The sequence below is a fragment of the Ammodytes marinus genome (genome assembly GCF_949987685.1).
Source record: "Ammodytes marinus genome assembly, chromosome: 10".
NCBI classification, from domain to species: Eukaryota; Metazoa; Chordata; class Actinopteri; order Uranoscopiformes; family Ammodytidae; genus Ammodytes; species Ammodytes marinus.
The window spans coordinates 26,013,869-26,085,957 of record NC_137214.1 but is presented as its reverse complement, the minus strand read 5'-3'; the positions used below and the strand labels follow the sequence as shown (position 1 = coordinate 26,085,957).

The following is a 72,089-nucleotide window of genomic DNA, read 5'->3' as shown; positions in this document are numbered from 1 at the left end:
GTCCTTTTACAGAGCCTAGGCTGTGTATTAGCAATGGATATTTTTCTAGCGCACACAAAGTACTTACAGGTATTCACAAATTATTAACAAAAAGTGATTTTGAGAACAGATATTCTCCAGAATCGCTGACGTAGCATGTCTTCATTGTTGGAGTTCTGCACAGTGAAAGAAGAGCACAGAAAGCTTGCAATCTGCAATACTGTGTAAATGGAGAGGGAGAAAGGAGTGGCCTTGCTAGCTGACAGTAAACAGAAGGGCAGACAGTACAAGTATGTAGCAATAAACGCACTTAACTGATGAACAGCAACCACATTAAAAACATCAATGTCTCCAAATCCATACAAGAAATACTTAAGATCAACAGAGAGTTGGTTATGCCTGTGTGTATTAGGCAGTAGGCTATTCAATAATACATGAACCCAAAAACTATTTCTGACACAAATGATCCTGACTTTTCTGCATTAAACACACGCGTGATGGAAATGGGCTGAATTATTTACAAACATACAGTACATGTATGTTTGTTTTATTCATGTTCTGTGCGGCATAGGAAAATTAAGTGTAAGGGTTTGTGAACTCTTAAGGATTTCTGGACTTGACATCTCGTTACCGATCACTGCACAGTGCTGCTTTATTATTCCTCGCCACAGGGCAAAATGTTCATTACGCCACAACTAATGACTGCTTTACTGCTCTAATCCTTTACAGCCAAAAGGACAGAGCCGTGTGTGTGTGTGTGTGTGTGTGTGTGTGTGTGTGTGTGTGTGTGTGTGTGTGTGTGTGTGTGTGTGTGTTTGTGTGCATAGGCTGGAAATGTTCTTAATTTACATGGTGAAAAAAATGTGAATTTGGATCAGGTGGAGATAATGCTTAATTGGCTCCATTTTGTCTTTAAGTCTGTTTATAATGCTGGGATTAGAATATCCTCACTGTCCACTGTACTACTACAACAGTTTGTTAAAGAATAAAATAAAGCACCTAATAAACTAGCAACCATACAAACTTATATACACATTCACTTTATGTTTACTGCTTGATTTACTGCCTCCAGGTGGCCAAACAAAACTTTTTGAAGCGGCTTTAAAATCGAACCCTTAAAAAACATCATAAAACCTAAAGGTCTGAAAACAATTTCACTATTTTAGTTTCATAGTTAGGGAGATGACTGCACCGATCCAAGCCTAAAGTGTATCTCCTGCTACAGAAACCATTAAACATTTTATCAAATGTTAGCTGACTTCTTGGCATACAAGCAGTGTGAATCCGCGTAGAAATTGTATTTACTGACAACTTCAGAGTTACACATTTTATCTTGTGTAGAAATGTACGGCTGAGACATGGTGGCTTATTAGCAGTTAGGGTTGGAGTTGTTCGTCGACCAACATGTGAAAACTGTAGAACAGTATTTCTCACACCAACAAAGTATTACTTAACACATTTTGTTCCGTCAGATTTTTCTTTTTAAAACTTCTTGTGGAAAGAGCAAGAGAGGAAGGTGTAGCAGAGCCTCAGCGTCTGTCATTAGACATAAAAGTGAGTTGAGGAAAATAGCAGAGCTTTTGTCTGTAAATGGCTTAACCTTTTCTCATTACTGCAGGATTTCTGTGCCGACGACAGACAGTTTGGTCGCCTTGTCCATTCAGGTAATTACTCATTCTTCACCTCTCATCTCGGCGGAGAGCAGTGAAAGGAGAGCTGAAGGAGAGATGAGATTGAAACACTAACACAAAGAGTTAATAATGATCCCTGTTCTTCCTTTGTGAAGAGGTTGGGAATGAGGACAGTGTTTGACTGAACACGGCGCCCACAAAATTCAGTTGCACGCACAGAAAATAGCTTCAGCTCACAATAAAAACGATTAATTGCAAAAGGTAGAAACTCTAGAGATATAATGTGTTTGATGAGGCCCCGGGTGAGGCCCCATTTCCACATGGATTTTACCAAAAACATTTCTATAGTCACCCATGCTGAGCTGTGATCTAAATGATAATGACAGCATGCCAAGAGCCAGCTTTCCAAATTGACACGCAAAAAAGCAAATACATGTCTGCTTCCTTCCGCTACTATTGTGCGATTGTAAGACGTTGAGCACTTCCATGTATCTTTCCTTTAGCACCAGTGTGTTAAATAGGGAAGGGGTCTTAGTCACATTCATACAATTTGTTTTTTCAAATAATGGAATGGCAGAGCAGAACTTGGAATGTTATATTTCGCAACCATGAACTGTATAGTTATAAATTCATAACGGGCACAGGTATCCATCGGCCACTGTGAGATTTGTTTTCTGTTTCTTTGCTACTCACCTTTCAATGCTTAAAAATTAAATATTAATAGAGTGCTCAGGACATGTGTTTGCCTCTGGAATTAGAAAATGGATTTCATGTTAGTCAAATTAATTTGATGCAGATCCATTTAAATAAATGTATTCGAAAAATGGAAGAAACTACCGTAAGCACGTATACAAACTATTTTCATTTGTGCAAATAAATTCCTTCCAGCATGACTTAACAATTATATATTGTTACGTCGTAAAGTAATTGAAATGCATGAGAAACACAACCCTGTGGGGATGAATAGGTGTTGAAAAAGCAGTGGAAAATAAAATGGTTGATTAATTAATTTTGTATTATTGGCCATTATTAAACCTTATTTTAGGGGGAGTAGCATTAATTAATGAGATACCAAATTCATTTGAAAGGTTACATTATAGGGTAGGTGGTGAGCAGGTTAAAATCAATGGACACCTGTAATGTGTTGGGTCTAATATCAAACACATGTTTAAAAAATAAATGTGATATTGAACATAACAATTTTATAAAACATGGTCTTTCCATAGCTTGATGTTCAAGTGGCCTTCACCATCCATGTGACACTATTCATAGTTATTCTTTGTTTCTCCCATAATGCACTTTGCTGAATTCAGCCACAATCACTGTGTTCAGACCACCATGGGCAAGAGACTCAATAAATAAATCTGTGCCTCAACATGTTTACATGCTTTAATGTAATATCACTGCTGGTCTGTCTCTTTATCTGCAAAATGCCCACTTGGCATTTCTCTTTGTGTTCATGTGCTGTTTCCAAAGGTTGTCTTCTTCTAACACAAGGAACATGATTAGGAGGTATTGATGTGCTGATTTATTGATTCACTACTGCAGACGGACTAGATCTAGAGTGAGAGAAAAAGAGGGGTAATACGTTTAGATTGCACTATGCCACCATTACATGTTTATGCTTCAACAGCAGTACATGAACACATTTTTACCTGTTGACTGTATGACACAGTTACTGTACATGTAGTGGCTGCAGAAGTAATTTGGTTTTGTCATGTGATCCAAAGCAGGAGAGTTGGCACTATATGTTTGAGGCGTTCAATGGCATTGAAGGTGGTGTCAGCGATTCTGGAGAACACTTGTCAAAATGTCAAAATCAGTGAATATCTCCTCACGATCCATTACCTGTCCATACAGTGTGCGCTGAAAACAACATATGGTGTTAATACACAGCCTAAGCCGTAAACTTTAAATCTGTAATATAAATAATTAGCTGCAACCATGACAAACAGTATGGTCCTATTCTGTAAGCTGGAATATTACAATTGATTTTCTCATCAGGAGTTGTGACCATACAATAACTGAACTAGGCAGAGAGAGAGAGAGAGTGAGTGGTAGAACGAGCATTGGCCTGCATAGCCCCGGGGCCTCTTGGCTTTGCCGGCCCACCATACAGCATCAGCTCCTCTTCCTCCCCTCCGGCTGATATGTCAGAGTGGCTTTATAGCATCTAGCTCGAAGGCCTCTGAGGTTTACCCACAATCCTCTGGGCCCACTAGCATCCCTTCAGTCCAGAGTGTGAGGTCAGCAGCCCCCTGGCCATGGCCATCCACACATTTTAAAAGGGTCCACAGATTTAACACAAACACGTCCAAGCTATTCTCAGTGGAGAGCTTGAATAATATATCTGAATCTGAAGCTTGTGGAGGGAAACAAAAGGTAGAAGTTTAATTCACTCCCCAACAACATCAAATGTTCAGAGTAGTGCTTAGTTTCCTACAATTAATGATCAGGAGCTGTTTTCACAAAAGACAGATATGACAAGAGTTTCCATTTATATCAACATATCTCAGTCTAAATAATAATAATAATGTTTTTGATTTTTGAATCTTCATTTTTTTATGAAAGAAATAAAACATAAAAATACTTAATACAGAGTTAAGAATTTTGCTATTAGATTGTCACACCTACATTTAATAACTAACACCCAATACTTGGCTGTAGTGAGTGTAAGGACAGTTAACAAAGCTAAATAACAGTCAATTGTTTGCTTATTTTTAGAATGCTAGTGCTAGCCCGCTAATCATGCTAGCTTATGTAATTCAGTTCACCTTATTGTGCACCACCGGCTTTTAACGCAACAAATGAGACAATTTCGTCTGGCTGCTGCTAAATTGACCTTTGAGAGAACGGAGCACAGAACAGGGGAATCTGTTTTATTGAATCCTGCTCTCATTGGTTTATGTTATGGCCATGAGTTTTAATATGTCAACTTTGATTAAAATAAATTATGTTTTGTCCTTAGTTTAAAGCCCAGTGATTAGATGTTTATTGCAAAAGTGCACCATGGTTTACGTTTACGTCCAACCTCTTGACTCTTTATCACAAGAACCAATATTTGCTTTTAGTTTTCCATGACACTGTATTACATTTCTAAACATTTATAAAGTAAAAATAGAAATAAAAAACGCAATGAATGTCTCAAATGAATCCAATATATCAGGATAATAACTCTGTGAAAAAGAGTCAAAGTCAAATTTGAAACAAATAAACCATTGGCTGTCAATAAAATGTTTAATGACATTCAGGTAGAATGTAAAAGAACGGTGGGCAGAAAGGAATGCAGGATTTAAACCATATCATTAGTTTAAATGTAAAATAAAATAATCCAGAGCCTGTTGTCATCATTGATCCGTGATGCTGTCACGTTGATAATGAGTCAGCTGTCACACCTGTGTTTTAATTAGCTCTTCATCTATCAATAGGAACAACAGCTCGCTAACCACAGACAGTGAGAAGAACGCCGCATGATCTGAAAGTTTTAATGGCAGAAACACACGGTAAAGAAATACTGACACGATTTAGCAGTCTAATGAAACTTCATGAGAGGAAAACTTTCAGTTGTATTACTCAAGGCAAGTTTGAGTTAATACTAATAGCGTGCACTTTTAATACGTATTATGTCAACATATTTGAAATAACCGGTGGATTTTATTAGAAGGGAAAATCACAATTCACTTTGTTGATTTGAATCATAATCTTTGTTGAATTGATACTCTACGATCATGGTGTGTCTGCTGCTGTAGAGTGTATACCACTGCCCCAGGCTCCTGAATATGTTGTGGTTGCCTGAAAAAAGCCAGTCCATCCCATTAGAATGGAGAAGATCAGTTCCCGTACCAAAATGACTAAGAGCTATTTATTAAAATTATTCAATTGAATCAAAATAATATTACACAGGGCGCTCCGTTGGTGTAGTGGATAGAGCGCGTACCATATCGGCACCGGCCTTCGTTGCAGTGTTTGCGTGTTCAAATCCGACCCGTGTACCTTTACTGCATGTCATCCCTGGCATGTCATCCCCCCTGGCTCTCTGTCTCCCCATTTCAACTCTGTACTATCCAATAAAGCTTGAAAATGCCAAAAAAATTATCTTAAAAAAAAAAGATATTACACAATTGTGTGTCCAAGATAATGATTATTTATTCTTTTCCCACATGCATGCTTTTCTTCATACATCTTGTCGGGGAGAGCCTGAGAAGTAAAATACTCATTGGCAACGACTGCTTCAGTATTTGCAACTGATCAGATAGTAACACGTTAACAGCACTCGTAACACACTTCTGAACGCAACACAGTGGAAATGTTTGGATGAACATGGTTGTATCTTCTCTTCTCTCTCTCACTGCATGACTTGTTTCCATCAAATGTAAAAAGTGAAGATGGAATTTGCTGCACTCGCTCTGGATGAGAGTGTCCGCTAATGGAAATGAAAATGTGAAGTATAAATGTGTTTCTTTGTGTAGTTCAGCAGGCACAGCACATTTAGCCTCGAGCACATTGTTAGTATCTACCTATCCAGCTTATGGAATTGTATCATGCAATGATAATACATTTACAATCAATGAACTCTCAAGTATAAATAAAGGTTACATTAAAAAAAATAAAGAAATTGTTATCCAAATTGCTTTTCTACATTATATTTAGTGCACACATGATTTTGTGTGTAGCACTGTAGATAACAATCAATAAATGTAATAAATCTATAATTATTTACTGTGTAAATATGTTACTTTAACGCCAATTAGCAGTAAAAGCATAATGGTAATCCTCTTAACAGTATAATGTCTTCCAGAGATGCAGTTAACAATACATACAGTATACATTAATTGGTAATATTTCATAACAAGGGTACAAAACACATGTTTGAGTAATATAATGTAACTAATACAATAGCCTTGATTTGTGAATTTATGCTGGATGTATCATGGAATTTCTAATGCTCAACATTAAAAAATTAAAATGTTGCTAATAAACGTTTAAAGAGGACCTATGATGCTTTTTGACTTTTATGACCTATAAACGTTGTTATGATGATTCATAGTCATGCTTAACCATACTAAATTATCAAATAATGACTTACATGCATTTCGACGTATTCCCTGCTGACCGTCTGGGGTGTCTGTGCCGAGCACTAAACACTATTCTAGCCAGTCGAGAAGTCACGTGTTCAAAGCGGTCTACCCTTTGTAACTTTGTGACGTCGCATGTAACTTTGTGAAGTCACCACGCGGATGTTTCCATGTATGGTAATGCTGTCACTTCCCTGTTCGCGTCTGCCTCGCGCCCTTATAGGTCCATGCTCGCGCTTCCCGCCACTGAAAGTGTTCCGGAAGGAAGGTAACCAATCACAACGGAGTGGGGTTTGCAGGATGGCCGATGCACAGGCGGAGGGAGCGGAGATTGCCGAAGCACACACACTCAAGTGTTGACAGGACGTGTTGGATCGCCAAAATAAGAGAAAGAGCTTCCCGAAAATCTACATAGTTTTTTGTGATGTGATTCGTGTCAGGTTGCTCTATAGCAGTGTAAAACAAGAAATTAAGACCAGAAAAGTAGTATATTAGGTCCTCTTTAAGGAATGTGCTTCAATTAATTAGAATTTGAGTAAAACATGGTGGTTTGTTGATGGGTTTTTTAAGGTTGTATATCCGGCTTTGCATTCACATAGAGCACTTGTGTATAGGATCACGTCATTTCATTTCATTGACATACTGTTTATTGACAGGAAAAAAGGTGGAATTTAAACCAGAATTATGCTTTAAACCAATGGATCTATCAGAGGAGGCTTGCACTATAAGAACTCCCTCCACTCTACTTTTGTGAAATGTTTTTGGATGTTGGACGACCCCTTTGACTCCCAACTAAATTGTTAATCTTCTCACACTTAGCGAAACCGAACCTATACGTCCTTGAACAACCCTACTGAGGTGTTTATGATGGAGGTCACGTTCCCCGGTTCAGGTCCACTTCCTCCAGGCAGACTATATAACGTTCCTACTCAGGGACGACCACACGCTCTGCCTTTTCCCCCGGAAACAATCCACCAGCCATCGATTTATTTATTGTCTCTGACCTAATCAACGTTGGTTGGAAATGAGCAGGGCAAATGAGAGGTAACCAGGCAACAAACTCTGGCAATATAAATCCAATCTGCAGAAGGGGAAATGAGATATTTCCATTTATTTTTAATTGAAGTCACAGTTTGTTTGTTTGTTCCATCCATCATTTGTCCCTCCCACTCCTGGGTAAAGTTGAATTCCTCTCCTTTTTTTCTCAATCTATCTACCGTCTCGGTAAATGTTACCTTGAGATGAATAACTTCACCTGATGTTCTCTGGCCCTGAGCGTTTTTTTCTTTTTTTTTTTTGCATTAATGAAAGTGTGTCTGATTCACAGGAACTGTCCATTTGCAGGGTTGATAAAAGAGAGAGGCGCTTGGGTCCCTGCTCTATAATTTCATTCACTCTCCCACAAAGAAATCATTTACACTGATCCTCAAATGGCTTCAAATGTGCCGCACACTTTTCTTTTCGTATGGGCGCTGGGGTCCGCGATAATGTAGCTCTTAACTAGAATCCCTTTTCATCGTTGTCCCTTAATCTTTTCGCTTCTGAATGAGCGACTCCAAAAGGATTTTAAAGCCCTAATTTAATCCGCTGCCTAATTTCAAAGTGCCTGTCACATTAACGGTCGATTGAGAGCAGCAGAGGAGGCCAACTGGGAGAAGGACCGGTTGCCAGTTTTCGGTCCGAGGTTCATCGGATTTAAGGATTTACCTGTTCGACAGCATCTTATGGAGGAGAGCAGCTTTTAATTTGAGGTTAGACCACAGTTAAATGTATCTGTGTGATGAGTCTGGTGATCTTCAAGGTCACATTATTATACTCATTTACAGGTTCAAAATTATAATTTGGGTTCTATTGGAACATGTTTTCATGGTGTAGTGTCCAAAAAAAACGTTATATTTTATTACAAAGTAATGCTTGTCTCTTCAGCCTCTGTCTGAAACGTTCCATTTTACCAAAGTCCCACCTTCCAATAAACCCAGTCTGCTATGATTGGCCCTAGTCTACTAACCCTAACCCTTATCACAGATGGAGGTGTGGCTAAATTAGCTGAGGAGGTGTGCCTTTTCGCGTTATGATGTCATAAAACCAGAAAATCTAACTGAGGTTTTTGAACAGGTGTTTAGAAAGGACGAGGGAGAGAAAGAGAGATACATATGTGTACAGATGCATTTTGCACATTAGTTGACTTTTAAAAGTGCATGTTATTCACCCCAATGAAATCACACAGGTACTCTAACAATCTGTACACTTTTAAAATATTTTGAAGCAGTACCCAAATCATTTAAAATACCCCATTACCAGTCATTTATCAAACATTGCTGCTTGTATCTATTTACTCACCCCAGCTGGATGGCAAGGGAAAGGTACCAGTAAACACATGATATGATAAAGGCCGAAGGGGGCAGTACAACCGTCAGATATATTTGTCAATTATCTTACTATTAATCTAAACATTTTAATTTAATTCCTCTTGGGATATATACTTTTATTGTTTAAAGTAATACATAATAATAATCTATATCAAGGCTAACAGTGAAGCAAACTTGTTGGGTTGCCCGTTTTTTAAGGCACCAGAGACATAATGTCCTGGTTGAATAAAGTTAAAATAAATGAAACACTTCTGCAAAGAAAAACAGAAAACAATATTTAAATGTGAACCTTTCTGGACTTAATGAGAACAATAAATAAACGTGTGTGTGGACTGCTGCGCTGTGTACTGGGAGTGACTGCAGTTTACAGCAGTAAATGAAGGATTAACACAGGCAGGTTTATCAGGGATTAAAGTGACATGACGGCTGCTATCTGTCTTTACACTAATATTGACAGAATTGGTTGTAGTTTTAATTGTGTGAGCCGTATTGTTGTGGCGGGATTACACCTTGTACCTTAGCCCCCCCCCCCCTCACCCCACCCGTACCTCATCTCTCCTGCTGTAAACATTGTGTGGTTCTGTTGTGTCAATTTATTAAATCTAAATGTTTGTTTTTCTTGCCGAGGTCTTAAATCAGCGCTGTTCACGCTGACGGCCTTCTTACAGCGAGAAGTGGTTTACGGCTCTCGCTTAATCCCGTGATGGCCATTACTGCAGAATGGCCACGTTGCAGCCCAAAAAAACAAGTGTGCTGGTATCTAATGTGGTGGATTAGAGCGGATTAATGCCTCATCTGCCTGCCGAAGGGCTTGATTAATGTAGTTGCTTGTTTAGTTTGGGGTCAGGGGTCGTTGAGGGGGGGGGCGCCAAGAATAATAAACTTGTCGGACAAATATTGTTAGGGAATTGGTTAGGGTGAGTTCTATCTTCAGTTTATACACAATAAACATAAGGGAGTTAAGGAAATATTACTGTAGAATATAAATCAGCTATTAGATTTAAATGACTATATTTGTATTTTACAATGCAGTATTTTCGTATACATCTAAATGGTATTTCAATTCATTCAGTATCTGCCGTGTTAAATTTGATATACATTTGAGTAAGGCAATTGTGATAAAGGTTTTGGTGGCAGATAAATGACTTGATGTACAATCCATCCTGCTTTTAGTTCAGTTTAGAAACAGCTCTTGTCAAGTCCATGTTATGTATGGCCTACAGCTAATTCACAGATGTGCCTCCAACAGCTGTTGGATGTTGTTTTCAGTACAAAAATCAGCCACTACAGCAAAAATGTAAAAATACTTGGTGAAAGTGAGATATTCCTTGCAAGTGGTGTATTGAGTGTGAGTCTGGAACAAGCACATGTTGGCATTGCAGGTTTACTAACAAGCTAACTAAGCACATTTTTTTTCTCACTGTAGTGTCTGGTGTTGATGAGAAATACAAATGATCACGATTAACACAAGTGTCGGAATATGGATTTATTTTGGGCAACTCAGCATGGGAGTTAGATTTGTGTTAAGACATGTTTTCTGAAGTTTTTCTCTGGTACTTGAGCTACCAGTCTCAAATGTATCTATCAAATTGTTTACATGGGTAAATAGTTTACCATTTGAGACACAAGCACATTTGTTTTACTTATAATTGGCTGATATCAAAATGTCTTACTTGATTTATATATTTATTATGTTACTACAATAAATACAGTGAGAACTTTAGTTTTAGTGTTCGATATAATACAACTGTTTAAAAGCAAATATTTATTATAGATGAGAACAACAAAATACTCAGTGATAAAAACCAAAACAAGGGTTGAGTGGTTTTCTCCGAATGATTTACTACTTCATCCTAACAGCCACCTCACTCATTGTATCGTGCCAGCTTGCTATACTGCTGCAACATTTGAACGGCCTCCATAAGAGAATCCACTGTCAGTCAATTGAAATGAATTGATTTTGCTCTGATATAGCTGTTATACGTGCTGAGAGAACCACTTCACCTATAGAGGCAGATGAGACAACGGATATTTACTTGCAAGTTAACCTAGCTCGCTACAACCACTGGAATCAAGAGGTAACTGCAGCTTAGCTCAATACAATGAAACAAATAAAAATACACCTTGCAACAAAAGCTTGTATCTGTGTGTTTGTGTGTGCCTGATCCTATCAGCTGCCAGACTGACCCACATTACACTCACAAATCAGAGAAACACAATCTCCCTTAACCCCAGCACCAAGTACATCCTAAACACCCTTCATCCATCCCCCTACCCTCTATCCTTTCATCCATAATACCCTCCCTCCCTCCCTTCATGTATGTTCATTTGGTTTTTCTCTCATTTCCCTCAATCCATCTCACTCTCTGTCCATCATGTCATGAAAATCAGATTAATGCTGACATATGCTGCCACCACCCCACTGGGTCACACAGAAACACATACACACAGACACACACATACACACACACACGGTCCGTAGAATACAAAACAAGACAGGAAACAGCTGTTTAATAGGGCTGAAAACACAATTAATCGTGGAATTTCAATAGATAATCGCAAATAATCACTTCTTATTGCATGTTTAAAATGCATTATATTGCATTTAACATTTTTTAAGTCCATGTTAATGCTGTAAGGGTTGAGCTTGGGTTTCATGATTGGGAATCACATTAACGAAAAGGAAGTTAGTTTATAAACTTGTTTCAAATCAAAAGGAGCAAAATGAGCAATGAGTTTGATTATTATTTTATATTTCAACTTTGCCCAAAAAAGTGTGGTGTTGAAAATAATTGTGTGATTTCCCAACTCAATGATGAGCTCATCCATGGTTCACAGTGGACTCTGAAAACTTCCGACCAGTTGACTCCAGGCATGGCTCCGCACATTTTGTTTTCAGGAGGTCCATTCACTCTAACCACCTTTTTTGAAAATCGACTAGATTTTCTAGATACAAAGATATATTTGTTGGCCATTTGCCTTTAATGGAAAGTTGAAATCTGCAGAGGGGGACAGGAAATGTGGGGAGAGAAGAGGTCAGAATGACATGCAACGCAGGTCACCGGCTGAAGTCGAACCGACAATGTTGCAATCAAATGTCATGCATTGTAACCTCTCGGCTGCTGCTGCCTTTATCATAATGGCACACTGTGCTGCTCCCTCCATTTTGGCTCTACCTGTTCCCTCAGTTGTGTCCCGCTACTCACACGCTGCACTCTACTACACTTCAAGGTGTCAGCAGTCCGACTAAAGGTACAATCACGTTAGCACTCTGTTAAAAAATCAAATTGCCCTGCACTCAGCCCCAAAGCAAGATGAAACACACAGAGCAGAGCAGTCACGGTCTCATGTAGTTTGTAGTTTGGTGGTGAACGACCAATTATTTTCCATGGCTGTATTTTGTGCCACACACACATGCGTTAACCCTATCAACTTGGCATAAATAACCATAAGAGTGTCCACAATGCTGTCATGTTGTGCTAAACAGGGTGATGGCAAATTGCTTCTACATTTTCACACATCAGTGTTAGTATCAGTCAATTGTGCACCTTAGGTAAACGGTAAATAGAGGTGGATTGTTCAATCAGTCTGAAGTCAATGAGACGCAAAGCAATGCAGTTATATTCTCAGGACAAAGTGTGGAACGGCTAATGACAATTGATTTCATTTTCTTTTATATCATTCTGTTTATATCATCATTAATAACTTTCCGGAGAAAATGATTATGATGAAAAGTTCCGATCATAAGTGTTGATTGCTGAAGGTTTCTCCAAATGTCTTCTTTTGTGAGATCAAGCGATGATTTGAAACAGAAATATGCGGAAAATTATCATCTTTGAGAAGCTGGTGCCAGTAAATATAATGCATATGTTCTCGATAAAACATACTGAAATTAATAATTGATTAATTGTAATGTTGAAAGTTAACCACTACATCTTTGAATACATCTCTGCTCCTACAAAACGGTACATTTATTCAATTGTGATACAGTCCAATGCACACTGTTGGGGCTGTCAGTATGTGTATCGAGTATAGGAATTGGGATGCAGCTTTTATTATGTTCAAGCAAGAGAACAAAGGTGATGTCGTGTGGACAATGGTGGGACAATCAGAGTTATGTTTATGCTCAGGCTGTAGAAGGACTTCCCCCATAGGTTCAATCCCAACTCATCAGATACGAGGTTTAGGTTTGTGTTGTCCATTGGGGACTCCATCTGGTTCAGGACCGTCTTAGCCCAAAGCGGTTAATCTCTCACTGGATGCGACACTCCCACATTATGCTGCACATCCAGACTCCAGCCAAACATGTTTCACAATCGGGGTTTAAAGATTCAAGGCATCAGCCTGAAGTTTCCAAAGACACCGAATAAATTGGGAAAAATTCACCTGCATGTAAACATACACTTTTACATTAAAATTGTATTTGCAGCATCCATGATATGTATGTTTCAGGTAGTCTCATGTCTGGGATTTACCTTCCTTCATTATGATTTTTTTTAAATTGACTTCACCTTCGTTGACAATAATAATGACAACAATGGGTGTGTGTGTGTTTATATATTCTGTTTCATCGAAACCCAAGGCAGATGTCAAAAATGTGTTGCCTGAAATACATAGACATAGTGGAGTAAAAGGGACTATTTACTTTGGAGAAAGTCGTCATCCGTACAGCTCTGGGAATGAATAGAATGATACAATGTTACTGTGAGTGTGACTTCTGTATGTGCGTGTGTGTGTGTGTGTGTGTGTGTGTGTCATGTTCCTGTTATTGAATCAATCAATCACACGGCAACATAATAACAGCAGTTCTGTGTGTCTCCTCTCCTCTGTTCAAACCTGTTCAAGTGGTGATTGACTTTAATTACTGACAGTGATGTGAGGAGCACAATAACGACACCACAGTCCCTCTACTTGTTCTTTTCTCAGCATGTATTCATACAGAAGCACATACTCTGCCACGTGTGTGTGTGTGTGTGTGTGTGTTTGTGTGCGTGCGTGTGTAGAGAGACCAGTGACACAATACTCAAGTTAGAATATTAATAGACGTTTGTTCTTCCTTTTGTCATCTGCTCTTCTTTACAAGTTACAAGTGACAACTGCTATTAGCCCCTAACAGCAGGGAGGGAACTGAGTGGACTTCATTCTCCATCTATCGTCTATATTATTGATCGGTGGTGTGTGTGTGTGTGTGTGTGTGTGTGTGTGTGTGTGTGTGTGTGTGTGAGAGAGAGAGAGAGAGAGAGACATAATGAAGAAATAACTTTGCTTAGTGGTTTTATATAATTGTTGTTTTTGTATTGAGCTTGACTTTGGTTAATTGCTTTATTCTTTATTCTGTTTTGAATTTGTACTTTTATTTTGGAGTTGAGCTGCTTCTTTACCTGCACTCTGCTAGCTCAATGTTCACTGTATGATTCACATTCACATCTTTAGAAATCTAAGAGCATCTTGTTTTATTTTGTAAATCTTTAATCGCTCTACGGCTAGATAACCTGTTGTGGCACTTATATGTTTCTCCTACTTTGTAACTGTACAGTATGCAAGGTAAGATAAAATTTAATTGTATTCATCCAGAGGGAAACTGTTATGCCGCAGTTGCATTACTAAAATGTTAATATAAAATGGTGAAATCCAAAATGTCAGAAAATGTAAACAGGTCAATGGTTATGATCATAAAGAAATATGAGAAGTCATAAATATAGCTATCTATGTAGCCTACAAAATAACATCTGAAGTAAGTTTTTTATGGCATCGATAATGCATGTCATGCTCAGCGATAACCGATAGACACCTTACAGATACATATGCCGTTGTCTTTTAAAATAGCAGCAGTAAATGTTGTGTTAGCATTAGCATTTGATGACTGGGAGCTGGAAAGGAAACAGTAAATAGTGAATTTCATTAAAAAATCTTAAGAATTTTACCTTTTAATGAGACTGCGACTAGATCACTGAATGGTTACATCTCCCCCTTTACACACCAACTGACCTGTACATAAACATACTAGGTCCAACATGATCAAACCAGTTCTCAAATAATGTAAAAATCAGGCTCAACCATCATCACCTGATAGATAGGTTCACCACTCAGACTATTGGTAGTGACTTAGCCCCGACTTTGATTATCATGTCAGTAAACACAGCTCATGTGAGTCTTAAATTACAGTTGATATAAAATATTATCAGGCAGTCGATATAAGCTCTCGGAAAAAGCAACTGGTCCAGTGGACTGAGCATATCGGTGTGTGCTAAACCCAGCTGTTAGCTTGCGCATCGCCACATGTTGGGTGGCACAGTTATCAGTTTCTGTTAGCGACGCTGCTCATTTTAATATGCATGCAGCCGTGGCAACGCGGCATCTTTAATTAAACAATGGTAATCCACTGTTATTCCAGCATGAATTCTTCATGATCGTTCTGCTGCCAATTAAATACCACTCAGACGAGCCTCGCGCTAATGAGTGAAGTTCTTCAGCAGTCAGTTGTATTTCTCATCACTTGCACTCATTAGTGGGCAAAGGTGGTGTTGGGGTGTGGCAGTCCTAGTTCTATTTCCAGTTTGGCAGCGGGAAACATCTCAGCATTTTCAGGCCTTTGCACCTTTTGGCTTTCACACCTGTACACCCGTAGTAGTGATGAGGAACCAGATACATTTTCCTGAGGAGATTACATCTTTGAAAGCAAAGCATAAAAAAGAGGATTTAAGAATGGTTTAGACCTTACCACTCATCAAGGTATGTTTGAAGTGTAAAGTTGTACCAGTGAATCTTAAACATATTTGAACTCAGGAAAACAATGGCATAGTAAGTTTAAGAGAAGTGTTCTTGCGTCCTCAAAAGGCAGCTTCCTCAATCCTTGTTTCCTTCCTTCCCACCATTCCCTTCACCTGACCTTCCCTGCTCACCTGTGCCCACTTTCCCCCACAGTGTATTAATAGACCCATTTCCACTGGTTCACTGCCAGCTATTGTGCTTTAGCCTCAGCCGTCTAGCCTTTTGTTCTGGCTGACTCGTACGTCAGGGTTCTAAGCAGGTCACTGACCCAGGCCCTACATAAGTAGGAACGTTTCCTCATCTTGCTGCCTTTCAAAGAAGTGTCTTACTTTTTTACCTCCTTTCACCTCATTTTCTTGGTTTGTGTCATATTGGTAATGGTAACCATAATTACCCATTATTTTCCCATTTTTCAATTTCATTAACATACTATCCAAGTAGTAATTAAGATTGTGAACATGGTTGCCTGATGTAAGCCAGCGTCTGGTATTCCAGTTAATTAGTATTTTTAACCCTGTCGCCACCAAACCTTGAGATATAAAACTGTTTTAATCATTGCCATCCATCCTATGCGATTTGAATGTGCCATGAATTAAGAAGCTCCCTCCCTACCCAGAAAGATTCCTTTGTACGTTGTTTCCTTTACTTGAAAGTTGCCATCTCTTTGAATAAGGAACAAACTCAGACCCAGTTTGTTTGAAAAAAATGTTTAGCATCTGGATCATCTCAGTTTTGTACACACACTATGTATTTAAGAAATGTTCTGTATGCATGTTAAATGAACCAAAAATAACCCCCTTGCTGCTTGACTGCATTCAGCGTATCCGCAGGTCATTTTCTGACATCAGATCATCCGCAACCCATGACAACAACAGGAGAATTTCGGAGTGTTTTCCACGCAGGGTTAAAGGCTGTCTCATTTAAATAATGTTTAGAATATGTCCTGCTGTAGTATTTACTAATTAGTCGATCATATGCCTTCTTTGTTTGCGTCTGCTGCCTGAATACGAGCCGGCTCTCGTATCAGCCCCAGCTGTCGTTGAAGGAGAATATCTCACTGAATTGACTCTTCCGGCTTTTGTCGACTCCTAAATATTCTATCATAGAAAAGAGCAGGTGTCACTAACAACATTAATGATCGCTCTGTTCCTTTTAGACAAAAATAGATTAGAAGCATCAGATTCCCTGTAGTATCCATTTATAAGGTAAACGGTTAAACGGATCAAATTAATTTCCTTTTCCATGTCATCTTTATTCACCTTCCATCCTGGCTTTGAACACTTTTTCCCATTACGTGCTCCAACAATACCCGACCATCCACTCCCTCTCTGTTCCCCCTGTTCTTTAATCTGCCAGGCTGATGAATCAATGTTAATGTGTTTTTATGAAATGTTAAACTCACTACCAATGCAGCCTCTCCATAATTAAATATTGACAAAGGAGCATCATGCTTTGGAGGGTTTTGGAATGTATCGATCTCACCTGAGCCGCAGACCTTCTAAAGTCAAACCAGGACATATTATAATGTTTAAAGGTCACCTATTATGCAAATGAACTTTGTCATGGTTTATCAGCATCAATATTGGTCTCCAGAGTGTCTCTCTATTTTGCTCTACCTTTTTTAAAACCTGTGTTCAAACATCTAGTTCAGATGTTTCCCCATATGATGTCACAAGGGGATAAGCCATGCCCCCCCTATTACACACCACTTACTTAGCACCACCTCCACCTGTGATAAGCACACCTCCAGATACCTATGCGGGTGCGCTTATCACTATGAGTTAAAAGATCTAAACTGTTCCTGGACTATTTCAGCAGATTGTCTTTAAAGGCCTACTTCACCGGTTTGAATATGAAGGTGTATTGAATTCTGAGATCCTATGTAGTATAAATGTGCGAAAAAAATTGAAATCGGTTCATCCTAGCCTGAGAAAAGGCAGAAAGAGTGTTTTTTAACCCTATATTTCTCTTTCTCGTGACATCACAGAAAGAGAAATATAGGGTTAAAAAAAAAACTTACTTTGTAAATATTACTGTGATGTCTTTTACTGTGACACCTTTTCTCAGGCTAGGATGAACCGATTTAAATTTTTTTTGCACATTTATACTAGCCTGGCATTCCCAGACCTGCCACTAGGCGCTGGCAAATTAAATTTGCTGCGCGTGTTGGTCTGGACACGCTCCGTTGAAGCTTATCAAGAAAGCCAGAAATCTGGCGGACGCGCCAGAGCCCCTTATATGGTACTCTGGGAAGGACGTAACCGGATGACGACAGTGACGTGCATGCAACGTCGAAGCCGTGATAGTAAACATCAGAGATGGCTGCGGATATGTTGGTGAGTTTGAGACTGCTTTGGCCTCGACCCTTAACGATTTGGAAGACGGCACTCAAATCTTTCATTAGCAAGTAAGTGGAATGTTCTATTTTGCCGACCGACAACGGCAAACGTTTAATTTAACAGTTTAACAGCTGTTCGCTAAACGAAAGGGGCTTACGTCGCCTTGTGCATCGCTCTGATTGGTTGTAGTGCTATCCAACTGCGTGCAGTGGCATTTGAAATGCACGAGTAGGAGCCGCCCCTTGAGTTGGAAATTACTATTGATCGTCGCCAGACCCTCTATCGTTCAAGATATCAGGGTCTGGATTTCCAGGCTACATTTATACTACATAGGATCTCAGAATTCAATACACCTTCATATTCAAACCGGTGAAGTAGGCCTTTAAGCAGTGTTAAGATTTGTGTTTTGGGGTGAATGGAGAAAAATGTCGTAGGTCCAATTCCCCCTGGGAGCTGCTCCTCTGCCTCCTCCTCTGTCCATGGTCATTCTGGTTATTAGTGGGCGAGCAAGGTTACTCTGAAGTGTAGCATGACAGAGCGGGTGACGGTGAAGATGTTGGCTTTTTTATGTCACAAAGGCTATTCCCAAAAATCAGTCCAGTGACAGTAGGAGAGATGGACGACCATGGCACCATTCGGGTGTTTAGGTGAAATAGTAATTTTCCAAATCATCCTTTGCTCAAGTTATCAGTGCCCTCACGCATGTGAAACTGCTTTGCTTGCTTCTGTGAATCCGAGGGGTCAACTGTGAGGGAGGATGAGAGGGAGGAAGCAGCAGAACTGTCATATTTGCAGTCTTCCTGAATTCATCTCAGGCAGCATCTCCTGTTGTCTTCTTGCGGGGGTAGAGGAGCGGCGGCTTCAGCTCTCACGTGGGAGGACCAGGAGAGAAAGCATATAGCTAATTATTAATCCATTCTGAGGCGAAATAGAGAAAAACATGCAATGTCTGGGCCAGGCCAGTTCCCCAGGTCCCCACCTTCTCAGTGGCAGGCCTCCAGGTCGCCGCGGTAATGAAACTCCAATCAAAAGGCTCCATCTCTTCTTCTGATGAACCTGCAGCTCAGGGGTCAAAAGGTCAAACACTGTAAATGTGAGCGGGGTCTCCCACTGAACCCATTCCCCTGACTAATGTGAGTGTTTTTCTGCCGACCTGCACAAACAGAGCGGCTCACCTCTAGCTACTCTCATTAGGACAACAGCAACGGACAGCGGCTCGGTGCGCCCGAGGCTAAAAGGTTAGCTTACACAAGCTTACACAAGCTAACCCCTGTGTCCCAGGGTCCTGCCCCCTCAACCCCTCGTGTTTGGTTTATTTTCATTTTCAAATACAGAACATGGAGTGAAATGAACGTTATTTTCTAATTCTGTCTGTGTCTGAAGAAGAGTCGGAGAAAACAAAACTTTGAAAGAAAACTTTTCTTTAGGATGTAGTCTGCAAGCATCTAATAAATACCACAATATTGTATGTGGGTCTGTGCTGCACTATTGGTCATTTATAATATAAAATAAATACTGTCTGTTCATGTTTGAATACTTTTTTATACCTTAACATTAAAACAAACGGTTGTAGTGTTTTTTTCTGATAAGCTCAATCAGCTTTCAAACATCTATAATTCAGACAAAAACTGAATGATAAATTGACTCACGCTCTGTTGGTTTTTTAAAGGTGCCCGGGGGAGTTGTATTGTTAACAAAACCAAATACATTTTACATTCAGTGTTATTTACTTAAACACATTTCCAAGCTCATCGAGCATTTCAAAGCAGATGTCTTAAAGTATTTTACATTGTTTTCTTGCTGGCTGCTAACACAACCTTTACAAATTGTCTTAAAGCACAGGTTGACACAATAAAAACCACACTTCAAATCAGAACACCTTTAAAGAAGACCATTTTGTATTTGTATTGTATTGTTTTGGCACATTTGAATAAACAAGTTGTGAGCCTTTCTGAGGAAAGTGAAATGTCATGAGTTCAGTCCGGATCCCAAGCAGAGATTAAATACAGATCATGAAGTGACTTAAAACAGGAACGTGTTGGGGATGTGGGGGTTGTGGTCAACATCTGTCACTGCTGGAGGATTACTGAACCCCTGTCAGCTCTGACAGAAATCCATAAATACTTCTGTTTGGATTATTACTTTATCATATTACCATACTTACACTAAGGCTGTTGTTAACCTACATATTTTACATTAACGCATTAGCTCCTGTTAACGTCTGTTATTGGTGTTTTTTATTTTTTTACAAATATGTTTGTGAACACTGATTTGTTTTTGCCGCGACTTATGATTTATTTGTTTACTGGTGAAGTGTGTCACATGTAGGTTTGTAATGATGTCATACCAGGGCAGTTTGAGGTAATGACATTTGTATAGGGAAGCTGAAATCTAACTTTTTTTTTAAGCGCCCAGAAGAAAATTGGTCAAATGCTTCACACAGGGAGCACATTTCTCACCACCAGTCTGCTGCAAAAGCGCTGGACTTTTACATGGGTTATGAACAACCTCATGGATTTACAATGTGTGTAGGTGTTTCTAACAACTGTACATGTAGTGTTTAGTTTTGATATTTTTGAATCGAGCATTTTTGTCCTTTTGGTCGCAGTGGACCTGGGTAAGACTCCCGGGCCGTTTACTGCATGTCTTCCCCAACTCTCTATCCCCCTTTCAATTGAGGAACAGTAACTAACAATTATTTTCAATATTAGAGGACTTGTTGGATAAAACGTTGTTTGATATCTGTGTGGGAGAGCAGACATGTGGCAGTGATGGACAGGCATGCGTAAATAAAGACTGACAGCGACAGAAAACAGAGGAGACACAAGAAAACAACACACAGGCGTAAATGAAGACAAATTAAGTGCAATATCCCCTTGTGTGGCGTTTGTGCAGCTCACATGACCATTCCCAGCCACCATAATTGCATTAAAGTCAAATTATGTTATGTTTCCATTTCAGAGTGAATGAAGAACAAAGGAAAAAAAAAACTCTTGACTGCTGCTGCCTGTGGGAACTCACCGGGCATTCTATTCATTCTGGGTCAATATTTGTTAGTTAGGGAAATCTATCTGTGTGCCGGATCCGCCCTATTGACTTAATGTGATATCCAAATCTGTCTGTTTGTTTACAAAACAGTTTACTTTTAATTATGCTCTAAATAAAGATGTGACATAGTTTGTTATGTTGTTGTGATAATGATGCTGACATATTATAAGACAACATGCTGTGCAAACTGAAATGAAGAGGCCTCAAACTGTTTGACTCTTAATTTGGTTTGAACAGGAAAGTGTACACAGAAGCAGTGGCATCAGGCCATGCACACAGTTAGCTGTGGGCGGAAAAGTACATTTACTCAAATACTGTATTGAAGTACAGTAGAACTTCCTACTTGTAATCTACTGCATTCCATCTATATGACATAATTAGTGATGCTACGTACCAGGGTAACGCCTCGTTTCCACATACGTATGTCACTTGTGTCCGTTTTACGGAGGTTGCTTCTAGTGTCCAACGGAAGGAAATCTCAAGAGGGTCTGGGCGTCCGTGTCTCTGGCGATGCCGCAGCGATCGCGGGCACTCTCACTTGTGTCATTAAACTAATAAATCTGACCATATTTCATATCAAACGGACACATATGATGACTGTATTTAGTATCAAACTAGTCTGGCATGACCACTTCCGCCAGCGTCTATTCGCTTGCGTCGAAAAGCAACGCAGCCCTGACGCAGCCCCCTCCTTTTCCGGTTGCTGGCTTTCCCCTATTGTGATCCCCCTCAAATTCGGAAACAATTCGCTCACAGTCAACCCGTGTGCTTATGTGCAGCGCTCTCTCTCTCACAAACACACACAGGGTGTGAGAAGTCACATTACTGTAGACAGAAATAAAGTGTGGCTATACTTCGGGATAATAATATTGGCGGCGGCGGTCCGGGACGCAGCCTAGCTTAGCCTAGCCTAGCTGTCCAACTTCAATGTACAACTACCCCCGGGCAGAAATACCCTCATAAACTCTGGAAAATGAAGCGTGGGGGTTTGAATTGAGCACCGGACCTTATAACCAGCTAGATTAAGATCCGCCGTTCCCTTTCTTTGGTGAGGGACTAAGCAGCGGTGTTTTAGCGACGGGGAAAGATTCCAACGGCTTCCACTATCACCTAGCAACTCTTACGGCTACTTGCTGCAGTTGGTGTAGCGCTCACAACGTCAAAACCCTGTTCTGCCTGTAAACAGACGGACTACGGCTCTGACTACAGCGATAGGAGGTGGTGACATAAGTTCTCGAATGCTAAAAATTCAACTCGACCGCCGTAGCCGTCCTCTCAACCGCCGATGATAATGTTACCAGAGATAACACTACGTGGCTAGTTAACTCCGGTTAAGTTATCCCGTGAGCTCCTCGGGGGCTAAAGTGTATGGTGTCTTGACATGCTGATTAGAAAGCAACACACTATGTATATTCCTTTTGTCTTTAATAGTTTTTGTGTGGCGTTTGCGGGTTTAGCCATTTCTCTGACAGTCTCTGGACGTGAAGACGTTCCATCAAAATAAGTCCCCCCCCGGCACTATTTTGCAGGACACCGCTGCTGCTTCCCGGGGTTAGCCCCGCCCTAGATGATTGTGATTGGTTTAAACAAATACAAACAGGCTAGTCCAGTTTCCCCCGGTTTCCCCACCCGAATAGACGGCTCTAAACAGAGTGCTTCCAGACCATATTACGTGCTGTAGTTTGGTCTGGCTTTGCGAGACTAGTATCAAACTGATAGAAAACGATCCAACTGTAAACAGTGTATCACGTATCTAAATTATTTAATATTTTAGCAGAATAACATTCACTCTGATTCACAAAGTGTTCAAACTATATGAACAAGTACTTTTTAATCATCAAACTGACTTGACAATCAACATTAACTGAGTGGAAGGACATTGCATGTAAACTAACCTAGCAAAACTTCCATACGGTGTGTCCGTAATCCACGTAAAAAGTTAAATTATTTGAACGTATATAATACGGATACCGGACAGAAACAGGACAGAAATATTACGGATGGGAGTAGTTTCGGAGGCAAACGGACATTACGGAGAATCACATAGGAATGAATGGACTTTTGGTCGGATCCTTTTGGATCGCATCCGAGAATGTACTGTACGTATGTGGAAACGAGGCGTATGGGAGGCAACATGAAACCAAATGGATTTGTAAAATAAAAGTTATTTATTCACGAGAAGATTAAAATAGTTTTACAAACTGAAAAAGTTTAGTTTAAAGTTAGTTAGAAAATAAAAAATCAGGACGGGTGGATGCTTTAAATCAGGCAAATTAATAATATTGAAATACATTTTACAGAGAAAATGTACTTCTATACCGAAAAGTAAAGTCTGACATTTGGTTGAAGTTTTGAATGCGAGTACAGAACTATTTGAATGACTCATAGTTACATAAGCGTTTGACTCTGCAGAGCGTTCGTCTGTCTATGGATCATCAACTACAAATTCAAAACTCAAAGTGTTCACTCTTTCAAGGCCTACAGTCAAAGTCCTCCGCGTCTTTTGTTTTAAAGTGTCAGACTGTGGAATGTTTCTGCTGATTAGCTTTCTGTAAATGAATAAGGAAAGCAAGGTGGAGGAACTTGAGGTTTTGAGAACGCGCGGCCTTGATAGCATTTGCAAAACTTTTTCTCCTCCCTTTAATTACATCAGTCAAAAAATGATAAAAGCTTTTTTTCTTCATCCAAATTCACCTGCATTCATCCGGCACCAAGATGGCTTTAGAGTGAGAATCAATGCGTACATTCAAAACCAATTATGATATTTGTAGGAAAAATATGAAAAGTCCAGTATGGTAATCTCTTTTTTACAATGTTTTTGCTTTTAACACTTAAATAAAGTTTTCCTTATAAATGTTCACACACTTTTACTGAGGGAACATTTTCCATGGAGGACTTGTACTTGTTACCAAGTATAATAGTGTGCTATTTGTGGTACTTTTATTCACATACAGGATCTGAACACTTTCTCCACCACAAGTTCACCTTAAGATAGTTGAGAGTAAAATGATTGTGTTCTTGGTTGGGCTGGATATCAGCCAGGACTTCTTCACGATTCAATATGCATCGCACAATATGGGTCACAACATGATTTATCACGATACATTGACATACAATTAAAACGACGTGCATTACAAATACAATAAAGTTATTTAAAACAACTGCAAGTAGTGTTTGAGATATGATATAAGCTCAAGAAATGTTATATTTTTCACCATCTTTGGGTGAAGATGCATCATCATGTGGAGACAGGAGACCCCATCCTCCTCTTCATCCACCTGTTTGCCCTTCCTCCCTCAGACAGTGAGGTGCTGATAGAATCAAAGCAGCATCATCGATGTAGCCCTTTGAAGTTGAGATGGAGAGATGAAAGGAGCTCTGACCTCTCCTCCCTCCCTCTCTCTATTTCCCCTCATATTCCCCTCATCACACCTACAATTTTCCTCCGAGGCAGGATATCATCATCATGTCTTTCCTCCCCCAAAAATAGGAGTCGGCGGCACCGCCCCTCGTCAGGCAGAGGTGGGAGATGGCGCTGATGCTTTTGAAATATAAATAGGGCCTATTGGCTTTGTTTCTGAGCATGAATCACAACACCATGGTTAGCCAGCTGCCGACAGGGGAAACTGGCAGACAGGTTTCATAGTCAAAAGACTTGAAAGAAAATATGCCTCTGAATATCTCTGAAGGTGGACATATTTTGAAGACATGATCTGCAGGAATGATTGCAGTTAAAGCCACTGCAATGAGGCAGATGGACAAACACTCACCACTTGGTGCGACTCACACAAAGACACGTTGGTGGGAAATTAAAAAGTTTCAATTGAAGCAACAAAAAAAAAAACTTTTGCTATTTCTCTTGTTGGGAAAACAAGAGACTCTCTCTCCTCCACAATACAAAATGGATCAGTCACCCAGACACTCAATACATTCGCTCTATAGTGCAAAACAAAACACTCAAACCCTGCTTTATTCTCGCTGATAAAAACAAAGCAAAATCTCACTTTGCAGCCTGGTTGTAAAGCTGACGTTGTTTTATTTAAAGCTATAGTGTGTAACTTCTGTCATAAGTAATTACAAAAAACACATTCTACATCTAGGTTTTTTCATAGCAGTGGATTCATCAACTGAAATATTTCTTGGGCGCCACTGTGCAGGGGTGTCGCCCCCCGTTTTCTGCAATCACATTTGTGTCATCTTGTTGGGCGATGGCTTGAATGTAACCAACATTAATTTACTCTACATAAAAAAAGTTATGCAGCGTAGCTTTAAGGAAAATAAATAACTTTATTTATACCGCTGTTGTGCAGCAGTTGCAGTGGGAAGGAATAAAGAGTTCAGATATAAAATATCGATCGGATGCCACAGATGAAACTTTGCGAAATCTACAAACTCTACAATGGAAAAAAAATATATAAAAAAAATAGAAACAAGGCTCAGAAAGTGCATTTTGTCGCCTTGGATGAAGCTTGAGCGTCTCTGTTGTCCAGTAATCAGACATGATGGAGTCACAACAGTTTGCAGTAGACAGATGATTAGGACAGTTGTGTGTTTGTGCAGACAGAGCTGAGCTGTTCCATTATGTCTGATGGCTGCTTCCTGACCTACACTGAGGAAGACTCTCCCCCATTACCGATGAAGATGTCCACCCTGTTCACCTCTTATAGTTTGATTTCATTTTTTTATAACCTCGCTGACAAACTAGATTAGCACCAGGAGGCCAAACACTGAACAGACCGTGCTCACAGCTCCAAAGGTGTGTAGGTGTGTGTGTGTGTGTGTGTGTGTGTGTGTGTGTGTGTGTGTGTGTGAGTGTCAGTGCCTGTGTGTTTTGGCACTTAGAGAGTGCCTTAGCTCTGTGTGGGCAGGACCTGTGTGGGTTGCAGGGCAGCGTTTTATTGGCTGCCAGCAGGTGTGTTTTCTGAGTGGCGGCCCTCTAATGAGCGCTCCTGGGAATGGAACTACAAACCTGGTCTCTCACACGGCCGCAGGCAAAACGGCCTCCACCTCCCATCATGCCCCCCTCTCGCACCAGCTGTGGCCCGCACTGCATTCAAGGCATCTAACAAAGTGCGGGTATCTATCCTGTACATATGAATACAACAGTGAGACGGTCTGGCCTAGCCCTAGGACTATACATACAAAATAATGTAAAACATATGGAAAATATATGGAAATTACAGTTGAACTCCATTTCCTTTCGGAATTACCGCTAAGGTAGTTTTTTGGGTTAGTAAATCGTTCAGAAAATAGCCCTTGGCTCATTGTTCAGATACAGACAGTCAGTCAATAACTGACGGACAAAGCAGGCGGGCTAACATTAGCTTCGCTAAGTAGAAAATAGAAAAGTAGAACAATACATATTTGTCACAGGTGTAAAACAATGCGTTTTAAAAATGTCATGAATTTGTCAATAGACTTTTTGTAGGGAAACTTCTTCCTAAGAACCAAACTTGGCGTGATTGATGTTACTGAAGTCTGACACTGAATATACATGTAAAAACAGGAAATGCTAAAGTTGACTTATACAGTTAATTTACGCTGAAGCCTTTAACTAGAGCTATCTCTTTTTTCTGCACGGGAACAACAGCAAAACCTTCTGTTCTCTAACACAAGTACAGATTCAGCAGGATGATATAAGCTCCAAACACATGCGCACACACACACACACACACACACACACACACACACACACACACACACACACACACACACACACACACACACACACACACACACACAATCACACAGACACACTCCTTCTCTCTCTCTCTTCTCCACAGCAAATCAGTTTGTCATGCTGTCAGTGCGTCTTGACATGTCAACTCCTGACAGGATTATACTTGTTGATTTGTTGATAATATCTCACACACACACACACACGCACACACACACAGACACGCACACACACACACACACACACACACACACACACACACACACACACACACACACACACACACAAACACACACACACACAATGACAGTTTGTCACCTGATGCCTCAATCTACCACACAGCGAGCTGTCAGTCATCCTGACAGCCATATTGTTAGCGGTAGTCCAGAAACAAAATGGTTTCAGGGTAGTGAGTGTGTGTTTGTTCAAATTTTTTTTGGCAGGTTATCAGGTTTTTGCTGCAGCATCAAACTGTGTTATAGGCATATTCTGTGATTTAAATGTGTAAATCTGATGAACATTAGTTTGTATTGCAGTGACTACACACACACACACACACACCTATATTTTCAAGTATGATTTATTGACAATGACAAAATGCAGACGTTGTTCAGATTAAACAGTTGGGATACAATCTATACATTAGTGAGCTTTAGAGGTAAGAAGATGGATTTTTCATTCTTTTCACTTCGACTTACTTGGTCATTTGAGTATTAAAAATATTGATTCAAACTAAATATTTTTTCTCCCTATGATTTCGTGTTCTGAACCAAACCATGGTTTTTTCTTAACCTTTACCAATTATTCGTACCTAGACCTAATCACCACATCCACCACCAATTCTCCCTGGAGTTTGGTTGATGCTTTTGATTTTAATGACCCCATTACATCTTTTCACCAGGTCATGTCAGGGGAAAGGTCATTATTACATGTTCATTCTCCATCAATTACTTTCATATTATGTGGTTCATTAAACACTGTACATAATCTATAGGGAACGTAACTAGGACTTAATACAACAAAAGACCTCAGACTCAAAACAGGCGTGTATGGTGTAGCGGTTAGATCCCCTCCCCCAAGACTTAACAAGCTTTGTGTCTTCATTTGGCCATGGCCTATACGTAACCGACATTCATTTATAAGAAAAATATACGCACCATGGCTTTAAAATACAGTGTAGACTAAAACAGAACATGTTAACCCTTGAAAATAAACAGATATTTGGCGGTATGTCTCAATACATTTGGATGCAGATTCAAATGATAAGCCTCTCGAACATACAGTGCACAAGTCACATTCCCAGAGGGTGAAGCTTTCACATCAGAATGATTTCATGCCAGGAGGAACAACAGCAACAATCACAACATGCTCAAAGGAAGTGGAACACTTGATGGATGGTATTTTCCAACATGATGGTTATTGATCTGCAATACAATTCATGCCCACATGACTAAAGGACAAGGACAGACATTATTTAATGTAGTGCTGTTATATACTGTATGTGTCTGGAACATTGTTTCTGTGAAGGTAAAGCAGCAAATGAGTGAGAGCATGAATGCTCCTGAGGATCCTGGTCTCAGCACAACATGTCTCAAGAGAGCTCTCCTTTATTCATGAGTGTTCAGATCATGACACTGGTCAGTTACTATTCATCAATAATGTAAGCAAAATACATTGACCAAGAATAACACTTTGGCTGTCTTCCTTCATGTTTCTTCCAGAGAAAGATAGCAAAGGTGGAGCAGAAAAGGTGTTTTTTGTATTTTCTTCTGTTTTTGTCCATTTTCAAAAATTTTAAAGTACATTGATTGCATCTATAGGCTATAGCAATTGTATCCAAAGCTTAAGATATTATATATGTATAAATATTGATACATATACAGTATATAAAGTATATATAAATATATAGATGAATAGAGAGAGAACGAGAGAGAGAGAGAGACAGAGAGAGAGAGATTGATTAACAGAGCCGAATATTCGATGAAGCCAATCATTTTAAATAATCTTCAGCCCTCTGTTGGTGGTTGACCTCGCTGTAACCAAGGAGACAACAACACACAAACAGAATAAAGGTGGATGCTAAATAGCTGTGTGTGTGTGTGTGGGTGTGTGTGTGTGTGTGTTTCATTTAATTTAAGACAAGCACAACAGTTCTGTAGCTGGCAGCTCAATATGTGTGCTGCATTAATAAGAAAGGATGGTGACAGAGACACACACACAGTAAATTGCCCACTAAATGGGTCAAGTGTGTGTATTTGTTTTATTGTGTGTACGTTTGAGTGTATGTGTGTGTGTGTGTGTGCGTGCTTCATGTTGGGGCTGGAGCCGGCAGATTGATTGGCAATATTTTCCATTGGGTGTCATGGTAACAGATGTTCAGCAGAAAGAGTGAGAGAGAGAGAGAGAGAGAGAGAGAGAGAGAGAGAGAGAGAGAGAGAGAGAGAGAGAGAGAGTGTGTTGCATCTACATTAAGCCGTTTCAATTTAAAATCTCTTCCGCTCTGTTCCCACCACACGGCCGTTTTTTCACACCTTAAAACTGAGCTTTTTAAAACTCTGCCCACAGGGGATGTGTGTAAACATAAGTCTGCCCAGGCAACAGTTTGCGGATGCGGACAAGTCATATTACTGTCTATAAAACCATGTTGTGTAATCTCCAGCCGTCTCCTTGGCCAGGATCCAACTAACTGGCAATATGCTGCCCTTCTGCCGGTTTGGGTTTTTGGACTTGTTATCTATGAAAATAATCAAAGATGGATTTTAAACCACTAGCCCCCCCAAAAAAATTCTAATTTGTATCAGGATTCAAACCCAGATAACGTGGTTATCTTCTGAAACAGGTCTCCCTTGCAAAAGAGTCTTCGGTCTCAATGGGATATACCTGTATAAATAAAGGTTAAAAAAAAACACAACAAGCAGCATTTTCTCATGCAGCCCAATATGTTCTGTTAGTGAATATAAGCGCTGTCACACAGTGGTCACTAACCCATTAAGGACGTATTCAAACCCTCCTCCATGTCCCTTCTCCAGTGTGTTTTTCCATAGAGAGAAGGAGATAGACTGCTAAAGAGACCTTACCTGTGTGAGTTCTATATCAGTAAAGGGATAATGGAGAGCATATATTCAAGAGGGTTCAAAGTTCACCCAAAAAACAACCATTGTGTTTACCGACTGTGTTTCTGTGATGCCCAGCCATAGACCAGAGCCCGGCCCACTGTCACCTCACTGTTTGCTGATTGGCCGACCCGCTGGCCTGCTCATTAAGCCACTTTGTTTTCTTTCTACTCTACTCAGCAATTAATATGCACACTTAAAATCACCTTTCAAACACACAAACCCCCCCCCCCCCCACTGTAGACATGACCGGTCGCCATAGTTACTACAATGGCGAGACAAACTGCAGTTCCCAGTCACACTGGGCTGCTTCTGTCAACCATGACACTTTACTTCAGGCAATGTTAGACCATCAAATCTTCATGCAAGAAAACGTTCATATGTTGGTCACATTAACATTTACATCATTGTGATGAAATGTGGGGTCTCATTTAAAACCATACTAGGAACATTATGTAAGACATGACAACATTTGACTTTCTATCTTCTTTCTTTATTAAATGCCATATGTGAAATCAGATGTAGGCTGTGACGTTTTATGTTTTAATTATTAAGATAATTAAACCAGATAGTTTTAGATTAGATTATAAAAAAGCTAACTGCTCATCCTATTAGCTGCATGACAAGACTGACGCAAAATTGTGTTTTCTTGTGTTACATTCAATTGTGTGTTGTGAGGGGACACTTAATGCTTACATGAAGAGGAAAGACAGCTTTCCTTTTAAAGCACAGCTCCAGTAATGTCTTATTGAGTTGTCTTTTATAATCAAACAAAATAGTAATTTCAGAGTGCACAGGCCAGAGACGAAAACATGTCTATCTTTTAGCTTTTCTCAAACGCAGGGCATAATAAAGGAATAATAATAATGTTATTTTATGCTCTCTCTCTCTCTCTTTCTCTCATTCAAACCTCATAGACAGCCTATAACAAAGTATTTGTACTGTATGCTGAGAAGAGATTATTACGATTTGATATTGTGACCAAAGAACATACATATGAATAAATCAGGAGGAAAGGGGGGCTTACTAAGACTGGATATAGACCAGACTCAGACCTTCATGTTACAAAAAAAAAATACACCCAACAAGAGTGCAGTTTGTCAGATCTCATTCTCTCTCTGTCTCATCCCTTCTTCCTCCTCCTCCTTTTGTTTTGCAGGTCAAGCGACTAACGGGTTAATTAGCTGAAGGAAGTGCTCCGCGAAGGAAATGTCAGGCTCACTGGCTGCGGTTTGACTTCCTGTACGAGAGGTTACAGGTTGAAGGCAGGTTTACTGAACCCTCTCCCTCTCACCTTTATCTAAATGTCACCAAGGAACCATTAAGCGTGGGGCCCCGCCGGGGGAAGCTTGATACGGCGGACTGAAGGCGAGACGTCCTGGCTATAGCTGATGGACCAATCGACCCCTGACATGAACCTGAACGCACCACAGGCACGTGGAACCTTCAAGGTTAAACAGCACACAAAGATAAGTCCTCACTTTCTGACACATTCGAAAGCTAATGGGTAAAACGGTAAATATCAGCTTCCCACAAGAACTCAGCCTCAAGGTGATCAAGTATACATGAGAAAAAAAAATTCTGACTAATTTCTCAAAAGTATGAAATTGAATCATGATCCCAAGAGGTTGGTCCTCAACTACGACCAACCTCTTGGTCACTAAAATCTTCAGGACAAATTGAATATTTAGGCTTCCCAGAATACAAACCTTTAAGTCAGTTGTTATTTCTAATTGTGTTAGCCAACGTTTTGTGACAATGACAATTATTCAGTTATTTCCTAAAATTGTAGTTTTAAAAATAATTGTCTCATCTCTCATGGTCAACCGCTTACATTGTAGTTTTACTAAATCCTCTCAAAACAAGGTCCACTTACTATACTTTAAATTGAGAAATGCAGCAAATTAAAAACATATATTAGTTGGACCTTGTGCTGACCTCTCTTTGTAGACATTAGTGGAATGTTATCAAATGAAGATCTGCATTGAGAAGGAGCATTTCTATCTTTTAGCTGAATCTTTAAAGTTCTTCTATGATGGACATCATGAAAATACTTTCTTGAGTAAGTTGCACTAACTGGTATCTGTAATGACAATGATTTTGTGGAGGTTGATCCAATGAATTATATTTAACAATAAAAATGGAATCCAAACACATAACTCTAAAGAGTTTCTCCCACTTCTCTCTCCCGTCACTACAAAGTGTGTTCAGACGTATAACATAAAACACGTTTTTTTTCATCTCGCTTTACAGATGCAAATGTGACAGCTGGAGGGTTGTTTTTTATCTGCCTGTAAACTGGGACTGTTCATACTTAGTTAATGTTATTTAAAAACCGCAACAATGCATTGTGCGCCCTTTCAACAGCTTGTCTTTCCATGGCCTGTGAAACAAAAGAAAATATTGATCCCATGTAGGCATTCAACACATACATACTACTCAATGTTAAGTTCAATCAACATCCCACTGCGGCCCATGCCATCACGTTCACTGCAGCCACACGGGAGAGAATAACGCTGATTGCTGCTGCTCATAGTTGACTGCTTCGTTATAATGTGACTCATTAGGAGCCTTTTCAACTGTTTCCTCGCTACAAATGTTGTTTGGTGCTTTCATATCAGACAGCACAGATTATTCCATTGAGTAACAGCACTGTACTTGTCTGGCTGCTTGAAAACACAGAGACATTTAGAAAATAATTTGATTTTGAATTCAGTACAAGCAAGTTAACTTCATTCATAGAACAATTTTCTACACAAGAGACATAGAAACAATTAGTGTGCTGCCATAGCAGCCGCCAATCCACTCTTCTAGTTTTAGCCGTTCCACCATATGTTGGAGCTGGCACATACTGTATACTTTTGAGCATCTCTTTGGTGTAAGAGTCAGATATAGGCTACCCTTATCATGACAACGAGTCTACAGTGATGCTAGCAACTCTGCACACTATACTACGGCACAGCGGTGCTTTGAGCTAAATGCTAATGCTAACATGTTCAATTTCATGGCAATCCATCCAATAGCTGTTGAAAGATTTCAGTCCGGACAAACTGGACTAACGGAGGGACACAATGACCGACTTTACCATCCCCATAGCCTTGCTGCAGAACCAATGACTCTTCACATCCCACCACAGATACCCCATGAGCCTTCAATAGTATTAACTTCCAGCTGAGATTCATAATGTATGCTCTTCATTTCAAACACACACACACACACATACACACACACACACACACACACACGCACACACACACACACACACACACACACACACACACACACATCATAATATCATGGCAAAGTCTGTGTATGTGTGTTTGTGTAAGCAATTTGTCACTCTTTCATACAGCAGAAATTCCATTAATTGTCACAGCTTTGGTCTATTTTCAATGCTTTGTTCTTTTTCTGTCACACTGAACTAAAAGCTCTCATTCATATTCATTCAATATATATTTTTATTTGTACATTCCCACTGTAGCTACAGTACGTGATGCTTCGCCCTGCTCGGCTCTTTTGTTGTTTCCTGTAACTGTTTGTTAATACAACGCGCTGATTCTCCCTCAGGGATCAATAAAGTTTCATCTGATCTTATCAATAGATGTTTACTGTCAGCGTCTAATTAATTTAACTTGTTAGGAAGCAGGTATCAACCACAGATTACAAGCAGTCTCAAAGCAGGTGAGCAACTTACTAGAGGAAAAGGAGCTCCTGGGCTGAGCTATGTCTTCCTCCTTCTTGGCCGCCTTTGAACTCCGGCTTCTTGCTATTGGTTTCCAGGTCATGAAAGTAATTCACTCCTACATTTTGGGAATCCTCTTTTTTTTCAATTATTTTGAATAAATTATAGGCTAGACACTGCAGGTAAAAGTGTGTCTCGGGTCACATGGGTCCTCTCAGTCTGCATGTGTCTGCAGGGACATTTTTTAATAATCGTTTCTCCAAATTAATCATGTGTGTGCTGAAATTACAAATCATTCCACAAATGTATCATTTGGGACTCCCTTGTTGTTGCCTTACTTTCATATATTGTACCATTGTTGCATTACTTAATTAATTCCCTCACATTAATAATTCAATAATTCAGTTCAATAATTATTAATGTTATCAGCGCCTTTCCATTTGTCCCTGTCCCCCTTGACACCTTCACTTTGGACCATTTTTTAATACAGTTTAACTTTGTTGAAACTCTGAATGGAAATGCTCTCGGGTACACATAGTTCACTTGTCTCTTGGAGTACAGTCCCGTGCTTTTTTTTCTAAATCAATTAAGCAGAACTACTTTTTAACAAAAAAGTTTCTCATTGTTTTGATGATTAATGATGATTATCTGCGTAGGATTATAATGATTAATCTTGTTATTACAGCACGCTAATTAACTTCATTTCCTAAACAGCCAGACTCACCTGTTGCTTCCACTCAGTCTGTCTGCAGGTATGACAGCTTTCCTTGCCTGCATATACGGCTTACGTGAGAAGGAAAATAAAAGAAGGGACAGGATCGCCTGTTTCTTTTTAATTGCATCAAAAATGCCAAAATATCAATACAGTTAAAGCTGGGGTTGAGAGTTTGCGAGAAAACAGCCGTTGGGATTCCAACGGCTGTTTTCCCAACGCTCTACCTGCTGTAACTCCTGCCTCTGAACGACAGCTATGCGCATTCATGTTGCTCCTAATCTGGCGCTTCATCGTCTCCCCCCCCCGTATTATTTATTCCCCTAATCAACCATGGCTGCGATCAGACCCGAGCCGACACAACAGCGATCATGTCCGCAGAAAAACAACAATAACACGGCCACCAAATGTGGCAAAAGACAAATCAACAGCAACTGAACGGAACAGCATTGCAGATTCACACGCTCGGAAATGAACACAAACAGCAAGGCAGCACCATACCAAACACATTTACAGCAGCATTCTGTGCACGGCAGTACAAAGTAAAGGCAAGTAGCCAACATTACCCTACTTGGCTGTGACGGGACCGTGGCTGGCGTAGATAAACACCGGTGCTTCGCTGTACTTGTCGTGAAAGTTCCCTGGACTTAGCCGTTGTGTTTGGGTTCATTATATGGAGGTGGTGGCCGCACACAACCGGGTGAGTTAACTAATGCTATCCGACCGGTGCTAACTTGGTTTATCGGCTAAAGCACAGCCGCACATATTCACTGAATTAACCAGGAAGCCCATTCTCCTGGCTCACTTTCCCCACGTCTTCTAAGCCCGAGCGGCTTCATACAGCACAAGCTGGCCGCAAATACATTTCCTCCTCGGTGTTTCTCAGCCTCTGTGTACACACTGTCCTCCCACCGTGTTAGTTGTTGGTATCCGGGGAATGATAAATTGAAGGTTCGTTGGTAAAGACATTGCTATACACTGTCCGCCGTAGTAGTGCCAAACAGTAGCGTCAGACTGCTAGGGTCGTGAACGCTCACGCAACTGACGCATCAACTTCGTTGCCAAGGCGAGGACAGTCCCAAAGCCAATAAGAACGGAGAATCTGAGCCTCGCTCTGATTGGTCAAAATTAACATGAGCAGTGGCAATTATTGGGGGCAGCACACAGAGGCAGGGGGGAGCAAAGTGATGAAAAAATATTTTCAGACCACTTCACCTACATATAGCTGAATGGCTATTATGACATTTCTGCCAAATACTACAGTGAACAAATTACCAACCCTAGCTTTAACACTTTTTTTTACAATTTTGTGTCTAATGTTTTCATTTCTACTGTATGTGACCAGCCCGGGCAAATCACCTACTAATATTATATGGGGATATACAGTGAAGAGCATTATAACATATAGGTAACATTTGAACATGAGACAAACATTAAATTAAATTCATAATAATTTAAAATGCAGTCTACGTGTGTTTTCAAAAGCCCTTTACTCTCAAATGGGTTGTGATCATTTACACATATTGCTTTTGTCTCTGCTGTTAGACAATGACACGATGAATACAACATGAAACAGGGAATTGATTGCAGCTCATATGAATCATCTTGGTGAGCAGCAGAAGCTTGGCTGTGCTTCAGACAAACTGGTTTGCAGTGCTGGAAGAAGTATACTACTCATGGCCTTTACTTCATTACAATTACCAATTCTACTGTGTGAAAATACTCCATTATGAATGAAAATCCTGCGTTCAAAAGTTTAAGAAAAAGTAAAGACAGCTGGACATGGGAAAATGTATGTTAAGTTATTTAAGACTAAATCTAAAAAGTCTTGAAGGCAGCGTGAAAAGCCTGCTGTCATACAAAGGGGCGCGATAATCTTTCTAATGGGGATAATAGGATAATGGTCTATCATTACAGTGGTAGTTTTGCGCTCTTTTGCTCACATAAGAAGTGTCAGAAATAGTTACGTGAAGAATGAAAAAAAAACAGATCTCCAGAGAGAAGTACAAACCCTTATGTTCTCACCTCCGCACACCTGACCAATCACTGCGTGAAGTGGGAAACTGGGCCATTACCCTTAGCAGCACTTACTCTATTTAATTACATTCTCTCTTTCTTTCTTTCCTGCACTTTATTCCCCTGATTCCAACTCAATCAAGTGACTGAGGCCGTTCAAACCGTGACCTCTGTGAGCCAGATATAGTTGCTGTCAAACTTTAAAACTGTTCCTTGCTGGTGCTGTCAGCTGTCACTTCATTGTCAGATCGATCTCTTCAGTCCTTCAGTCTCTTCTGACTGACGTTGTCATATACAATCCCTAACCACTACCCTAAATCTCAACATCTGAAAGTTCTCAAAATGATCTACTCTGGAGGCTAAGAGAGATAATTGCCGTTTTAATGTGGAACAAGTCCAAAGAGAGAAACATTTCTGTTTTCAAATTAAGCAGAGTTAGGTTGGATGTACTCAAGTTTTTTTGGGCAGGAGCTTTCTGAAATGTTTAAAGGAATGTTAGCAGGATCTGATCTTTAAAAAAATATATATTAATGAACAAGAACAAAATGTGTCTTAGTATCAAACTATTGTTTTTATAAGCGTAATATAGCAGTAACACCTCTGGAATCACTTGATAACTGTGACCAAAGGGAACCTTAAGCTTGTGTGAACTAACTAGGATTATGAATGTAGGTGCAGCAGAGCTGAGCTGCAGTGCACAGACAGAGAATATTGATAAGGATATTATAGCTGATCAGTCAGGGTCCACACAGGCAGGAGGGTTGATTACTAAGAGGGATGCTTGGAAACAAAGTCCACCACAGAGGTATAAACTCCTCCGGAGATGAACCTGCCGTGGCATGTCTTCAGGAAGACGACAGGGAAAAACAAACCGAGGAAACAGACAGAAGACTAGAAATTGATGTCATTACTGTAAGAGTTTATATAACAATGGAAACAAGCAAAATGGAGAAAAGTAAAACAATAAATTGCTACAGTGCATGTTCTGCTGCATGCGATGTACCAATACACAGATACAAACATTGTATTTGGTTTTCCACGAGGTTCAAAATTCACACATCTATTTATTGTTCAGCAATCTTTGCTTTTATACGAAATGTGAAATAGAGAACAACAGATCTTTCATACCAGTCAGGAGCAAAATATTCTCCTCAACACAAAAGCATTAACTCTTAATATGCAGACAAACTGTTACACCTCAAACGTGGTAATGTTTTATCTTGTGAACAAAAAGGACATCCAACCCCCATGACCTGGATCCAGATGTACCGAAGTAAGATGATGAACACATGTTAAGGAGACCAAAGTCCACCACTCCATCTGCTTCAGATGTGACTATAGGATCAGGAATGTAGTGGTAAATAAAGGGTGTGTGAATCCCGGCATGTGAGCCACCGCTACGCTCATCAACCCTCCCATTTTTGTGATCTTGATGTCTCTGTAATTAACCAAAAGTAAAAACTACTATTTACAGAGTCCTTGAGATTAGCATGGTTGTAGAGTCACTGCAGTAAATGTTGCTCAGAAATGTCAAGCATAAAATAAAATAAATCCTTCTACAGACTGTTATTAATGTGTATAGTATCATGTACGCTATAATAGTAAAAGAAGCATATAGAACCAGAAGCGCTGGAGAAATAGTCCCAATAAATAGGCTAGAGAGCAATGTCAGCCTTTTGTCAGCTAACACAGACGTCAAACAGCTCAACAACAATAGCTAACTTTGCCCCAGAGGTATACCTGTTATTTTTGAATACATTTTTTTTAATGGAACAGAAATTTATTTTTTCTTCATAAAATAAATGCATGGCCTGTCTCTTATTAATGTTTAGAAAAACCAATATGCATAAAAAAAATATAGCTAGGCAGGAAGCCTCAATGCAGTTGGCTAATGCAGAATATTTACCAGCTTTTAAATGTAAGATATAGGCAGCTAACCTTAGCACATGGGCTGACATTTAGCTGCAATTGCAAAGTTTTTTGTGAAAATATGGACTGACAAAAATAATTACTGTAGGCTATGTTTCTAAGATGGAAGTATGTTTGGTAAGACGCAGATAATGATTGAAATAATCAAAGTCCCCTTTTCAGATATAACCTGTTGTCTAGTGTTACTTTACCAAACAGGTGAAAACAACTATGCTTTTACACATCCCATGCAGGCATACAGACATACACCACAAAGTGGGAGGCACCAGGCACCTGCTGTTTGGCCTATTAGAGAAAGTGCCCCCTTTCTGGGATGTTTGTTTTGTTTGTTTGTTCCTTCAATGAATAGATGGATTCCTGTTTGCGCACAGTGTGCCCTGCTGAACAGATATATTGATTGAATCAACATCAACAGATTGGTGCTCCCAGGAGATGCCCTCTTAACCTCCCTCCTTCCTGGTTTCCTGCTGCAGAGGCGAGCACAGTCAGCTTGAAGAGTTAGGCTACTTAGAGGCAAAACACAGGTATGTGGCCAAATAAAGTAAACAGATTATTCTAAATGTTCATTTAATATCGGTATTGATGCCTGTAGGAATGACTTGACAGGATATTTATGCCTGTACAGAGGGCTAGGTGGGCTACAGCATTGTTGTAAAGTACCTACATTGAGTCATGTAGGCTACCATTTTAAGATAGGCTACTTTTCATGTTATGCTTGTTTACACTAGCCTACAAGAAACGTGCACATTTTACTTCACAAACTGATAGCTAGGAGAGCTCACTTATGTTGATCAAAAAGTCAACATGTAGGCCTATTGTTATCATACAACTCTAAGTTGCTAGGCCTATAGCTAACATGAGGTCCACCCTGAAGGATATCCAGCTAACATTACTTTTTCAATAACTTTAACAAAATGTACCATAACATTCTGCAAGTGGCAAGTCTGCATTTAAAAAAAAACTACTCTAACTAGTTAAAATGTCTGCTGATTTTTAAATGCAAAAAATAGAGTTTTAAAAGTTACTTTGGGGATCTGTGCAATATTATTGTTAGCTAGACAATACACTACTTTTTTTAAACAAGGCTTAAAGCTAGTAGGCTATGGAATTGGCACCAACTAAGGTAGCCAAAGGTAGGATAAGTATTTTTTATTTTCCCATTGTAACAGTAACATGTCCCCAAAAAAGGAAAATGTTACATTTATTTTAAAGACTGCCTTTTTATTTATTTTTTTGAATGATGCATTTGGATTACCTCACTAAGCTGGTGCACTGAAACTGAGGCAGCCATATGCAAAAACATAATCCATAGCCTATGTGTTGTTGTGTATGACAGTACAGTACAGTAAGCTGCTTTGGATAACAGCCTTTCTCCACCACATGCTGCGTTATGTTCATATAACAGGCCCTGTTGTAAATATCTGTATATTTCTCATTTAGTCTCCGTTTTGTTACATTTCACCTGCTGTCCCTGCTCCACAGTGGCGGGAAAAGCCTGTTCTCTGACTGGACTGAGCTCGTGCTCCGTTGTCGTGATCACGTGCCGCTTGCTGCCTGTAGGTGGCGCTCAGAGCGCGAGAGACGGCTGCTACACGCCTCACTGTGGCCGGACAGAGATGAGAGAGAGAGAGAGAAAGGTAGGGAGACATCGCAACATGTTATACGACGGGTAGAAAGATATCAGGGGGAAATGGAAGAGGTAAATGCATAGAAAAACTAATTTACTGTACATGGTTCGAAATGGAGGGAGTTAAATCTGATAGTTGGACTGTTAACAGTTTGATTCAGAGAGTATTGCGGAAGATAATAATCCTGTCCGAATAGTATGTGAGTGTCTCACCCCTTTAACTGTAGTTAAACTCAGTTTACAATGAATTATGTTTGATGGATAGCCTACTTGTGTGTACCTGTGACTCAAAGCTGTCACTGCTGCATACAGTCACAGTTTAAAGGGAGAAAAAAAACACGAGCACCGGCTCCGGTCGTTAAGAAATGTCAGCTTTGAGAAGTCGCCATATCTTGGAGCAAAAATGACAGAACATGTTGAGAAATCCACGAAGAGTTAGTTGTTGGGGTGGATGCTCGCTCCGCCTCCCCCAGCATAGTGTAGAGTGTATGGGGAAGGAGGGAGGGGAAAGCAGCTCGGTAGAGACCGAGAGAGGGAGAGAGAGAGGGAGGGAGCGAGGGTAGCGCGAGCGCAGTCGTTTGGATTCACTCCACTTTCTCATCACACACAGTGCAGCCGCGCGACCTGCTCCGTGCTGCTGGACCGGTGGGCGGACAGAGTTTGAAGCGGCAGAGCGGTGGAAACTTTACTGGACGACCGCAGCTGGAAACGAAACTCATGGACCTAGTGTTTCTTTGCTTTAGTGATTTTTAACCATTTTTCACTCCCCAGTCCCGGTGCTCCATCCACTCACTCTCACCACCACCATCTCTCCATCCACCCCACTGCCTCTCCAAGCTTGCCATCAGCGGAGGAGGATGCTGTTGCTGCTGTCGGTACAGACCGCCCGGTTGTAACGTCACGGAGTAGCAGGGACGGGCTCCTTTGCCCCGGCTGGGCTCCAGCTGTCCCCCCGTAGAGAGGAAGGAACCTGCCGGTTGACGCGAAGCCCCGCTCACGACATTCAAACTGGACAGAAATAGTGAGAGGATTTGGAGGAATAATTACCCCTGCATGTCCAGTTGGATTGTTTGATTTGTTTTAAGGATTTTTGTCTTTCCGGCGTGGATTGTTAATTTCGTTTTTTTTTTTACCTGGAGGTTTGGAGGAGCTCCGTTTAGGTACCGAGGAGGAGCGGAGCCTTTAGCCGGGCTGGAGCGCTCAAAGCTGGGGAACCGCGCGGCTCTCACCCGATCCAGGTAGGAACTTCTCTACACAGACACACATTTGAATACTAGATCTTTACATAACAACATTCTTATGTGACATATTTATAGTTGCATCCAAATCCTATACTGTCAGTGTGCTCTGTAGGACAAGCTTTACGCACGGTAACAGGAGTATCAGGCTACTTTATTCTCATTTTCGCCCGGATGAGCGGTTGCATCTTAATTAAAAAAACACACTCGATGGAGAGTACGTGTCTTCGATGGCACACGGGCGTTTACGACGTTCGAACAGATGGATTTAAAACACTTGTTGGTCGAATAAAGCCATTTAACGCGATTGAATGTCCATATTCAGTCTAATCTGATGGGTATTTTACCTATATTACACTACAGTGCTATTGATCCATAAATCGACCCCTTTCCGTCCTCAACATTACCTACATGTCCATCAGTAATAAAACACAGCTTCCTGTGGGTCAAGCCAGGCTTCCCACGTCTCTGAAACTGAAAAAAAAATCACTACAGTAACCCTGTAAACATTATGCATTTCAGAAGGAGAGAGTACAGTAGGCTTATACTTGCAGTTCCCTATAGTGCACATAGGAACATCATCACTGAGGGATTTCACCATCTGAAGCTTTAAGAGTTCTTCAGGGACTTTCGGTCCATCGAGAATAATATAAAATGACAATTAAAAAAAGCCTGTCGTTACATCAGAGGTTTCTGTCTTCTAACTAGTATTTGAGCTAAGCTGCCTTCAGGGATTCCTGCGGCTGCTTAAAGCAACAATACAACAGTCCATTCATCTGAGGGCTGCTCATAAACCAGTCACACAGGCGAGGGAGCATCCAATACAGTATCTCCCACTATCTATTCCACCCGTAAACCCTCACACCGCACCTGGGGCCTCCCAGGCACCTGTTGCATCACATTTGACAGCCTTTACCTTCATGATAACCCAATCACCCTCCTGCAATGAGCGTTATCCCGCTGTATGTCCTGTTAACATGAACTTAAATGCAAATAAAGACAGTGGAGTTTTAAGTGTAAACTGTAAAAGTGGGCAAGAGGGGCAGGTGGTAAGCCACGGCTGCACTGCATTGCAAGCGCGCACCGTCACTCGGGAAATCCAGTTTGTCCAGTCCCCCCAGGTTTCTCAGCAGTCCTCCTCTGCTTCTCTGCTGCTGTGGTGGAGAGGGGAAGAGAGAAAGAGAGAGAGAGAGTGGGCGTTCGACCTGCTGTACATATATAGAAATGGAGGGAGGGAGAGAGAAATAAAAAGAAGGGAAGGAGGCGGTAGAGAGAGAGAGAGAGAGTTTGGTATTTACATGCAAACGGCATCTGCCTTTTCCTGACAGAGAATGAGCTGTAGTAGTAAACGCCACCTTCGGTTTGAAATGTCCCCCCTTTAAGACCGCTGTGTGAACATTCTAGCGATGTTTTGTGAGCGCTCATGGGAAAACGGGTGTGTATACTGTATCTGTTGGTTGGTTTGTTGCTTCACCTGACCTTTCACCCCGTTCCCTAATTCTCCCCCTGTCTTCTCACTCTTGTCATTTCTTGAGAACCACTCGTTGCAGAAAGACTCTGAGACGGCTCTTGTGTTTGCGGAGACTCAGTTTGAAACCTAAGACCTCGCCACGTTCACGTTGAGCCCGAGGGGTCTGTGTAGTACCTGGATTAACTGGAGTACACACCATCTGCGTTGGTGGTATTCTTCAGCCAAATGCAAATCTGTCAGCAGGTGTTTTCTTTTTTCCTGGCCTCTTGCACATGGTTAAAACAAGCTGAGCCTTGTTGCCTGTCTTAAAATCGCAGTTAAACATGTAATATGGATGTCAGAAAAAAACATTCTGAAAACACACAAAAAATTGTTGCACTTACAGCGTAACCCCTGCTCTGATTTTTTTCAACACTGTAAACACATCTTCAGGTGTATTTTGCAGTTGTGGTAGATAAGGTGGAGATACTCTAATTGAGATTTGTGGCCAGTTTGGATGGCGGGCCCTGGTCTGAGCTTTTATAGCAAGCTTTGGGATTCCTCTCTTCCCTCCTGTAATTCGGAAGACGCATCTGTCCAATTTTCAGCAGATAAAACAACAACACACTTCTTCAGGGTGATCTGCTGTGTCTCTGTGGGAGGGTGAGAGAGGGTCAGAGGTGGGGGATTACTCAGCAGGGAGAGGAAGAGGATGAAAAGAAGGGGAAAAAAGCCATTTGAGGAAGGAGGTCGAATAGAGTCCGTTCTGCACATTTCTGCGTAAAAAATTGGAGATGTGAGCGAGCCATGTCGTGAATGGCCGTCATTAAAATGGGGAACTGGGAGAGTGGAAATGGGTTTGGCGTGCGAAATGGAAGCGCACACACATTCACACCCCCGCTCTGCAGAGAAAGAGGTGTCCACGATTCCCCATTAAATAATTTTCACGGCAGGTTTCCTTTTGTGTGTGTGTGTGTGTGACAACACCTGAGCGAATAGGTCTGCGGAACTCAAACACTTGCATGCTTGTGGTTTGTCAGGTTCTCATGGAAGACAATTTGTTAATCATTTTCTTTTTTCAATATGGCAAGTGCGATGTTAATCACTACTGGAAAATGACACATATTTGGCAGCTGATCAATATCCACACACATACAACCCTTTGTTTGTTTAGTTACGATCCACAACAAAAGCACAGAAACTAGATAGGTGACCAGAATACCTGGTAACAAAGCATCCTGTCAGGCAAAACCAAACAAGAATTGTTCTATATACCTGTGACTCCCGGCCGATTTGAAAGCATTACAACTTAAATCATGAGTTATCATATTGTTTAGTTTGATTAATCTTTATACGTACAAATTTTTTCCGAATTTTTAAAGAAAAAAAAGCGAATGTTAGTGACATATATATATTTATTTTTTCCCGTGAAAAGAAAACTATGAAATGAATTGTGGACTGTGGTGTGAAATGCATGCAGACACCATTCAACTTGTATCCGAACGCTCCGATAGACCAAAGCTGCCATGACAGTCATTGTATCAGATGTCATTCATCTGAGGCAACTGTGATCGTTTTGGCAAGTCTTTGATTAAAGACAAAAAAAAATAAACGGGTCACGGAGGTCCACTAAAACCATTAGGAATCATCCAGACGGAATGACAAACATCCACAGCCCTCACGTAAAGCTTTCAGCTGGTGGTTGAGACACTCTGCAGTGAGACAGATGGACAGACATTTCCTGTCGTAAACGGGACTAAAAGCACCTTTATTGAGCCGACATTATATTGCTGTATTGATTTTCCTTTTCTTTTCTTTTTTTCCTTTTTGTGCCCATCAGTAGAAAGGGTTGCAGACAGTTAGATGGTTTCAAACACACTCTAATCACCAGATGCCATTTCCCACGTCTCTGCCTGTTCACAGTTAGACGATGCGGGAGCTGATGTAATATGCAATGCTTTAACATTAGCCCTATAGCTAACCTTTAACCCGTAACCCCTAGCTTGTCTGGTCCAACCATTCTGTCATCCAAAATATCCAAAAATGTAATTCAACGTACAGTAATGTGAGAAAAGCAGCACAGCCGTACATACAGAGCATGAACAAGACTCACCTTTTTTCTTGATAAATGACTGAAGCGATTAATTGATTATGTAAATTGTTGTTGATGAGGTGGATTAATTGGCTTTGGAGTTAAGCCATCTGGTTATCTGGTTAACTGCACAGAGATTTTCTTCAATCACCTTGCTCGGTCACAGCTTTTGAATTACAAATTGAAGGGATCCTTATAAAACAATCACATGGCCTTTAGCAATATCCTACATTAAAGAACACATAACATTTTCTAACTTTGGCTGTGCTCTTATCTGTTGTCTGAACTGAAAAGAAGTGAAACACAAATGAAAATCCATAGATGACATTTTCAGTTTATTTGCAATAAACACGTTATCATATTCAACAGAGCAACAGTTTGGAGATATTAGTGGACATGCTAAGGTGCTGACAGCTGTAGTGTGTTTTCATTCCGCCTGACATGTGGAATTAGTATGTTGCTGCGGATTTTATGATGCCCGGTCTTTACTTTGTACCAGCCTTCTGTTCGTCTGCCATCCACTCCCTTAATCCCCTTCTGCTGCTGCCAGCTGATCAGTGTGTGTGTGTGTCTGTGTGTGTGCGCAGACGTTAGAGAAACGCATCCTGTCACTTCAAGGTCAAGTGTTTGAACCCTGAACCAGTCAGTCCTGCCACAGTGCCTCTGAGCAAGACTCACAGAAAATAACAGGAAGTATAGACACAATGCACCGAAACCTGCCGTGGAACCATAAAAACCAGTGAGTCAGCTCATTGTAACTCAAAGGTGCATGTCTGACAGTGGAATGGCTGTCACGTGAGACTGGCTGCCTCCGTCACATACATTCCTTTCACTCTCAGCCTTGGACACCTGATAGCTTTCTCTAGCTGCTGCACACAAAACTATTTACACAAGGTGCGGACGCAGTTCATAAAACACCACACAGAATAACACAACACCTGCTGCCAGTGTGTGCTGAGCCCGAGGCGCGTTAAAGGTGCCATGTTTATTATAATTGGTATATTTTGTGTGAGAAGTTTATTTGATTGTTTGTTTATTTTCCTTAGTGGTTTCATGCATGTGATGTTTGGCATGTCAGTGTATTGTCTGTATTGTGACCAGCTAACCTCAATATGTTTTTCTACATACCAAACACAGTATAAAAAAGTCTCCCTGGAACTTAGACAAAACGATATACGGTAGGCAGACCGGAACATCCTGTGTTGTTTCCCTAACTTTAATGATATCAATGCTTACTTCATAGTCAAATTTAAATACATTACCTCACCTGGATACATCCTGCGGTCTCTCTTTCACACGCTTTCTAAACAAATGTTATTTGCCGGCACACGCCTGAGCACACACTTGGGCACTTTGTATGTTTAACTTCAAAACTGAGCGTCTGGCAATAGCATCCACTTTGCGCAGCAGCTGTCCAGGTGTACGGAGATGTGAAAGTGGCCATCGGTTTGAACAACTTTTCATATTCAAACGATAGGAGAATGTCTCTATGACAACAGGGTTTTCACCCTATTTTCGAGTGTGGTCATTCAAAACGCTAATGCAACTTTAGCTTTTAGACTTGGTTGGACAATGAGTACAAAGCACAACCCGGCCCTAAATCCATGCTGCTCTCACACACACACATACACACACAAAGTGGTTTCAGGCAGCAGAAAAGCTCTGGCAACAGTTGGCTGCTGCATTTGAATAGGGAGATTTGTGTGAGTGTGTGTGCGCACATATGGATCAAACAATGGCAGGGAATGGAGTCATTAGAGTAATCCCTTTTGTGCTGCAGGACGGCGGGGGGGACCACACACACACACACACTCTCTCTCACACACACACACACACACACACACTGGACTGTCCGGAGAGCTCACCTCCACCATGAACATCCTGTCCTTTTGAAATCTGAAAACATCAAAGCGCCTTTTGATTTCTTTCATGTGTGTGTGTGTGTGTGTGTGTGTGTGTGTGTGTGTGTGTGTGTGTGTGTGTGTGTGTGTGTGTGTGTGTGTGTGTGTGTGTGTGTATCATATTTAATTCAAGCCATGTCTGGTTTGTATGAACTTGTAATTCTAGACATTCAGGTTAGTGAGGTATAAGGAACACACACCTGCATACAACTACTCTCCTGTGAGGCCAGACAGAAACTTTGGGGAGTGGTTTCCAGTTAGGTTACCACTCAGCCAGCTGTTGGTTGCCAGGTTTGTCTGCATAGTTGTCATATTTCCATGCTTTGTAATTGGTCTGATAATGTGCCCATCTAATTACTGAAAATCACATCACTGCAATTACAAAAAAAAAACATGCCAGGGATTATTCCACCTTCTATGTAATGCAGATGACTTAATTTGATTTATGTCACACAAACACAAGCTCACATCAATACATATTTCCCTAAGAACAAGAGATTAACTAATTAGTTCAAATTAACAGCAGCAGACTGGTATTATTATATACGGCAGGGTTTGGGAATCATTGAAATGAAGATAACCTCAGTCTACCAGACATATTTAAACCTTTAAATTAAGGTAAAACAGCTCTACATTTTAAATGTCAGCAATCAGGATTTTAGTAAAAAATATGTGGTGTGTCAGTGTAGATGGGACTCTGATACTATTGGAACAAGGAATAAATCAACAGGGATATGAGCAGACACTTGACGCCAGCTTTTGGTATTGTGAACACATCGGTTGTATTGAGGTTTGATCCTGAGCTCTTATCTGAAGTTTAGAGTACAGTATGCAGTATGAGTAATCACCTATGAGCACCGGATCAGATACTGCATACATTATTGGTCATGCCACATCGCAGGGTTATTGATCTAAACTATGCAACTCTAAAAACAGTTATTTGGAAGCAAACAGAAAAACGGCCGTATTTTTATTTTTATTTTTTAAGTCTGGTGGGCGGGCCATTTGGAATGTAGCCAATGGGCTGTTTGTTATGGTCACGAGAGCTGTTGGTTGGACTCTGTAGTTTAAACTTACCATACTCATGCAGCACTAAAGATGTACGGTCAGTACAGCACTGGGAGAACCAAGAAGTGGGACAGCTTTTGTTATATGGGACCTTTAAAGTTTACCAGGTCAGTAGCCCAGCCTCATGTAGCATGTCTAAAATAGACTAGTTGTGTGGGTGTTTAAATTATAGATTTGATAGTAGTTTGATCTGGACTGTTGATGTTAACATCTTGATTCACATGTTTGTTTTTTTTACATGTGTGCTAAAGAGTAAGGTATTAAATGAACTGGACACACCACTAACAGACACTGCAGTCGGGGTATTTTGTCTCTTAATAGTTTTTTGATGTCTTTATCACAATATACGATTCAGTATTCCAATTTAAAATGATTCATAATGTAATGGCAAAAGTCTTTTCCGTGTTGTCCAACTCTGCGGTTGCACATCAGTTTGTTTAGTGCTGTAATGCGCTGTACTTTGGTACATCAAAGTACCCTCTGGTGGTCCACCCTCTAATCTCTTGTATCATTAACAGACATTATCGATAACTTATGACAGCAATTTTTAATAAGCGAAACAGCTCTGCGGTGAGCTGCTGCCAGTGACTTTGAGCAATGCTGGTATTATATCGCAATCCATTAATACACGGGTTTCTATCTGTAGGCCCCAATGATAAGCGTAATAGAAAAGTATTGAACTGGAGGGATAGTAGTATTTCATTGACTTTAGAGTTTGTATTACATAGATGGACATGGGGGGGATATAGCTGTGTGAGCTGGGTTAATGCAGTGTAATGTAGGGGCAGCTGGAACTCCAGAGCATGCCTTTCTAATGTAATGTAATGTGCAGTAGTTAAACTGTGATGCAGGTGGGACATTAACATGGCGACACACTCTGAATATCAATAGTGAACAATTACACACACACTCGGTGGGTGGTAACAGGGCTATTGTGCCTGCTTTGTAATGTACAGACGAGTGCTGTTGTCTGGACCCTCCCCTCTCTCTACTCTTATTCTATGTACCCTATTGTGAGGCTTTATCTCCCGGAGTCAAACCCTGAACCAGTTATACTGCCTGGCGCTTTACACATGGAAATGTTACAGTCCTCGGACCTCCTATGTCTTTGTACTACAAGACACACACAAATGACACACAGACACACACACAGACTGGTTCCAGCAGTTTGTTGGCTCGGTTTCCTTGTACACGAACATAAACACTCCTCCGCCTTATGCACAAACTCATGCAAACAGCAGCAAGTTGGTGAGAAAGTTTTAGACTGTGGGAAAAGGGACGAGCTGGACGATCCCTGGCTCACCCGGGGCCCGTCCCTAGAGAAGACAACACACACACACACTGACATAGTACACACCACATGTGAACAAACATGCTAACATGAGAAATCTGGAAGATAAACAATGATAATTCCCTGCATACAGTTAGTTTTTTTCGTTTTACTCCCAAACCTACCATGACCCCAATTCTACATGTTACAGTTTACATTACAGGCTTCATACAGTAATTCTCATGTCAGCTGGGAGCTGACAGCAGTGAACTAGAGCAGCGGGTGTCGGGTTGCTGTTAGGTTTCGTGTGGTCGTTACAAGTTGTGAGTTTCGGTGTTTTCAGTTTTCAAGAGCTATGAAATCTTGAATTTCAACTTTAAACCAGGCTAGGCGTTAAGGTTCTAAACTAATGAAAGTCATAAAAAGTTTTATGGACTTTTCTATCGTCACATGGAAATATCAATGTACCTTTGTTTAAAAGAAAAGTATTATGACAGCATAAGTCTTTATTACTTTAAATCATGTCAGGTTTGTTTCTACTTGCAGTGAGCAGCTAGTGTGTTTCTCATTGCAACCGAACATTGCTCAAACTCACGTCCCTTGATTTGAGACTCTTGAGATGATTTTTTTAACTCAAGTGAAGATCCCACTGTCTCTAGTAGACAACACATTTGCATTTATAATATGGCGTCCCCAAATTTGAGTATCTCATCACAAGTAAACATCATAAAGAACACGTATATGTGACTGTCGGACAACACAAAAAAAAGTAAATCATTCACCCATGTCCCCTTGTGTTGTATCTGGTTCACATGGAGCTGCAGGCCAAAACATGAGGTCACAAACTGAGCTTTCAGGACAGAGCAGCAGTGTGAGGTTTCACGTTAATACACAAGCAAAAACAAACACAGTTCAGTTTATAGCGTTCATTGTGAACAAATGTTTATTATAGAGAGTATACTAGAATCACGGTCTGTTAAAAACCAGGTATTAGATGATTATAAAAAATATATTCAATGGTTAAGTTACATTCAAGTGCATTTTTTTAAGTTTAAAAGTTGCTAAAATGAATGATATATTGAAAATGGAACGGGACAAATTAGGTTAACGTTCACCGCAGACATTGCAAATGTGTCGCCACCACATCCTCTTGACAACAGGCCTGACTGGTCGGATTGGTTTGGCTCGGCGCAGACAGACTGTTGTGCTCGGTTGTACATTATTAGCAGATTGGATGTCGGCCAGTCAACAGTGTTTTGTCTCGACTCTGTTTCCGCGGTGACGTGTGAAAATGCAGCGCGGGGTCAGAGGTCAAAGGTCGGCGGCATTCGGTGGTATTTGGCAGCTCTGGAGGAAAATTTGAGAAAAGAAAAACACACACATGTATACTTTACACTGTAGCCCACACACACACACACTCAAGGGTATTCACATGCACATTCACACTTGCAAACACAGCAACACCCCCTACTTACACACACACAAACTCATTCACATGCGTACGGGGGTAATTAGGTGTGTGTGTCACAGCGGGGGGGCAGGCAGCAGTAATGTCAAACAACTTTGCTGCTTTCAGCCTCTCTCTCCTTCTCAACTGTTGGGATTTTCTGCTTTTCTCTCTTTAACATCAATGTAAGCCGAGAAGACTTTTATCTGTGTGTGGACTAACAGAGGTGGTGTTCTGATGCGTGGAGAGTCATTTGGAATTCCAACTAACTTCAAAACCGTCTTTTAATGTTGGTTGTGTGCAGGACGGGAGCTGCTGGAAGAATTCAGAGCGTTAATTCATGTCATGTCAACCGAACGAATGCGTGCAAGGCCCGACTTCTGCCTCACACTGTAGGGTGCTTAACAGGCTTAGAGAAAACACAAGCTTTTACTAAACACACACACACACACACACACACACACACACACACACACACACACTATTCAGTAGTACACAGTAAACTCATCAGTGTTGCAGTGGTCAGAGAAGGAGGAGAACCAAAGCTTCCTGCTTCATGAGTGTGTGCATGTAGGAAGATCGGAGAGTGTGTTTGTGTGTGTGTGTGTGTGTGTGTGTGTGTGTGTGTGTGTGTGTTCCTCTGCAAATCAAGGACATGAGGAGAACAAAAAAAAGCTCTCCAGATTAACCTTGGCGACCCGCAGCCGAGAAACTCCAATAGAACGAACAGCGTGTCTGAGATGAGTTACTGCCAAGATAAAAACATTGAAAAAAAGCTAAAAGAAAAGGAGGTGGATCAGACAGAGGGAGTTTATATCTGAAAGAGTCTGGCTCAAATGTAACTCTTTGAAAACACCAGCGATGTATCGTTAAAAGGTCAGTTTGAGAGTGAAACGTTTCAACTTTGAACACAAAGTGAAACACATCATCCCAAATCTGAATTCACCGTTTTGTTTAAGCTTAAGTGAGGTTATGTAACGTGTTTTAAATCTTAAATTACGTTTAAGCAGACGGATAACACAGATGTGCGCTTGTTTTTTTCATTCAAATTGACGTTGAAAAACTCTTAATCTGAGTTTATGATCCTAGCAAGCAGCCTCACAGGCCTGAGTGTTTAATCTATGTTTAAGGCATTATTTTGCATCTTAAATATACTCCACACCTTCCCAAATGTCTGATCATTTCTGCCATTTTCCATGCAAATAAACAGGCACAACACTGTGAACGTCTTCTAGCAGCCAAATACAATAATACGACAATATTTAATTTTATTTTGGAACATTAGTCTTGCAAACACGTTGTTTGTAACAATAGATTTTGACTGAGGTAATGATACAGGATGCATCTTAAAGCTCATAACATATTCTTAAATGCTATTTAATAATTTACTACATACCACTTGACTCCCAGTGAACCTGGAGCTTTCAGAGGCCAAGGACCTCACAGCTTGTGCCAACAAAAAAAAACATTCTGTCTGCATTCTACAGGAGCCGAAATTTTGAGGAAAGTGGTTGAGATTTTCAAAATAAAACTGAATCACTCAGGCAGCGTCATCATGGCTGTTAACTCAGTGATCTGTAACATAATTAATTCAGTAACCGTTCTCACAGCTTGACAGGCGTCTTGCCACTTGAAATTCGACCCTGGCTGTCGCATGGCAGGGTTTTATGTAATAGTGAATGTGACACTCATAGCTACAACGTTCACGTTCAGCACCAGATTAGAGAATTAGCTGAATTTTGCTCTGCTGTATATTATGACTGCAGGCATCCACTACACTCTTAACAAGGGGGGAAGGGGGGGACATTTGTCTTTCAGTCTTTGGTAATCAGCATAGAAAGGTTTTATAAAGTTGCTGACACTAGAAAGGGTACCGTTCCTTTTGGCTGCCTTTACGTCAGTACTTTTTGGCGGAGTGGGGCCTGCAGCAGCAGCGTGCGGTTTGTCTTCCTGTCAGAGAGCTGGACTGGCAGCAGGAGGAAGCTATCACTCTGTTCGGCTCGGCTGCTCTCTGCTCAATGCAAACCTCCTCACCCTCAGGTCTCGCAAATAACGTCATGGGATATGTTTAGTAGCCAGAAAAACCTATACGATCACCTATTCCTTAAAGGTGTACTATGCAGTTCCAGGGGAGGGGGGGTTTGTTTAAATTGTACGAGGTGTGGGCCTTGCTGTTGTAAACAACAATCATAAAACAGTAACTTAAAACAGTGTTCCAGGGATCACATTTTCCTGTGAGGAAGCTAAGTGCATTTATTCAGTTTTGAGAATGTTCCTTAAACAATGTTCACTTATCTGACCTACCCAAAGTTACATAGTTCACCTTTAACAGCGCTGACATACATCCGATTGTGGAGCAGCTCTGTGAATCCCTGGTCAACTTTGCGTGATTTTCCTTGTCTGTATATAATGCATTTCGGATGAGTGACGGGCGGTCTTGTTAATCTATCCTCTACTTGTATCTTTTCAGAGTGGTCCTGTTGGGCAGAAACATGGCGTCCTTACGGTGGCAGGTCCCTCTGTTCCTTGCGATCGCCCTCCTTCTCTCCTGTGAGGCCGCGCCCACCGACATCCTGTACCGCGTTCCCGAGGAGCAGCCGCCCAACACGCTGATCGGCAGCCTGGCGGCCGACCAGGGCCTGCCCGACTCCGGCCACCTCTACAAGCTGGAGGTGGGCACGCCTTACCTACGGGTGGACGGCAAGACGGGCGAAATCTACACCACTGACATCCCCATCGACCGCGAGACGCTGAGGGACTGCCGCAACCTGTTCGAGGGCGACAAATGCTTCCTGGAGTTTGAGGTGTCCATCACGGACATGGTGAACGGCATCAGCACGGGGCCAAGGCTGATAGAGGGTCGCATAGAGGTGCTGGACATCAACGACAACACACCGCAGTTCTCCTCACCAATACTAACCCTGTCCATACCGGAGAACACAAACGTGGGCGCTCTCTTCGCCATCCCCATGGCCTCAGACAGGGACTCCGGTACAAATGGCGTGGCAGAGTATTCACTGAGCACGGGGCCGGATGCAGACCAGCTCTTCAGCCTACAGGTGGCTGTTGATAGCGAGGAGAAACAGCCGCAGCTTGTGGTCATGGGCAACCTGGACAGAGAGAAGAAGGACTCCTACGATCTGAACATCAAGGTGGTGGACGGAGGGAGGCCGGCCAGAGTCAGCAGCGCTCTGCTGAGGGTCACTGTCACCGACCAGAATGACAACGCGCCAAAGTTTGAGAGGAGCCACTACGAGGCAGAATTATTAGAGAACAGCCCGCTAGGACACACTGTGCTCCAGGTCAGTAGGCCACAGACATGGGGGACTCGAGTCACATGACTTGACTCGAGTCAGACTCGAGTCGCAAATTTGAGGACTTGAGACTTGCTTGACTAACACTGATAAAAGACTCGACTTGACTTTGACTTGGTCTTCATGACTTGAGACTTGACTTAGACTTGGGACAGATGACTCGAAATGACTTGAATTTTTAAAAGTTAGATTACGTTAGAAATTATGTTTTATTTTGAAACATGATCGGGTGATTACAGTGCAATGCAGCGCGCTGCGCGGACAAACAGCGTCAGCAGGTCAACACAGGAGCAGCAGTCATGGAGGCGGCTAGACCTTTCTTTATATGTCCATGGGCTAGACCAAGAGTAATTCACGTGAGCCTCCCACACGCTTATCACAGTAAATATGTAGCGCCTTCTTCCCTTCCCTTTTCACGTTGTAACGGCCCCGGGAAGTCTTGTAAAAGAAAACGAAAATAACGAGCGTTTCCTGCAGCGCTGCTGCCTTGATAACGCACGCTTCCTTATCGAGCGCCCTACCTCCATGGACTGTAGGCTTTATATAAGCATCTCTGTGAGACAAAACAGCGGTTATTAATATGATGCAGTTCAACCTTCCACGTTCACCGGCTCCTTCCGACAGCTCACAGCCGCCGCACCCGCACCGACAGCACAGCAAACTGCCCGTTATGACAGTTCGCCCCCCAGTATGAAAAATTAATTAATCGGGATAAATCAAAATGTGATCCTGCCATAAAATAAAAGGTGATATGATATTTTTGCCATAGCGCAGATCCTTGCCCTGTTTTATTCTAAATGCATTATGGGGATTAAAGGTGCAGTGTGTAATATGACATCATCAAGAAAGTTCTAGAAAGTTCTAGAATGCAACGCTCCCTGGGTAACCCCAACCCTTTCGAATAATAACAGAAGCTACAGTGGCCTTCAAGGACAAGAACAATTCTAAATTTTAAACAATGCACCTGATGACATTCCAACTATGACACTTTCAAGATGGCGGCACTAGGCCTTGGTCCAAAATATGCAGAAATATGGACATATATGAGACCCTTTCTAAGAGAAAAATAAATAATTCAAAACATTTTTTTCAGCTATTATGCACTAAATTAAATGTACTTATGGATATTATAATTACTTTCTACAAAATCTGCTAGGAAATAAAACCCAAAATTCTACACACTGCAGGTTTAAGTGTCTGTTTTGTGTAGCCTAAGTAGTAGGCTATCTGTTACTATTTGCCTTTCTTGTTTTCCATGTTAAAAGTAAGCTACTTGAAAATTGAAAGTAGCCTAAATGTGGTTGAAAGAAAAGGAAATGTGCGGTGTTGATCATATGTGATAGATAAGGGGTCGCTATTGGATGCAGACATTATGAGATTCGGACCTTTGCTGTAAGAAAATGTTGTCAACTGGACCCATTTCAATTTTAGTTGAAGACCCCTCGGTCAGACCAAGAATAATTCAATCGTAGTTCAAGGATGATGTTGTCGATGACGGTATGAAGAAGAGAACTGTGAAATGCAGGTCTTTTAAATGTAGAAACTGGGTTAGATAATATGATTTTTGTATGACTTGACTTGTGACTTGCTTGACCTGAGCAATGACTTGACTTGTGACTTGCTTGATTCTCACCACAGTGACTTGGACTTGCTTGAGACTTGAAGGTTATGACTTGAGACTTGCTTGTGACTTGCACATTAGTGACTTACCCCCATCTCTGGTAGGCCATAACTATTACTGCTTCTCAATATCTTTTTGATTTATTGACAGTAAATGAATCGGTAAAAACTCTGATAAGGGATTTAGTCATTGATGAGACCAACATGACATCATCTGGTTCCTGCTTCATTAATTCAGTAGGTTTGGGAGGTGGTTGGACTAAACAAGTCATATAAAGACATTATTTGGGTGGAGCAGCTTCTGATGGGCGGCTTTCAGAATAGATCAAAGAATTGATTTGACACCGATTTAGGAATTAATATTAATATTTATATGCTATATTGTTAATTCAAATCAGTATCAACTCATAAAAGTATGTTCACCTGCTTTAAGCATTGTAGCTTACATGCATTTTTTAAATTCAGTGCCAGTTTTAGCATGTTTTTTTCCTTCCAGATCACTCCTTCAGTTTGTCAGATTAAACAACCTTATGCTGTGAGAACTCAGCAAAAGAGGAAATATAAATGTGCGATTTTCTTTAAGGTTGTGAAGGCCACATACTCCTTTGCTTCCTCTCTAAAGAACAACTTGTAAGAAACCAATTTAATACAAGGGAAAATGTGTCTTGCTGCAGCATTTTCCTCAGCCACCACCCATCCAAGTTGAACCTTTGGCCCTTTTGGTTTTAACGCTGAGAGCTGCAGGACTACGAAACGGCACAGTGACTGCACATAATACGCTGCTCAATTATCCGTACAGACAGATGGTGCAGTGTAGGTGAAGCAGGGCGTGGGATCTGCGTGTGCACTCACATATTAACCAATGATGCGGCTCCACCTTTGAGAGCTGGACAGGAGAGGGGGTGGGGGGTGGGGGGCAGGCCAATACATGAGGTCTCGGTCAGTGGGCCACAGAGCAGGAAGGTCTGGTGTAGCTCAGTGAACATCGTGCCAAATAGAGCTACCTCCATGTATCATCCTCCTCGCTCCCGGACTGCTGCGTGGCAAGCCCAGCCGTGTATGACTTAATCTGAGTCAGTCATGAGATTATCCACAGGGCTTATTGGTATTATTGCTCTGGATGGGAGCTCATTGCATTTGAGAGAGCCACAGAATTCATTTCACTTAACATACGTTTTTGAGAAGTGATGCTCAGCGTTGACTGAGGACCCTTAACTTAGCTTAAGTTGTCCAATGGAGGCGGAAACATCATATTAATGCTTAACTTTTAACAACATTAAATCAATGTACTTTGTAAACGTAGGTAGAAATATTAATAAGGAAACATTCTCTCAACATCCTCAATATTTGTACAAAAACAAATCTCAACTCACTGCTCTCTCTTACGTTTGTTTGTTTGTTTGTTTACCCATAAACATTTAATTGTACAAATCTTAACCAGATAGTTCCACAGCTTTCATACACATCTCATGGTTTTCCTAAACTCACGGAGTTGAGGAAGTTAGGTAATCTACCGATGAAGTCTATGAGATGTAGTTAAGAACTGTGGAAAAGTAAGTTTAAGTCAAAATATTAATTGTTTAATAGCATGGTTTAATTATTATGTCCAAATAAACAACTATCAATGTTTAAAGTCCAATAAAAACACTATTAAGTAAACCTTGGTAAAGCCTTTAACTTGAGAGGAAATATTTATTTGTTATTTATTAAGAGTTTAACACTGAACAGATCGGAGAAAAAGACAGAAATCTCTGTAAAATAACCAACACTGCTCTAACTTTGGCAGATTTGAAAAGCTGTGTGCTAACAAAGGACCCCGACAATCAGAATACTAAAATGATTGAGACATAAGGTTTCCGGGGCTTTTAATCAATGAATAATCAAGATTCCTTTGACTGATTAACAAGATGATTGTAATAATGTCACTTTGTTCTTCCAATATTATTGTTCATTTTCTTCAGATGAAGGATCTCTTCAAATCTATAAAGAATAATTGAGAATGTTTACAGAATCATTTTCTCTAATGACTTTCAGCTACTTCAAGTCCTCACTGAACTACTAATTATATTGCCTTTTAGTTAACAATAAACCAGACAGGATAAAGACCGTGATGGATTATTTTTTAGACAATAAAGCCCTCGTCTCTGTGAGCAGATTTAGAACCAGCATACAAATTGAAGGTCTCGTTTGAAAAATGGCAAGTAGAAATCAGAGGTTTACTGTTGTAAAACAACTAAAACGTGCATAGAATGGGTTCGGCACATTTCAGAAACCAGTCTTTCCCGCTGGTTAATGGTTAACTGGTAGATAAACAGTTTTTATATTTGCTGTGTGACTGGACAGAGTGGCCTTGGAAAGCAGCCAGCGTAGCACTGGCCTCATCACAGCAGCACTTTGCTCCAGCAGCTCAACTGTTCAATACACAATTCACAGAAGCTGTCAATAATTCACCGCTGTTTGGGTGATGTCTGCTGCGTATAGACACATCAGAGGATAGCAAATCAATGCGCAGGAGAAATTGTAATTTCACTCTCATGCTTACTTTAACCTTAACCTCTCCGACTTGCATCAGTGATTTCCACGGTCACCCCCGGGTGTCCCTGTGACGGTCTGTCACAGTCTGTGATCCAGAGCAGGCAGGAAACCAGATATTTATTATGTAGCAATATAAACTAAACTCCGAGAAGAAAATCCACCTCGAGTTCCGCTTGCTGTATAACCTTGTAAACCCAGATTTCCTCTTTAAATGTTCAATTAAATGTAGATTTCTTCCCACATTGACAATGTCAGGTATCCTGTTATAGGCTCTCCCAGCTCTACATTTAAGCTTTATAATGTTTACACAGAAGGGTAAAATCCTTTATACCATGTTTGTTATGGTCGCACCATCCAGTCAAATGTGTTTTTTTCCCCAAGATGTTTTATTTATTTTTGGTTTGTTGCAGCTATTGCTCCTGACCAAGTACATTACACAAACCACCATACATTCAATGTATTGTTTATATACGTTGGTGTTAAACAGATTAAAAGGAACAATATATGTTCATTATTTAACAAATATTGAATATTAGACAGAGTCAGACTCGCCTTTTCCCTTACTTTGTTTATCCTACACATTCTCAATTACCTTTTGCCAGGAAAGCAAAGAAGGACATTTCCCAAAATGTCAAACTATTTATTTTACAAATATTGGCATCGCCGCCAGAATTTGAAATAGATTCCAGTGTCCTTGCTCTGAACAACATGAGGTTTATTGTTTGTTTTAATTGGCTCAAATGATCTTATCCAACTGCCAGATGTCCTTTCTCGTGGTTTTTCAAGAAAGCAATATTTTTTTAGGACTTACATTTTAGGAGAGTATTTGTCTGAGTGCAAGCTTGGCTCTGATTCAGTTCAGCTTTAAAAAGGTCTTAACATTTGAACACTCTAATTACATTACAGTAAGTCCCAGGTGAGGCCTTAACACAACCAAGAATCAGCAGCACCTGGGACATTTGATTCTGCTGTTCAACAAATAATTTGTTTAAAACTACACAGCAACCTACATTTCTTCACAGCTGCAATGGCATAGAATAAACACAATTCAAATGTTTAAGACGAATGCATAGAATGGTGTCCTAACAAATATATCCTAAGTGATATTGTGCTGACTGATGGTACCTCCTAATTGACCAATTAGCTCCATTTACTTTGGGTGTAGGCATACGAAGCCAGATTGTGGCCGTTGTTGGTCTGTCTTCTTCAGTCTCCTAATGGGCCCTGAGGAGCCAGGGCTTTCCTGATAATGAGAGGAACATTAACATTCACTCTTCTGCCCATTAGATGCCAGTGACCCACTGCACGGCCATTAGATGTTGTGTGTGGGTGTGTGCACTCAGCTTTGATCGTGTGTTATGTTTCACACAGCAGAAATCCCCCTGCGGAAAACACACAGGGCTTAAAAGGGTTGCAATAGTGATGATATTAACTCTTTGCAATTAAAAAAAAACTAAAGAATCATTTAAATTAAACTGAAGTCATGAAAGGAATATGGTGCATTTATGGAACACCCTATTCTCGTCTCGGAAGAAATGAACATCTCAACTCTAGTGTTTGGAGCAATTGTCATGTAGTAGGGAGATTTTAAGCTTCTACTAGCTTTGTCATCTGTGTCCTGTTAAAGTGATCAAGTTGTCCTAGATAGTTCTGCAAAGTGACTAAAATATAATTTTCGGGAGAGGAATATGTGGTTGTTCTTGGATGGTGTTGGCTGTGAAATGGTAAACCTATTTTTTTGTGCTTGTAGGTAAGAGCCAACGACGCAGACACCGGCACCAATGGAGAGATTGACTACAGCCTCCACCAGGCTTCAGATACTGTCCAGCGGCTACTGCGTATTGACCGCAATACAGGCATCATCTATGTCAAGGGCTTGGTTGACCGTGAAGACGAGAGCTTCCTCAAGTTCTTTGTGGTGGCCAAAGATCGTGGGCCCAACTCCAAGAGCTCCAAGGTCCTGGTCACCATCAACATCAGGGACCAGAATGACAACGCCCCCGCAATTGAGATCCGTGGTATCGGGTTGGTGACACACCAGAACGGTGTGGCCAACATCTCTGAGGACATGCCCGTCGGCACTCCAGTGGCATTGGTCCAGGTGTCGGACCGCGATGAGGGGGAAAACGCGGTGGTGACGTGCGTGGTTGCTGGTGACGTCCCATTTCAGCTCAGACCTGCAAGCGAATCAGCCAATGATCGGAAGAGAAAATACTTCCTGCAGACAACCACTCTGCTGGATTATGAGCGTGTTAAGGATTACAGGATTGAAATTGTTGCTGTGGATTCTGGGAACCCAGCCCTGTCCAGCACCAACTCCCTAAAAGTCCAGGTCACAGACATTAATGACAACACGCCAATCTTTTCCCCTGTGTTGCTTGAGGTGGACTTTGCAGAGGGCAACCAGCCAGGTGACAAGGTTCTGGATGTTGTGGCGACCGATGCGGACAGTGGTACCAATGCAGAGCTGCACTATAGCATCATTGAGTCCGCGGCCACAAGGCTATTTGAAATTCAAGCCAAAACTGGAGAGATTCGTGTGAGGAACCTGCTGGATCGGGAAGAAACGGAGCGTTACGAGTTCCGTGTGGCAGCAGCAGACAAGGGAGTTCCTAGCAAAACTGGCACTGCTACAGTGGTGATTAATGTTCTTGACCGCAATGACAATGACCCCAAGTTCATGCTCAGCGACTATAGCTTTTCTGTCATCGAGAATATGGCTCCACTCAATCCTGTTGGTGTAGTGACTGTCACCGATGCCGATAAAGGCGAGAACGCCTTCGTGAATCTGTTTGTGGAACCCGACAATGGCAAGTTTGTCATCCAGAACGGCACGGGAACCATCCTATCCCATATCTCCTTCGACCGTGAGAAAGAGAGCACATACACCTTCCGCCTGAAGGCCGTGGATTCTGGTGACCCACCTCGATCCTCCTATGTGGGTGTGACCATCAATGTCCTGGACGAGAATGATAATGCCCCCTATGTCACCAAGCCGGCTAACTCCACCTACACATTCATGACTCCAATAACCCCGACGGAGACCCGTGTGGAGGTGGTTCAAGCTGAGGACATTGACTCTGGACCCAATGCAGAGCTGGTCTACACCATCACAGGCGGCAACCCCTATGACCTGTTCCACATCTCGCCCAACAGCGGGGAAATCACACTGGCACAGGAATTCACCGGAAAGCACAACGGGCTTCACCGACTGGTGGTGAAGGTCAGTGATAAAGGCAAACCTCCCCGCCACACCACTGCCCTAGTCCACGTTTTTGTCAATGACACCAAGTCCAATGTGTCCTTCATTGAGGGGCTGGTCGGACACAGTCTCTACACCCCTCTGGACAGGGACATTGCCGGAGATCCCAACTACGCACTTGCTCAACGCAGCAACATCTTGTTCGGCAGCCTTGCGGGAATCGCCGGTGTGATTCTAGTCATTGCAGCCGTTGTGTTCATCAGACACCGGCTACAGAAGGACACCAAGAGTGGCTACCAGGCCGGCAAGAAGGAGAGTAAGGACCTTTATGCACCCAAGCAGGGACCCAAAAACGGCAAAGGGAAAAAGAGCAAAAAAGGGAAAGCCCCTAAACCGGCTAAGCCACTGGAGGAGGACGAGGAGGCGAGCCTGCAGAAGGGCCTCAAGTTCAACCTCATCAATGAGAACGTCAACGACAGTCCCAGAATCCACCTGCCCCTTAACTACCCGCCGGGAAGCCCCGACCTGGGGCGCCACTACCGCTCCAACTCCCCCTTACCTTCCATCATGCTGCAGCCACAGTCGCCCTCTGCCTCCAAGAAGCACCAGGCCGTGCAGGACCTCCCCGCCACCAACACCTTTGTGGGAACGGGAGACAACAACTCCACAGGCTCCGACCAGTATTCGGATTACAGCTACAAGGCCAACCCGCCAAAATACAGCAGCAAACAGGTAGGAGAGTACGCAAACACGTCAATGTACCAAAGGGACATTTATTGGACCAACCGGGTGTGGTAGCCGCGCTGGGACTTATTTGGCATTGCCAATTTTTTCTCCCACCAAAACTGCACTGATTCCCCTGCACAGCACCCACTTCCAAATGGCCGTTATCCCTTTTATTTTTGGTTTGGTTTGGTTGTGTTCACCATTTCTGTTCTGTTCTGTTCTGTTCAGTTATTTTGGTTCATTCACCTCAACATGGACGCCACCATATTCACACCATTAAGGATTACATAACGGGATAGACCACATATGGGCTTACCAATATTTAACCGCCAATATTTGGTGACCACAATCCCCACAAATGAACTCTGTTGATCTAGAACATGTGGGAGGGTTGTTTCATACTGTATGTTTGTATTGACTTTTTGTTGTTCATGTTCCAAAGTCGCACAGGAAAATGTTAAATTCATACAGTATTTATTTACTGACATAAGTTGAAAAAGTTCCTGAAGTATTAAGGCACAACATAGACAAGGCTTAATCATCCTCAAAAGCACAGTTTTGTATTGTTTCAGGAAAAACAAGAGACAAGGATATATGATGATTAGAATTCTAAATAGTTTGTTCTCTGTTTATATTGGAAATCCCATTTAGGTCTATCCTTAGCTTCAATATATGTTTTTCTTTTGTTTTATTTGTGTTTCAGCTTTTCACATGGTTTACATGAAGGAATTTTGAGTTTCTCCTTTCTTATTATTCACAAGTTTTGAATCTGGAATTCTTTGTGCCGCCTTTGAAAGGTTCACGCTGACATCCTCATTAAGTCTGAATGTGTTTTTCTTTCTTTTTTTTTTCTTCTGGAGAGCAGACTGGAGGTTTAAAGCTGCTCTTTATGGCCGGATCAGGTTGTTGAAGTGTGACAAAGAGTGACTGAATTCCTGAGTTAGTTAGGTACCCATTTTTATTGTTTCTTGGCTTTCTTTTGGCCAGGAACTAGACTGGCTGAGCAGCACTTTAGAGTGTTTCCATCCAGTCCAGACCAATTTAACGTAATTTCAGCTTGGTCAGGGAGCCAAGCAGCAAAGGAAGAAAGAAAAGGGAGTCAGAATCGTTAAGAGCCTCTACACTATGAAGGAAAAGGTACACTAGGCCTAAGTACAACCATTTCGTAACCTCTGCACCTCCTGTCAGGTCGGCTGAAATACGACTTTTAATTTTGCCGTCTTCCCAATCACCGGGGTTTAAAAGTCAATTGTTTGCACAGATTAACAGCAGGTAATTTTCCAGGCGCCCTGCTTTCGCCTTCTTTTACCCAGAGTGCCTTGCTCTATTCTATTTAATGTACAAAAGGGGGGGATGGGGGCAATTAACTACGTGACCGTGGCAAGCTTTCATGCCACAGACTTGCGGCTGTGAAAATTTAAAATGTCACGTGCACTGTGAAAAAACACGGAGACAATCACTAAGGTGACGTACTGATGTTCAGAATGTACATATATGTGAAAGATATGTCAAGTATTTTGTTTTGTTTTGTACTTTTCCATCTGCTGTTCATGTTGCAAAGCTATTGTGTGTTGTGTGTGTGTGTGCTAAAGAAGGGCATTTCATTGTTCTCCCTTATTTTTTAAAGACATTTTATTCAACCCATCTGAATACCTTTACCAAAGACTAACACACACACACACCTGCATATTCACTGTCATCACCACCGTATGTATAGTCCATGAAGCTGAAGTTCAGAGCGTGGTTAGAGCTAAGTTCCTGCCGGTGTTAGCAGCCCGCTAGTTTTCCTGCTGAGTTAATATTTAGCCTGTTAGCACTGTGAGCTCACAGGCGTCAAGAGATCTTAAAGCCACAAGACTCTCACATTAACTCGTTCACACACCGGCTCAATCATGTACCCCTCATTGGGTAAAATACTTGTACAGTGTTTTTCTTTTTGTTGTGTTTTTTACAGCTAAAAGCAAGAATTTTATTTCAATAAACATGTTTGCTTAAAATGTTAAAGTGGCGCTTTCTGTGCATTCACTGGGTTGTAAAAGTGGGTAAGGGTTACAAGAGGGAACTGGAAATAATGGGAAAGCTTGCAGGTAGGAGGTACAGTATCCCATTTGCATTGACATCCTTCACACATGGAGAGAAAATGTATGTGGTGCATTTTTATAACACAGGATGAATGTCTGTCCAATTGAAATCAATGTATACAGGTCACATTTTGAGAGGGCTAAACATGGTGCAAAAGTCAAAAGACTTCTGACCTAACTATTGAATGGATAATGTTACCTTGTTCAGTGGATGTTTCCTACTCATCTACTTAAAGAGTCCCAGCAGCAGAGAACAAATCCCAAACTAGAACAAAAGCATTGATAAGTAACTTTAAAAATGTAAAATACTGCGCAGAAGAGATGATGAAATGTTTTAATTAACAGTAAAGCTATGCAGTGAAGCTCATTATAGCTTTGTAAAATCTGCAAAGTCACTACAGGAACCTGATAAATGCAGTGCAGTCAAGAAACACTATAACTTCTACTTACATGCAGTAACTGATTTAACAGGTCAATCAGTGACATTGAAAATTGTCACTGCCAATAAGAAGTACAAATTGTAATCATTTATCTGCAGCAGTGATGATGTTAACGATAAATATGCAATTGATATCGCAACATTAAATACAACATTTGAAAATTCTCAAAAACATTAAGGAGGAGATTTCAAATTGCAGTTTGACTTATATACTAAACAATATGTGTTGATGCACAACACAGTTTCTCTTCATAACATATCACATGAACCCATTAACCATTTTGTGTCACTTATCGTTTACAGCAGCCCACCTGTTGGCATGTGGCCTACACAGACACACACACACACACACACACAAACACACCTTTGACTTCAGCAAACTGCACAAAGGACCAAGATCAAAACAACACAGCAGGTGCTGAACATGCTGGAGTCAAAGGTCAAATATCACTCAGAAACAGTTATTAGCAGCCGAGAGTGAAGAGGTCAGAGGTCAATGACTCTCACTGTCCCCTCCCCCCCACACACACACTCCCCATCCCCCCGCCCGGCTGGAATCCACATTAACAGTCCATTCGCGTCCATCCTACTTGTTCGCTGACCAACTCGGCTGTCTCTATGGTAACACAGCGACCTGTGTGTGTCTGTGCTGACTCAAAGTGCTGACCAACTCCCCCTCCCTACATCCAATCTAACACAATCCCTTCGTCTATGGAAAGCGCTGCCCTTGGAATTGAGAGAGTGAGGGTTTGTTTGTGTGTGCGACTGTGCATGCGTGCATGGATGTGTGTGTGTGTGTGTGTGTATTGCCTTTGAGTGGGTTTATATAAGCCCTAAGTGGAGTGTTCCTCTACCACATACCGACTATAAATTCATGAATTGCAACAGTGAATTACATATTGCCATGTAAACACCTACCGAATGGAGCAAAACATGCTGTCTGTCCCAGAACTACTTTGTTGTAGGCCAGTGTATCAATATGAAATAACTGACATGTTATGGCCCATATAGCTAACTGATCCTCTGACTTATCATCTAGCCCCTAAAACGCATTCAAAACCTCTACGTCATCTGAAACTAACTTCCTGACAGTGGGATCAGGTGGGCTGCAACTTTTTACAAAAACTTCCACAACAATTGATGGGGAGGAGGGGGCTTTAGCTGCTGCTCACCACCTCATTTGAAGTGCACTGACAAGCTGAAAGCCTCTGGCTTAATTGACACTATGTTGGCGGTGAAGCAGAGTTTAACCTAGACAACTTTTGCTGCAACTCAAAGCAAGGCCAATGACATATTACCTGTACATTCCTGTTAGATGACGCAACGCACTTGACTACAGCTTAAAAAAACGTTGCAAAGTGAGAAAACACAACCAACTACTGAAGTGTGCAAGGGCGATGACGGAATCTGTATCCAGGGGACAATAAATGGCGACGGTTAGGATATGACATGCTTGTTTTCCCACCAAAAAAATGCATTTAAGCTCATTTCAAGGCAACAGCAAGCATATCCAAGCCATTCTCATCACCTCTTAAGTGTCACCTGGAAACAGTTTATGTTTTTGTGTTTTTGCTCCTAGCAGCGTTTCTGTTTCCTCACTTTGCAACCTTGTTTTTCTCTCTTAAAGCTGCACCTGTTGTTCCTATTTGCATGAATGTTCTTTGGTTTCAGTATGTTTGTGTTCCACCGTAGTGTTTGCATCTGTTAAGTCTTTTAAACTCATGGGTCTGGCTGGCAGCACTCACACTATAACACTCCCTGGATTGTGATTTTCTCTGTTCACCTGTACCTATGACAACACACCCCCACTAATGCAATCAGCACAAGGTTGAATCAACAGAGACGTGCTGAATGAGCAGATTGTTCCACCTTATCCAAAGCATTGTAATAAATAAGTCGTATATCATGTGAATTAGCCCAACAGGATCTGACAACACAAATACTTCTGTGACACTATTTTATTTCTTAATGTATAACCCCCTTTTTAGGCTATAACAAATCCCTCAGTAGAGAAGGAAACAACTATATGGAATTGCTCAGACCAACTGATGTTTATACATGTGTATATTTTTTACTAAGGGTTCACAAGCCAAAAATGAATGTTTGTTGCCTTGAGATTATTATTTTTCTCCCAGTGGTTTGGAGCGACAGAGGAAGCAACCACAATAATTATAAGAGCGTTGACCTACTTCCCTAAAAGGTCACTTTTATCTATGCCAAGTGCCCACATGATATCATAAATATGCAATAGAAACGAACACACCCAGAATCATAAAGTACAGTCACACCAGCCATCAAGCAAAGAGTTTTCCATTCCAAAAGACCTGCTCGTAATTCAAAACAGGTGCTTTCCAAAAAACTTAGTAAGGTTCCGCGCATTGACGGACAGAGGACCTTTCTGTCTCTCCGCGGTGTTCGGCTCACTGTCAGAAAAAGAAACCATAATGATGTCCATTAGCCCGCCACCTAGAAGCTTTTTATCCCCAGAAAATTACAGTCATTTCGCCTCACTAAAAATGTCGTTGGGCACAGACACAGCTGTGAGGAAAGTGTGAAGTACAAATACAGTACTCAGACGTTACTCTTGCTGTTTGGAGGCATCTATTAGGACAGTTATTTTTAGTTTTGGTTGATTTAACACCTAGCACATGAATTGTGTATAGAGGACATGGAGGTACACTGAGTTACTAACCAGGTACTGTGAGTGAGTACAGAACGAGTGGCATCCAACCGTGGTATAGAAGTATTCACACCAGCACTTATGTCCCACTGTACTGTATATATGCTCTTTTTAAAAGTGACATAGCACACAGTTGCACAACAGTTACATGACATCATGTCAGAAACATCCATCTGATGGGCTTCATGTTTCTGTGTAAAGGAAAGTTAAACAGGTAAAAAACGTAGGCACATGTTGGAACAGGTATGATGGGGACATGGAGATACATATAGCTCAAAGGAGTGAGGGGTGGGACCAGGTGACAAAGGGGCCTTTGTAATGCAGACAGACAGACACACACACGCACACAGACCCACACTATTTCCCTACAACACACACATTCCTGAACACGGACATCACTCTGCACAACATAATCATCAGCCCTATGTGTGTGTGTGTGTGTGTGTGTGCGTGTGCATGTGCATACAGGTGGAGCCAGCTGCAGTTGAAAATAAAGAACACCTCACTTGAAGTTGAATTAAATTATTGTTAAAGATGTTCTACTCGACAGAGCTGCTTTTGTAAGATTCCAAAACTGAGAGATCCTCACTGAGCATGCTCCACTCCAACACATGGGCAGAGTAAAAATAAAACACGTCTGTTTCCATTATGAGCTCTTCCTCCTGATAACTGACATGGCTGAGAGGAAACAGGAGATCAGGGAATTGGATTTATGGAGAAGCCAGTCGGCAGTTACTCAAGCTTACTGTATGTAATTATTCTGACTGTAAAATCCTACCTATTGATCCACATTACATTATATTATGTCACGGCAAATTACATAAACGATATAGAATGCATGTTTTGTGCTCTCCTTTGAGTAAACGATCAGTAAACAAAAGGGCAGACATTTCCATTTGATATATTTTGTTTTCATGATTGCACGACACCTTCCATCGCTGTCATTTGAGACTGCATTTGAATAAAACACCGATGTCGCCACTCTTCAACTGATAGTGTGACTAGAGCCACAGACTTTTACCAACAACAAACATTGGCTGCGTATCTACAAACACAGACACGCGCCTTGTGTCGTGGCTTGTTTCACAAAGTACCAAACAAATATAAAATAGAAGTGAACCGCTAATGTCAGGCTGCAGATTATAGCTTGTAGGCTGGAGCACGTCTGCCATACAAATGTCAACACTGCAACACTTATTTCAGATGCATATGGTCATTCTCCTTCGGTACTCTCCCCCCACACACACACACACACACACACACACACACACACACACACACACACACACACACACAAACGGCCTTTCCTTTCAGCCTTCACAAATGTAAATCACTATGATTTAGCTTTATGATCAACTGTTAGCAGTCTCACGCTCTAATTTAAGCATTGTCATAATGAGTATGTAAGCTTGCCCACATTAGCATTAAGCTTAGCTAGTACTATGCAGCCTCTTGTTTCCTGTTAAAGTTGTATTACCTTACGCGTAGAGCTTGTCCACGACAGCGGCAGGTCCCAAAGGACACTCAACATTAACATGAAGGCTCTATGGATTTTTGCGCATTTCAAATATATGTTTTTTTTATTTTAAAATGTTTTAGTCAATGTTTTGCATATTCCAACCTGTTCATTTAAACACTGTGCAGCTATTCATTTTAGAATATCACACAACAGTTTATGCACCCAGACTCAACTTTTGTATGTGTGTGTGTGTGTGTGTGTGTGTGTGAGTGTGTGTGTGTGTGTGTGTGTGTTTGTTTAACTACATGTAACATAAAGGCCATTTGCTATCATTTAGAACCGCAGCCACATACACTATGTGCACCCAACTTCTCTGTGTGTTGTGTGTTAATGTACTCAGGCAAGGAAAGCATGAAGTGAAAAAGAGAACATAAGAAGAAAAAAAGGGGGAAAAGGAATGGTAAAAGAATGTGAAATATGAAATCCTCTCAGCCTCGGCTCTTCTATTCAGACGGAGCAGGTTATTTTAACCAATCTGTAGAGAACCGTGAAGGAACTCCTTCAGTCTCCTATTCAGCCTCTCTCTCTCTCACCATCTCTGTCTCAGTCTATCTCGGTCGCCCCCTCAGGGCTGTTATTGTGTTTGAGCCACTGAGGCGACTCAATACAGATATACTGTATGTGTGTGTGTGTGTGTGTGTGTGTGTGTTTTACTTTCATGTGGAGCCAGAAATCAAAAACACAAGAAACATAATGTTGTTAGTGTGTTTGTTGTCATGTGTGTGTGTGTGTGTATGTGTGCGTGTGTCGTCTTGCCACCTGCTCCAACAACACAAGCGAAGTGGAACGGAAACCTGCCTTAGGCTTCACACACACACACACACACACACACACACATAAATGCAGGCATGGAGGGAGGAGGGGAAGGAGATGTGCAAAACACATATACACCACATACAAGTGTGTGTGTGTGTGTGTGTGTGTGTGTGTGTGTCTCATACAGTGCTGGTAGCAGGTGGTATGACTCTGGAGAGGTAAAGGTTGATGCCCTCCACACACACGCACACCTGTAGGCAGGGTCAGAGGTTAGATGCTGTACAGCTGCTCTGTACACTGGGCTGCTGAACTTGTTTGTCTGCAGGAAGACCCACAGACTAACACACACACACACACAACATGGCTCATTGTTGTTGTTAGCAGGAGCAGCTGTACAGATGCTGTTAGCATTAATGCGTTCACAGTGTGACAGTAAATATGAGCAGCAGAGCCAAAATATAGGAAAACAGAAAATAAATTGGCTTAGATGATGGTTAAATATTGAATCATTGTTTTCTTGTGATAACATTTAGTAGATAAAAAAAAGTATGTACACAGTAACAGCAAAACCCACTCTATATTCAGCAGACTTATGTCATGAACGTCTCACTAACAGTAGCGGTATTTGGTTTCCTAGCAGTAATATCACTACAGCACAATATCCAGAGAGTCTGATCCGGGTAAGGTGTGGATCTACCTGTTCCCACATACAGCAAACATCAATAGTTATATTAACATATTTGAAATATTCTGGGGGGATGGGCAGTATCCATAGTACACCAGTAGTCTCACTAACAGCAGTATCAGTGGTTAAGTACGAGTCACATCTACAGTGGTAGCATCAATAGTACAGTGTTTTCAGGACCAGAGTGCAGTAATCTGCAGCAGATGCTAAGTGACAATCAGGACTGTCAGCTGTGAGTGTCTCTCGAGGTGTTAGAGGACCTTCTGCCGAGTGTACAGTCACTAGCAGTCGCCACGGCAGCCGCCACCTTCTGGATCTTGAGTGACAGTTGACGGTGATGGAAGTGACAGCTACCATAGAGAGAGAGAGAGGGAGAGAGAGAGAGAGAGAGAGACATGCTCCATCAACCAGGAAGTTAAAAAAAAAATCACCCCCTGAGGCTTTTCCCTTCTGCTCTTATTTGATTATAACAGCATTGTGGTGCAGTTATTGATAATTGATTGGTAGTTTTTTTTTTCCTACTTACAAGATACTGTTGACTACTGATTGCACCCAGTCACACATACTGTAGTGCTCAAGGCTTGAAGGTGCAAGAGTGGGTGGTAAGGGGTTGACGACACTTTGGTTCAACAATTGTAGCACTGGTAACAGTAGTAATGTTACTAGCAACACAAGCGGTATAGTGCTTGGACTTATCAATAGTATGATTGTGGGCTGTTGGAATTAATCGTCCCTTCATCATCTTCATCAGATTTATCTTCTTCACTCCCCCCCCCCCCTCCCTCTGCTCCACTGCTCTCAGCTCGACAGGATTTTCACACTCTGCAGACTTCAACCATAAAAACCTTTCTTACCGCTGTGCTACTCTATATGTCTCTGTCCACTGACACACACACACACAGACACACTGTGGGGCGCCCTCTGCCCTCGTCACGGTCTGCGCTGCAGGGTCCAGAGATTTTATGACTGGCAGAGGTGTGTGTGTGTGTGCGTTTGTGTTTCAGTGTGTGTGTGTGCGTGTGCGTTTGTGTGTCGGTTAACTGCTTCAGCGCTGAGGCAGAAAATGACGCAGCGGTCGAGTTGAGCTCAGGGAGGTTTTATAGTGCAAGAAGGAGGTGTCCATCCTTTCTTACTTTGTCTTTCCATCCTCTCTTTCCATCCTTCCTCTCCTCTTTCTTTCCCTTTCTCACTCCGACTTCCTCCCTTCTACTTTCTCTTCTTTCATAGTATGTGTTTTTTTCTATCCTCCCTTTCCTTCTCTCCTCCTTTTGCACTGTATTCCTTTCTTTATTTTTCTCTTTCAGTTATTTTCTCTCACTTGTATTCTATTATATCATGTCCCTCTTCTGCTCTCTCCTCTCCTCCACTCTCCATCCTGTATTCACTCTACCTTATCCATCCATTTACCCCCTATCTTTTTTTTCTTCATATAATTTAATATGGCCGCCTCGTTCTTCACCTTGAATCCCCTCTCCTTCCTGCGCTCAGACTGTGGTGATGAGATAAGAGAGGGAGAAGGAGAGAGAGAGAGAGATATTGTCGTTCGTTCCTCTCTCCGGAGTCTCGCCTGACCTGAGTGTGTGCTGGGATGGGAAACACTTGTCTCCTCTCTCTCTCTCTCTCTCTCTCTCTCCTTCCCCCTCTCTTTCCCTCCGTTTATCTCTCCCTCTCATCACCTCACTGCCTCCATATCTCCTCCACATATTCTGGCTCTGTGCTCACTCCCCCCCCCCTCTCCCTGTTTGCACCTTATGGAGGGAGAGGGGTGAATGAAGTTGAGGAAAAAGTACAACATATTCCCAATTTCCCTCTCTTGAGATGTGATGGAGTAGAAGTATACACTAAGTTAAAATAGATACAGTACAAGTACACACAAATCAAAATCAGCGTTATTCGTATAGCCCAATATCACAAGTAAACATTTGCCTGAGTGGGCTTCACATTCTGTACAGCATGATACCCTCTGCTTAGCTCGACTGAGAAAAAAACTCCCAGTAAAAAACCCTTTAACGGGATTAAAAAATTGAGAAATCTCAGGGAGAGTGACAGAGGAAGGGATCCCTCTCCCAGGACGGACATCATGCAATAGATATGTACA

The 72,089-nt window shown here is 41.3% G+C and overlaps 1 protein-coding gene across 1 annotated transcript; it reads left to right on the top strand.

The window, feature by feature from the left end:
• Positions 1 to 40,577: 40,577 nt before the first annotated feature.
• On the top strand, positions 40,578 to 63,749 carry LOC307256417 (protocadherin-1-like). Its single transcript, XM_080035357.1, has 3 exons — positions 40,578 to 41,206; positions 52,905 to 53,736; positions 59,654 to 63,749. The coding sequence occupies exons 2-3, from the start codon at positions 52,927 to 52,929 to the stop codon at positions 61,901 to 61,903; spliced, it is 3,060 nt and encodes a 1,019-aa protein (XP_079891483.1). The 5' UTR covers positions 40,578 to 41,206; positions 52,905 to 52,926; the 3' UTR covers positions 61,904 to 63,749.
• Positions 63,750 to 72,089: the final 8,340 nt, after the last annotated feature.

Excerpts from the sequence above, each read along its gene's own strand:
- LOC307256417 (XM_080035357.1), top strand. The coding sequence starts at position 52,927 with ATGGCGTCCTTACGGTGGCAGGTCCCTCTGTTCCTTGCGATCGCCCTC. Across the intron at positions 53,737-59,653 it reads TAGGACACACTGTGCTCCAG|GTAAGAGCCAACGACGCAGA; the intron begins GTCAGTAGGCCA and ends TTGTGCTTGTAG.